Consider the following 72,089-nt stretch of genomic DNA (forward strand, 5'->3'; position numbering starts at 1 on the left):
GATTGACCTCGAGGCCAAGGAAGACCTAGTCAGAAGCTGAGACCAACTCCAACTCTAGCGAAAGTCAAGTCGGTCTCTAAATCGGAGCGTCTGCCTAAAGGAGTCACCAAATCCTCCATATCCGGGATCAAATCCCGTAGTCTCCGCCACAACAGCTGTCAAATTTGAATCTTTGCAATCTCAACTGATTGCCAGCTAGCCTGAAATTCCATGCTATCTAAGGTAATTTATTTAACCCAAGATTTGTGCAATCACATCCGATTATGAATAACCGCCACACCCCCTCCTATAAAGAGGGGAGAACTCTGGGGAGAGAGGGACTTCTCTCCCTCGACAAAAAGATTTCTCTATTAAAATATCTACAAATCCTCTCTGACTTAAGCATCGGAGGGTCTTTGCCGGATCCTCCGGCCTGGACTTTTTGCAGGTCTGCCGAAGACAGCCGTCCGCTACCGCTTGTGGTAGAAGCTCCTTCTTCTGGTTTGTGATCACCTCCGGTCCGATTTCCAGCAACAATAGTGGGGAGGGGTGAGGAGGTCATGGGTGTGACCGAGGGAGAAGAATTGATGCACGGGGATAGAAGCATTTGGCAAGAAAGGGGGTGAGAGGTGGGATGGCATGGGCATAAGGGACAATGATAGAGGAGAAAGAAGGTAGGAGGTTGGTTGGGTGGGCAGTGGGGAGGGGTGAGGAGGTTATAGGTGTGAGCAAGGAAGAATGATAGAGGAGAAGGATTGACGCACGAGGATGGAAGTGTTTGGCAAGAAAGAAAGTGAGAAGTGGGATGGCATTGATGTGAGCAAGAGAGAATGATAGAGGAGAAAGAAGGTGGGAGGTGGGCTGGGTGGTTTGCTCTAATACTATGTGAAGAAGTGAAATAAATTATTTGGCTATTTTACATTATCATTTCTAATGACAAATATATAAGGTGTACAAGCCATATAGTTACAGCTATAGGAGCATTCTGTTTGATGGCTACACTCACAAAATCATTCTATTTCTAAAATAAAAAGAAAATACTATGATCATATTGGTTACGACCATATAACAAATAATGGGTATGCTGTTTTGATCCAGTAGCTAGAACCAAAAGATATGTTGTTCTTATCCAATACTTGATGAACGACCGGATAATGGCCAAGAGTTTCTTGAAGAAAATTTTTTCTGTCATGCTAATAAAAAAAATTTCAAGAAAAAAGGATTTTATTCAAATTTAAAATGCCGTTTTTACCAAACCCAGTCATAATGAAAAAAGAAGAACAAAAGAAACAACAAGCTCGAATCATATTTGTGCAAACTTGAATACAAAACTCTTCCATAGTGAAGAACTTACCATAAATCCACTAATTTCTGCCATGAAGCACATGCATATCATGAAATTGATTTCTTTGATATATAAAATATGATTTAATAAATGATATATATTTATATATTTTTCCTATATTATAATATCAATTTTTATTCGGACACTGCTTTCAAGTGCAACCAAATACAAAGTAAATCAAATAAGTTTACCGAGTCTAGTTTCAAGATTCGTACTTGAATATATTTTAACAATCACATCATGTTAAACATATTCATAATGTAATGCTATAAATAAATTAGAGTTATTTACAATTGAATATATAACACTTTGCATATTTTGGACTAAAAAAACTCATACAAAAGCATTCAATTTGAGAATCTTGAGATATCATATTGAGTCATATATTACTTTGTCTGCAACAACCTAGGATCTCACCCAAAAGGTTGATCATAACATATTATTTGGATTCCTTGACTATATATAAGTATCTAAAATCTATTGTATGTAACTAACACATACCCATCGTCTTCACATATTCTTTCCCATTTAATATATGACATCTTCTCCGGGCCAAAGGTCTAAATCTATTTAAATCCAATGACAAACGTCATGTTTAGCCTGTGGTCAGTCCTAACAAACTCATGTTGCAGTACCTCTAGACCATTTATATCCTAAGCTAGGTCCGCTCTGATATTATTATAATAACCCAGGATATCATCCAAAAAGGCTAACTAGAAAGTCTTATTTAGGCTTCTTAGCTATGTGTAAGTACCCAATATTTTTTCAGTATATAGCTAATGTGGGACTAAATAAGTGAATTTTGTATGTGTTGATTTGACTCTCAAGCTTACTACATTTTGGACTATGCCAATAAGGGTTATAAATTGACTCTGCTGGCTGCGCGCATGCCAAAGTAGCGCGAGCAGTCGTTGTACCAAAAAAAAAAAAATAAGGATTATAAATTGGCAGTTTCGAAACCTTAGTAGCTTGTACCTACCTACCAGAGGTTAAACACGTTACGTTGGACCTGCTCTATTGAGGTTAAATATGATACTTTAGATCTACTTTGCAAGAGTTAAGTGCAATAATTTGGACCCGGTCACGTGGATGATATGTGGCGAGAGTCAAAAAATTATTTTAGACAATAAAGGCAAGATATTTATTGATAATATTGGAATAAGTAACTTTGGCTTTGATATTGGCTTTTGAAATACTTTTTGGAATCATATTTGAATTATTGATTTAAAAAAATGATATATTTGTATTGCTTTGGAATTAACAATTTTGATTATTGAAATACTATATTGTTAGATAAGCTATTTTGCATAATGCACTCAATATAGATTTATATTTGCTAGATCTTATTGGGCTATCAGCTCACTCTTTTGATTTCTATATTTTTACACAGCCCAAGGCATATGAGGGAATATGTAGAAATTAGATTGTAAGATTAGAGTGAGACTTTAGATTTACTTGTATGAAGCCAACCTATATAATTTTGTTTGAAATAGTTTGATATTGTTATATATATATATGAACCTCTTAAAATTATGCAAGTGATTATATTGGTTGAGATATAGTTTCAATTGGATATGTAAATTGATGTTTTGAAATTTGGCCTAATAAGTCTTGTAAATTATGTGAGCTTTAGAAATTTCAATTATTAATTATTTATTTGATAGGTTGCGGCCATCGATGTGCGTGGGCCGAGCCCAACATGTGTGTGGCAGGTTGTCATGTTCTTGGCATGTGCTTAGGTCGGTGTGTGACCTTAACCTACCAAAACATTGAATCGAATAACTAAAAACAAAAATTGACCTGCCTTTGCAACTTTCAACCGAGATATAATTTAGATTGAGTCGAGTTAGCTTCCATTGAAAGTCCTGCTATACATGCACACTATGATTGGAAGTTTTAACATAGAAATTGGTTTTGGATTTATATCTACAGGGAGATTTCCCGCCTTCAAAGTGTCAACCCATGTTGAACCCACCCTAATTGCGCCCTATGAGATCAACCAGGTCCATTATTTATATAGATTTCTTTAATGGGAACCGCACAGCAACAGCGGAACGCGGAATATATTCGGATATTCCCAAAGATCGCCCGAAGAACCTCTGTATTGGCGCGTTCGCGCCTCTTCTCTTCCTCCACTCTTCCAAACCCTAGGTTCCCCCGCTTCGCTGCAGTGCTTGCCGCTGAAGCTCCGTCCATTAGGGCTTTCCTCGGAGGAGGAGGAGGAGGCCGCCGCTTCTTCTCCGGCGCCGGCAATGGCCTCTCGTGCCGCCAAACGCCCCAAGCTCAACCTGCGGTACTCCTCACCCTCCAATCTCTCTCCCTCTCTTCTCTCGTTGAATGGATTCTCTTGTGATTAATCTGAGGAAAAACTTGTTTTTTAGAGGGGAAGATGATTATCTGGCGGGGAATATAGTGGAGATTGAGATCCACAACTTCATGACCTATGATCACCTCAAATGCAAGCCCGGCTCCCGCCTTAATCTCGTCATCGGTCCCAACGGCTCCGGGAAGAGCTCGCTTGTTTGCGCCATTGCCCTAGGTCTTGCCGGAGAGCCGCAGGTTGGAACTTTCTTTTGGTGTTGCGGTGATTGTTTGTTTGTTTGTTTTTTTGAGTTGCCGAGGCTTTTCACTGATTGGGTTTGTGCTGCAGCTTCTTGGAAGGGCTTCGAGTATTGGGGCCTTTGTGAAGCGAGGCGAGGAGTCTGGATATATAAAGATATCTCTAAGAGGCGAAGTTGTGGAGGAGAAGATTACCATCACGAGGAAGATTGACACTCAGAACAGGTCCGAGTGGATTCTCAATGGTATGATTTTGCACCAGTCGGAAGAAATTTTCTTTACATGTCTCTCTGGGTCGTAATATGGTGAAAAGCTAGTATCTTGAGAAATCTTCTTTCAATATGGGTTGTCATAGTGCACCAAATATTGGTAATTAGATGAACCGTTATTACTATTTGAAGTAATATACCATCCATCTGTCTATGTTTTTCCTTTATGACCTTTCAGTTCTGAATAGAGAGACAAGTGTGCCTGCAATATTATTTTAGAGAGCATAGTTGAAAAACCTCCTATCACACTAAAAAAAGACCTCCAACCATGTTGATGAAGCAAGGAATAGATTTGTTATATATATATCATATGCATGACATGGTGAATATGTCTTTGCAAAAGAGGAAAAATCTCCAAGTTATGTTTGCCATATAATTATTTAATCAGGTGATTGTTGGGGATGGATCTCTAGTTTTTTCAGATGTGAGGCTTGGGACCAAGAAGAATGCAAAAGCCAAATAAATACAATTGAGTTAAAATTAGGCTTTTGATGATTTTGTATCCATTTCCTAGACTTTACACACAACGTGCGTGAGTGCACGCTTAAGGGTCTTTCTTATTTTCCTTCTTCCAGTCGTCATTGGAAAATGTTTCAACAGAGTTAGGACAGGGCTTGATAATTGTGATATGGCAAATCTGGAAGAATATATTCAGGATTTATTACACCATTTAAACTTTGTGGTGTTTGAACTAGTGTAAATTTGATGTGAATGCTTAGGTGAATTCTTGTTTCAGTCTTCATTGGAAAATGTTTGGACAGCGTTAGGACAAGGCTTGATAATTGTGATATGACATTCTGGAAGAAGATATTCAGGATTTATTACACCATTTAAATTTTGTGGTGTGTGAACTTGTGTAAATTTGATGTGAATGCTTAGGTGAATTCTTGTTACCATTAGTAGGGACAATGTGAAAAATGAGTGAAGTCTCAAAATTGTGTCAGTTGAGGACTGACTAGTTGTTGGGGATAGAACTCTAGTTTTTTCAGTGGCGAGGCTCATAACTGAGAAGAATACAAAAGCCAAATAAGGACTCTTGAGTTAAAATTAGGCTTTTGATGTTATTGTGTCGATTTCCTAGACTTAATACACATACACACATACATATATGTGCATGTTCATGTGAGTGTGAGCCAAATAAGGATTATTGAGTTAAAATTAGGCTTTTGATGTTATTGTATCCATTTTTTAGACTTTACATACATACATATGTGTGTGCATGCATGCATGCATGCTTAAGGCTCCTTTCTTATTTTCCTTCTTCCAGTCTTCATTGGAAAATGTTTTGACAGAGTTAGGACAAATCTTGATAATTGTGGTATGGCAAAATCTGGAGGAAGATATTCAGGATTTATTACACCATTTAAACTTTGTGGTGTCTGAACTAGTGTAAATTTGATGCGAATGCTTAGGTGAATTCTTGTTTCCATTAGTAGGGACAATTTGAAAAATGAGTGCAGTGAAGTTAGTCTCAAGATTGTGTCAGTTGGGGACTGACTAGTTGAGAACTAAGATAGTGGAGGTGTTTCTAAGATAGATTTAGGGCTGCTGGGGATTAGTTTCTTTTTTTTTTTAAATAATTTTAAATAGATTTTATATATCTTGGGTATAGATCTGGAAATGGTCTCAGAAGAGCTTTTAGTGATAGTAAATAGTCTGCATGTGGCCACACTGCATCATCAAGGCTCGATGACTTTCTAGTTTGGAGGTCTAGTTAGTTCTGTACCTTGTGCACCAGCTGAAGGGAGTACTCTTATTGGATTGTAGTGGGAGATGATTACTCTTACTGGATTGTATTGGGAGATGATCTGGGATTCTGTCTTTAATTCTAAGGTCCTTGCTAATAGGAGGTTTTAAGTATAGAGATTGTCTGATTTTTTTTTGATAAAGCGACTGATCCTTTGTCATAAATAAAAGAAAAAAAAATATTCTTTTTAATCTCATAAGCCTCGTGCCATTAAAGGTAACCGCATACTCTATTTCTTGCTTTTAACTAGCATTAATTTATTCTTGATTCTGATACTATGTAAACTAGTTCTATTTTAGGGTGCATAGCAATAAAAAGTTCAATGCAGTTGAAGAAGCGCTTTAATTAGAAAGGGACATCGAAAATTAAAGCTTTTATCCTTGATGGTGCTATCCTCTTGTCGGATATAGTTCATTCAATAATTTAACCTTTTCTTTTTCATTTTTTGTCATATAAAAGACTATCATATTTCTCAATATCTTCGGCAATTTGTTGAGGCATCCTCTTGTTCTTGTTCTGTCTTTGTAGATACCCATTTATGGTAGCTCTCTTGTGTGAAATTAGATATCTAGTGGATGCATTCAACAAATGTTTAAAGTCTAAAATATAAAATGAATTTTTGCATGCTTAAGTGTTTCAGTGTTTTACTAACTCAAATCCATTCTAAACAGTTTTTCACTTTTTTGTTAATTGCTCATCATCTTGATCGTAGGATGTTCCACTCAAGGTAGAATCTTGCTTTTACTTAGGTCCAAGGTATCACCAAAATGGTTCTGACTGATGTCAAGCTTGATCTGTACTTGATCTATTCTAAAGAAGGCAAGAGACTTTTGGCATAGTTCAAATCTTACTGGAAATGAATCTATCAGGTTCGACAGCTGGTTTTCTATATTTCAGTTGTGTTTGGTTGGAATGATTTGGTCATTGTCAGGTATTATTCTGTTAGTTCTGGTTGTTCAGATTTGTGAGATTGGTATTAATTACTAATCTACAAATGGGACTGTTATTGGCCCTCTATCTGATTGGTAACTCCATGTTCAGCATGTACCCTGATCCTACCCAGCTGGTTTTGGTTCAGAGTATGGGAACTCCTGCCAATTTGCACTTATGAACACCTTTATTTTCCATTGTACATTGAACAATTTCATTTCACCTCTTTGTTATACGAAGACCAACATAGTGAGTAAATTAATAAAATATTAAAATTCCTTGGTATATTAGTTTTATGGACCCATGTATGGCATAATGCTTGAGATTAACTTCTAATGTATGAAACCGTATTACGTGAATGAATTTGGGTATTGCTATCTACCAATTTATAATAATTTAGAGAATGCTTCTTTGCTTCTTCTATTTCTAAGTTCTTCCATTCACTATTCAAATTCTTTGTACTAGAATGTGGCACATGCGATGCACGTGTTTTTTGTTAAAAATAAATTAATAAATACCACTACTATGAGCATAATGAAATAAGAACGTATTTTTAATTTTTTTAATAAACAATATTTAAACAAAAAATGATGATAAATGTTAAAGGAAGGACATGAAACTTTGAGGTTATAGTGAAAGCCGCATGCTCTAGTTACCATGGGAAAGGAGAATTGCAATGTGAGGAAACTTGGAAGAGGGGTGCTATGTGAGGACATGCGGAAGAGAGAAAGATGGGGTAGGGAAACATGGATGACATGCCTCACACCCAAGCACATCATGGGAATTGCTATTGTATAGTAGAATAAATACATATCCATGATTTTATGGATGTTTTAGCTACTTATGTTCATCTTTTTTGCAAATATATTATACTAATAGTAAATAACCATGGGTTAATATTATCTTTATTATTGTTTGGATGGTAGATATCATGCATTAGGAGCAAGGTACGCATACCGGCCCGTATTGAGTGGTATGGAAAATACCGTACCATACCGATTCGGTACCGGTACTCGGTACAGATGGCGTACTGACACTCGATACGCAAAAAAATTTCATACCGTACCGTACTGACACCGTGCTAGTATGCCACTGGGACAAGTCTGGTATCGAGATGGGGAACCTTGATTTGGAGAGAGATTGTATTTAATTTGTATTCTCTTAAAAGGATAGTATGCAATCCATGATGTGCTAAGCCTTGAAATCTTCAACTTTCAAGAGAGAGACTGGAAGAGTAAGAGATCCCTTTAAGGATACATAAATGAATAAAAGAAAGAGATAAAAGAAGGAGCTTGAAGAGACACAGAGTATGGGAAGGTAGAGAGTGGAGGTGGATGTGGGAAAGAAGTGAAGGTTAAGATATTGAATGGTTCATTTAAAGCATGATGACAATTAGGATGGTTGAATGACCAAAAGGACAAAATATGCATTTATTACATCTACAAGCTAGAAATCCTTGGCATTACTCCTATAGTTGATGCTTATAAGTGTCTCTCGACTCTCTCATGTCTCATCGAAACACATAATTTGGAACTTTTATCTCCCAAGGGTCCTTATAGGGGTGTTGATGGGTTGTTCTTTGGATTCTAGATTCCATCTAAGGGGTTAGTAGGGCATATTATTAAGCATCTTTATTGTGTTTATTTTTGAGGTAAATTGTCAATTGCTTAAAATTTGCAGCTTGACTATTATTAAGCATCTTCATTGTGTTGCATATTAAAAATCATTATTTTTATCCCCCAAAAAAGTGTTGTTTGGATTTTTTTCATCTTAATTTTTTGACATCACTAGCGAATTAAGTTCTACGTGTAAGCAGCATGGATTGTGTATCTCAAGCAGGGTTCGCCAGACCATCCCGAACTATGTGGTTCGGGTTGTACCGAGCTGAACCAGCCAAGAATCGTGATGGTTCTGCTAGTTGGGATGGTTTGCTCTCTCCCCCCGACCCCTTCGCTCTCTTTGTCTCCCCCCTCTTTCCCTTCTTCCGCCATGATTGGAGCTTCGAAGCCCCACCATGCAAATGCCGGAGGCTCCATCGGCACACAATGATGATGCCACCACCACCGATCGGCGCCAACTCTGACGCCTTCGATTGGTGCCGATGCTTCATAGGCCTCTCTCTCTTTCTCCCTCCCTCTCTCCCCTCCCTTTCCCTTTTCTCCCTGTCATCTTTTCTCTCCACCTCCGATTCTCCTTCTAGGACTAGGGTTAGTGTTTTCTCCCTCTCTTTCCTCCTCTTCTCTCGATTTGTCATCTTCATCTCATGTTGGCTCGGTACGATATGTATTAATATTGTACTGTACTGGTAGCCTAGTACAGCTCCGGTACTGGTCCAATAAACCTTGGTTTGAAGTACAAGCCTTTTTGTTATATTTCATTTTTTCTTCGTGAAGTACAATCTCTTGTAAAGATTGTTAGATATTTCATTGCCCAAGACAGGTAAGCAAGGTATGCTGTCTCGGTAGTAGGCTTTGTACCGGCACCACACTATCACTATATCGATACGGTCCGATACAGGGGTAGTTCGGTATACTGAATGTCGATACGCCCCCTCGTACTGTGTATTGGTACCGAATTGGTACGGTATGGTATGCTTCATACCTCTTGTTCGGTATAGGAAAACCTTACACATAGGAATTAAATTTGGCAGATTTTTTCTTTACATATTCTAATAACATAGGAAAGCCATCAAAATATACATTTATGGCCTATTTTCTTGCCACTATTGAAAAATTTAAATGTATCGAAAATTTGAATATGTTTAACATATCAACTTGTGGTAAAGCCCAAAATTATCCTCCTTCGACTTAATTTATAATTTAACAGTGTTTTGATGATTGAGATCCCTTCTTTCTTCTTGGATGATGTTCTAGTAACCATCTTTAGCATCCACATAATGCCAAATCATCAGTCTTTGTAGGCTTTTCAGTTGGGCTCTGACACGGAAGTCAGAGAAGACAGATAGGGGTACGCTTAAGGAGCTGCATTAGTATAAAATCGTTAGTAATTCAAGAGAAAGAAATAGAATTTTTAGTGGTGCTGTGAAAGGCTATGTTGATCTTTAGCAATTTCAACCGCTCATGGGATTTCATATCGTCTACTAAACGGATCTCTTCACTGCGTGAGACTGAACTCCTTTTATAAACTTTAAAAAGCAATGTTTTTTCTTACTACTAGACCCCGACATTATACCATGTATAATGTCCCTATCCTAATGCATGGTATGCTTCTGGAGTCAGTATAACCATTATATCATGTATGAATGTGGGATTGTACCGAACCCCCATACTGTATTGGTACTATATTAGGTTGTACAATACCCTTCATATCGGGTTGGTATGGTATATCTGGTGCCAGCTTGCACTAATCGGTACTTGAAACCTTGTTAAGAAGAATATTTCTTTTCACACTAACTCAGCTGTATTATGTAGAACCCATCTAGAAATAGCTACTAGTTATAAGTTCATTAATCCCTAACTTGTTTCTACTATGATTTTTTTTCAAATTTCTTTGACCACTTTTGAGTATATGATTCTTCTGGCTCCTTTCCTCGGAGGTACGTAATTGTTCAATTGACTGGCTGGTTTAAATTATATTTGACTTCTCAGATTGTATGTTTGAATTTATCCATTATATAAATGATAGTTATCCATGGATAACTCTAACTTATTAATAGTTTTGTAGTATAAGTCACTGTTGGCTGGAAATTGCAGGTAGACCATGTTTGAAGTTATTGAATTGGAGGCAATGAATAATTTATGGGTGCCAATTTGATTACATTTTGTTTGAACCTTTTTGTAGAACTAGAAATTGCTGACAAGATTGCTCCTTTAGTTGGCAAGGTGTGGTTTGATTATTCACTATTTTTTCATTTTTATGATTGTACATATTTTGAATGTTTTATATTGTTTAGCAACTTTATTTAACTTCATCTGATTGATTTTTGCTAGTGTTCTTAATTCATGTTTTCACAATGTTTGGTTGTTTTTTGTTTTATTGAACCTTGAACAATGTTTTGATTACCTCATGATTAGAGAGCTCCATGTTTTAAAACTGAATAATCAATGAGATAGTTCTCTTTGCAGGTGTAGCGGTGCCGAAACGAACTGTTATTGAGATCATTCAAAGGTTTAATATCCAAGTTAACAATTTGACTCAAGTGAGTTTTTTAACATGTTCTATACACAATTAGTTTGCAGTTATAAGGAGCATCACTAGTTTGTATATGCATACAAGGTATTGGTTGGTAGGAATGTGTTTATATCAAATCTTTGGCATGTAGCTGCTTAGGACTATTGTGTATGTGAAGGGCATGCTAATAGCTCAAAGGCAACATTCCATCTATACATAGAGAGTCTATCTACTTATTCCGAAATAGTGGTGAAAGTCAAGGTCTGAGAGTGATCACATTTATGCATAATCTAAGCCTATACATATGGGGCCTGGTTCAAAATTTTTCAATCTAGACCTGAAGTGTTAGATTCATTGTATTCTTTCTTGATTCATTGGACTTTTGGCTTGCTTGGATTTTGGAAATTCCAAACCAATCCTCAATAAACTGATCTTCATTGTCTTAATTATCATTACATAAAATAGGCGGATAAAAATCGTTGTTTTAAGTGCTGCTGCATATCGGTGTTTATGGGTTGATATGTTTCGTGCCTGTAGGCTAGACAGAAAAAGCTGTTATGCTGTTTGTCATCATTTGTGTTTGACGAATTGGGTAGCATGGATTGATGGAAGGACATACAAGCCCATCCCAGTTTCATTGTATTATTTTAGCCATTTGAGCTTGTTTTGGTTTCCTTAAATGTGTAAATTATCCCCTTTTCAGGTTTTAAGAAACACTTTTAGATGACACATCAGATTAAAGAATAGTAAATGTTGTTTTATTCTTTAACCAAAAAATGTTGTGATCATTTGCTTTAGGGCTTCATTGCTTATTGAATACTCAACACGGCTAAGGTCTAATGCATGGTTTTAGATCTTAAATATACCAGCCTTACTAGTTGTGAATCGACATAATACCAAAATTTGAAATCTTGTAATAAGCAAGAAGGCACCGTAAGATTATCAAAATATGTTTTACATTAATCTCAATTTCTCACATAGTTTGACGTTTTCTTACAAAGGTTCACCTATACCCTTGAGGTCACTCATATCCTTATTGCTAATTCATTTGAGGTCACTTATATCCTCATTGGTAATTCGGATGAGGCCACTTATTATCTTCGTTACTCATGCAAATGATATCATTCATATCCCTGTGGTCCATTGATACCATTTAGCAAAGGGTCTGTGTATACTCCGGTAAAAGGTTCCTCATTGAGAATTTTAAGGTAGACCCATCTACTACCTAGCTGGGGGGTCCATTATATCCCCATTAGTAATTCAAACAAGGCCACAAATACCACCTAGTTGAAGGTTCCTTGATGGTTATTCAAGTGAAGCCCCTCATATACCTCCTGGCTAGGATTCCACTTGTGATTTATAATTGAGGAGTTCTTGTTTACGATATATATCTGGTGATATGTGCCAAATAGGGGTGGCAATCGATTGGGTTTGGCTCAGGTCAAGTAAGGACAACACCATACAAAAACCTTGACCCATATCTGATCCACCCAACCCAACATTGGGTCAATATCTCTTGACCCTACCCACCCAAGGGTCATTTCGGATCATCCATTTGACCCTAATCTAATCTATTTTGTAAGACTCAATTTCTAATAAATCTATGCTAACCTATCAGATCCAACATTTACAATTAGAGATGGGCACTGGGCCGGGCCGCCCACGGCCCGGCACGGCACGGCACGAAGCGGGCCGTGCCTGGCACGGCCCGCCAGCTACAGTGACGGGCCGTGCCTGGCACGGCCCCTTTGAGAGGGCCGTGCTGGGCTAGAGGGTCCTGGCCAGCGGGCCGTGCCTGGCACGGCCCGGTCTAGGCCCGCGGGCCAAGCACGGCACGGCCCGCGGGCCAGCACGGCACGGCCCATAAGGGCCTGGGCCGGGCTGGCACGCGGGCCTGGCACGGTCCGGGCCTGGGCCCGGCTCGGCCCGATAAAAATTAATGCTTCATAAATTTTTTTAATAAATTAATAAATATTGAACACTAAGAATTTATGATTTATGAATATAAAGCCACCTTAATGGTGGGGGGTTTGGCATAGACTCCTACCAGTTTATTAATTTAAATCAAAATGGTACATGAAGGGAGGTTTGGATCTTGGTCTGACCTCTAGAATACAATAAGAAACTAAGAAAGGGCCGAGGTTTGGACCTTGGTATGACCTCCAGAATACAATAAAAATGTACAATTATAAAAAATTAAGAAATCTTACTAATCATCAGTGATTCAGTGAATCAGTATTCACTCTTCAGTCTTCAGTCTTCAGTCTTCAGTAGTGTTTGTATCATCATCATCAGAGGATGTTGTATTATGTCCACCTTTATCTTGAAGTCTTGCCTCAGCATCCAGCCAATCCTTGAAGCAGAGAAGCATCTCCACCGTTTCGCCCGTCATCCTACTTCTCTTTTCGTCAAGAACACGCCGACCTGCACTAAAAGCGGATTCCGATGCTACCGTGGACATCGGCACAGCTAAAATATCGCGTGCAATTGCAGACATAACAGGATATTGATTTCTAACACTCTTCCACCAAGATAATACATCTAGATTCTCTATTTGATTTTCATCATATGCAGAATGAAGATCATTTCGTAAATAAAATTCTAGTTCACTACTTAAAGATGAAGAAGATGAAGAGGAACTTGAAGCATGTGTGTGTCTTCTCTGTGCAATGAATGAAAAAATAGATGACGAACGAGAACTACTAGAAGGAGAAATAGAGGTTTGTATTTGTGTTCTAGATCCACGAATTTTTTCATCATATATAGCATAAATATCATAAAGAAGTTTTTTTACCTCATCTTTAGCAGATTCAGCATCTTGATTCATATTTTCAGAGTATGCATCAAGTAAAATTAGCACGCCATTTAATTTAACTCTAGGATCAAATACAGCAGCTAAGTTATGCATAGGACATATCCTGTCCCAATACTCATTCCATTTAGATTCCATTAGGTCAATAATAGGCATTAAAACATCATCATATCTATGTTCTGCAAATTTTTGACTAATTATATATGCTTGTTGTAAAAATGAACATGAAGTAGGGTAATAAATACCAGAAAGAACATTAGTAGCATTATAAAAACTAAGCAAAAAATCTTCCAAAATTTTTCCTTTATTCCAATCAGTTTCAGTCAATGTAAATCCTAATCCACGATCATTAATATATGCACTTAATAAATTTTTATATGGGTATGCATCATGTATCATGCTATATGTGGAGTTCCAACGAGTAATTACATCAAGTTTAAATTTTTTAAAACGTTTACCATGATTTATGCATAATTCCTTAAATTCTTGAAGTCTTGATCTAGAAGCATGAATAAAAGAAACTGCATTTCTAATTTTTGAAATCACATCTTGAATCATGCCCATGCCAGCTTGAACAGAAAGATTTAAGATATGACATGCACATCTAATATGCAGTAAATTTCCATCTAATATGGGATGCAATGAGTCTTTTAATAATACAACAGCAGAATTATTATTAGATGCATTATCAAAAGTAATAGACATAATTTTATCATTAATATTATATGAACATGCAGTTTGATAAATTATATTTGAAATTTGTTGCCCAGAATGTGGAAAATCAAAAGCACGAAAAGCAAGAATACGTTTATTTAATTGCCAATCATTATCAATATAATGAGCAGTAATGGCAATAAAACAATTACTACCTACAGATGCTGACCAAATATCAGAAGTTAATAAAATTTTTACATTTAAAGTAGAAAGTGTTTCAATTAAATTTTGTTTCATTGCTAAAAAATTGGTCATAGCTACTCTTCTAAATGTACGCCTACTAGTTCTTTTGTAAGCAGGTTGTAGGTTTAATTGAACATATTCTTCAAAATTAAAAGATTCACATAAACTAAAAGGTAATTCATCCTTAACTATCCATTTTACAAGTGCTTTTCTTTGATTTTCATGATTATATGCAAAATTACCTACAAGTAATCCCCCTTGTATATTAAGGGTACTTTGAGTTTGAGCATGAGAATCATGCATCCTATGACTCTCTTGATGTCTTTTTAAATGCCCTGTTCCCCCACTACTACTACAACTATAAAGTTTGGCACATTTTTTACATTTAGCTTTCCAGACTCCCTCAACCATAACTCTATCAAATTCATTCCATACAGTACTAGTCCTCTTACGAGAAGAGGTTTGACCTTCACTCGGTTCACCAGTTCTAGAGGAACTAGGAACAGGGAGTTGGGGATTAGTTTCTTCTCCCTCAGAAACAGGAATGCCAAACTGACTTTCCTCAAAAGATGACATATCTATGATTAATTCAAAAAATAAAAACTAACCGCAAGGAGGAATTGAGTAGAGGGTTGGAGGGCAGAGGCAGAGCCGAGATTCCGAGCTTCCTCTTGTGCTCTCAACAGAAGCGACCTTCTCTTCTCAACAGGAACCTCCTCTTGTGTAGCACTTGAACAAACTAAAAATTAAATTGCTAGAAGAGCACTTTGAAGAGAGAAATAATAGCAGTAGAGAAGGAGAGAATGAGAGGTTTGGTGTGGTGAGAATGAGGGAGGAATGGGCTATTTATAGAAGCCCAAAAATTTTTTTTCCCAAAATACCCCTCAATTCAGCCGTTATTGGACTGTTGGGAGGGGTAAAAGGGTCATTTTCACGAAAATAGCCGTTGGAAACGGCTATTTTCCTCCCCCCCTCCCCGTTACGGGCCGTGCCTGGACCGGCCCGTGCCAGGCACGGCCCGCAACGTCTCCAAACGGGCCGTGCCTGGCACGGCCCGGCACGGCCCGTTGCCCACCTCTATTTACAATTCTTACTGTTTAATTTCCAAAATGATTTAAACAACTCGTATTAAGAAAAAAAGTAATTACCCAAAAAAATGTTTGGGTTGGAATATGTGACCATACCTAAGCCTAACAAAAAAACTCTCGACCCAAATCCAATCTAAATAGGGTTGGGTCGGGTCAAGTTTTAGAGTCGGTTCAAGTTTTGCATCCCCTCGTACATAACCACTTGGTATTTTAAAACGCAGTCATTATTTTCAAATTTAGCTGAGATTCGCTAGTAACAAAGAGCACATTCACAAAATGCTCCAATTAAAATACAAACTTCATTTCAACATTGATGTTTAGAAGATTCTGATAGAAATATGTTTTCAAGTTGGAGGATATAAGTTAGCAATTTAAAAATCCACATGATCTTTAAATTCTCAAATAGAAGTTGAAAAATAATTTAAAAATTGACCAACTCTAGATTCTTATGGAAATAAAACACAGGAGGATTTGGCTACTGTAAAATTCAGAGCAACTTTACAATTGCTGCCGTATATTAGAGTCCATTTGAACAAACATAAACTTCAGAAGTGACCGCAAGGTTTAGAACTTCAATTTGACATGAACTTGATATTGAATACAAGTTTCTAGAGAAAAATATAAAGAAACTTAGTTCTAAACACATGAAAAAATACTTGCAAAAGGGAGCCAGACATTTTTGAGAAGCTTTAGGTTTTAGGTTTCCAATCAATGTTAAACTTGAGAGTAATTAAGAGACTCAAAAATGGAAATGAATCTTATGATCTTGATTTCTAAAATCATGGAGGAGTGACTTACAAGGTAAATTTTGGGAAAAACCTATGGCTTAGAGTATTAAAATGTGTAAGCTTGAATTGCTACCAGATTCAATAATACATAAACTTTGGGCCTGTTTGTCATTGGTTTTGTTTCTTGTTTTCTACTTTTAAAAGCAGATGCAAAAACTGTTACAAAAAAACAGGTTTACTTGCTTTTGAAGCTTCAAAACATGGCACTACACTTTAAAGGGTTCCCCCCTCCAAGCATGTCCGTTTACTTACTTTTGAAGCTTCAAAGCATTCAGTTCTCTTGTTTTATTCTTTTTCTGTTCTTATATTTGCTTATTTGATTGAAATCAATGTTTGTCAACTTCTTCCTAAAATGCCTCTTTGAGGAATACCTTCATTTTTGTTTTGGTTTTATCAGTAACTTGTTGGTTGATGATATGGTACATCTTTTCAGTGATAAATTTAGTTGGCTCTATTTTGACTTTTGTGGTGTTGTTTTGTAGTTCTTGCCACAAGATCGCGTCTGTGAGTTTGCTAAGCTAACTCCAGTACAACTGTTAGAAGAAACCGAAAAATCTGTCGGTAATCCCGAACTACCAGTTCAGCATCGAGCACTCATTGAGAAAAGTCGCCAGTTGAATAAACTTAAAACTGTATATTTTCGACATTCTTTTTATCCCTGTACTTTTCTACTTTAGATGCTTCAGTAACCTTCTTGTCCAATACATTAGCCTGCTGTCTGTGTCTCATCCTCTCTGTAGATAGTACGTGATGAAAGCCCTGTATGAAGTAATAAAGTTGCCTACTAGTTGTAGATATTGAAAACAATCATGACAAGTCATTGTAACAAGCTTTTTTGATATTTCTGTGGTTGCAGTCTGTGGAGAAAATTGGAGATACTTTGAATCAACTTAAGGCTCTCAATGCTGAGCAAGAAAAAGATGTAAAACGTGTTCGGCAGAGAGAGAAACTGTTGGCAAAGGTTAGCATGCTGCTATGGATCTATCAATTTTGCTGATTTTTCTATCCTATTTCAATCTCTGATGCCTTTGTTCTGCCATTATAGGTTGAGTCTATGAAAAAGAAACTACCATGGCTTAAATATGATATGAAGAAAATGGAATACAAGGAAGCACAGAAACAAATGAATGAAGCCAAGAGAAAGCTGGATGAAACTGCTAAAATTTTGAATGATCTTAAAGGACCAATCGAGTATGTTCACTAAGCAACAACTGGTTAAATATAACTTATTTAATGCAGTTTATTTGGGCTTACTGGATGGGGCAAACAATTTCAAACTGTATATTTAAGTTAGGATAATCTAACATCGATTTTCCAATTAGTTTGAACACATTTTCCTCCAGTGGTTGGTTCTGGATTTCTCTGCTCATTATAAATATATATTGATAACCTAAGATGTAGAAGATTATAGAGGAATTTCTTTGGATTGGTTGTAGTTGTAGATTCGTCATTTTTAATTCATGGGATATGGGGTATTTGAGGTAATTATGATCATGAATCATGCTTTGGAGAATAACGTGGTTATCCATCAGGACATTTAATTGCCACTTGCCAAAAAAAAGAGAGAGACATTTACTTGGATTTTTATCCTCACTAGGAGCAGTAACACAACTGATCTCTTGTTGGTAGTTTTAACTTAAAATAATAATTATGGTAATTTTAACTTAAATTCTGAGCTGTGCAAGGAGAAATTACTGTGTCCCTGTGCAGTGTTGCGTGGTGCTAAAAAGAATTCAAAAAATAATGCCCAGCAGTTCTTTTACAATTGACCTGGAAGTTTGTTATATAAATTGTTAGCAATCATTCTTGACCTGTAATTATGTGTTATAGGATTCTTTTCAATTTAAATCCAATCAAGAAAGAATGAATTTCAAGGTGGCCTAAACCTTTGTATGGTCAACTTGCCGATCTGACAAAATTGTAGTATTTTGCAATAAAGAGCTGCATGGATTATCTAATTTTGACTTGACTTGATCAACTCAAATAATATTCATGACAGCATATGGCGAAAGTAATCAGTTGAGATCATGATTTGCTGTACCATCCCGAATTAGGCGGTACGGAACATACGTACCATACTAGTTTGGTACCGATACTCGGTACGGATGGCATACCGACACTCGGTATGCAAAAAAAAAAAAAAAACTCCATACCGTATTGACATTGTGCTAGTGTGGCACTAGTACAGGGTACGGTACCGCGATTGTGAACCTTGGTTTAGATGGCTTGGTCGTGTGTTACCAAAAGCTAGTTTTGATCATGTTCTGAAGTATGCATTTTAAATTTTGGGAGTTTGAGGAGAGATAGATCTTTATAAGATGTGAGTGGTTAGGAGATTGGGAGAGGAAATGAGGCCATTATGGCAGGAACCTGAGAAGATGAGAAGGTTGATTGATTTTGGGATTGTTGCTATCACAAAGAGGCAATATGATTGGTAAAAAGTGGTGCTCAAGAATGAGCTCAGCACCATAATTTGATGATTCTGTCTCTAATAAGTTGTAGAAAAAACTATAGGTTGCTAGCTGTAATGGATGGTGGAAGTGGTGAAACAGAAATAAATATACAAATGTAATTACTGAAGCCCAAATCAGATAACTATTGTCAGTTTTTTTACTATAATAATATTCATGGTGGTTTAAGCCACCAATTAATTACTACTATCCGAGCATCATAATTATTTGCAGGGAACAGAAGAAAGTGAAATTAAAGCAAGAGTCAACTTGCAAGAAAATAAACAACCAAATAGCCCACAATGCTGAAAAGCGCAAGGAAGTTACTGAGAAGGAAACCCAGATGGTGTGCCTTTCATCCTTTTCTTTCTTTGTAATTTAGTGCTCTAACTTCAAAGATTTTTGTTAATATTTAGTGCCACTATTGCTGGCTAATTCATATTTGTTTTCTACATTAGGGGGTGCAAGTACGGGGAAAATATGCTGAAATGGAAGATTTAAAAAGACAGGAGGAAACTCGTCAGCAGAGGATCATGAAAGCTAAGGAGGAACTTATGGTTGCTGAAAGGGAGCTTGCAGATCTTCCAGTCCGTGAACCTCCAAAAGATGAAATTGTATGCCGGTTCCTTTGTGCTATGAAGTTTATACTTCAAAGTTTAAATTATTTGTTGCTTTAAGTTGTTTGACTCACATTTTGATTCAGTCAAAAATTCACATTTGATGCTAGTCAATCTTAATGCTTGTATTAGATATAATTCCTTCTAGTGAACCATGTCTTGAAGCATTAAGTTGCATTTCTAAAGTCATCATGCAAGGTTATAATAAAGGAGTGGGTCTAATACATGCTAAGGGATTGGGGATATTTGGAAGTGCATAAAATTCTGTAGATGGATTGGATTCGAAATAGAAGACTATGGGCCAGAGAAACATATACAAAAAGGCTCTACCCTTGAGGTGTGGTTAATAGGAACGTATGATTTTTCAGTGGAGTGCATAAAATTTCTCTGAAAATGTGTATAAAGAAGTGTTTCTTGAGGTCATGTAAGCTAGATTTTAAGGTTTATATTTCATCTAATAACTGAAATTGCTTAATTTAATGTTCAGATATCTGGGAAGAAATATGGAACAAAAGGGAAAGGGTTTAAAGAGGATATATTCTAGTGCTATAATGTTAATTATTATGAGATAGGATTGAAAGTTTCACTTCTGATCTAAACTAGTTTATTTTGGATGGTACTGCATGAGGGGCCATATGTATGTAGAGATCTGATTGTGCAGAGGTTCTTGTCTGACTGGATAATCGGTCAGAGAGAATAAAGAGTAGGTTGGGAGGGAAGGGGCATGACCGGTTTGGGGAGGGTGAGAGAGAGAACCAAAGAGTTTTTATAAAATACTAAGTAACTTCTGTACCTCCTCAGCTTTCATTGATCACATTATCCCTTTATAATAAAACCAGCTAACTCATTTATGTCTTCATGTCTTGATCATATCATAGTAAGCAAGAAATTATATCCATTACTTGCTACTTGCTGCACTAGTTTTCTTTTAAAATCAAATAACTTTCACATGGTGCTAAGCTATCCTGCTGCTGCAATGCCAAGCTGCAGGTATACATGGTTCTCTTGGGGTCTAGTTAAGCCCAAGTAAGACCGAAGCAAAGAATGAGACTCATGTCTTCTCTTATAGTTAGTTGCACCAATTTTGTACATGAGCCAGTTTCGGTGAGAGAGAGAGAGAGAGAGAGAGAGAGAGAGAGAGAGAGAGAGAGAGAGAGAGAGAGTTATCCGATTCCTGTTTTTGTAAAAAAGAGCTCATGCAACAATACTTGGTGTTGTATTGGCAGTGGCTGGTAAGGATCAGGGTTTTAACTGCCAGCCAGCATGTAGGGTGCCTGGCTTACTGGCCCCTGGCCTGAGTCAACATGGCACCTGATAATTTATTTATTCTTTAAGTATTTATTTAAAACAGGCTTTAAATATTTTCTCTTTGATTTCTTTTAAAATATGCATGGTGTGGCACATCTGCCGGCTCAGCATACCATGTCATGACACATGCTGTGCCAGCCAATGGTCGGCACAGCCACTGTGCCAACACTTGGAACCTTGTTAAGGATATAATAGTAATATTGGAGGACATCTAGCAAGTACATTGTAAACAAGATATTTTTGTTTTGGATGAGTAAACTATTTAAAATAAATGAAAAAAGGATGCATGAATCAGTTTGAAGTTATATATTTTTTTAAATAATGACATATTGCTTATGATATTTGATCTTACTGCTACTTTAATAGTAATTCTTAATCATTTTCTACAATAATGGCAATGTATTAGAAATTTGTGTTTTTTTATGTGAGAACTAATCTATACATATTAATTAGCAGGATAGCTGGATGCATGTTGGGATGGACGAATATATCTATTGATGGACCATGTACTTAGTTCTATACATCATATGGATGTACATGTGCATGCATGCAAGTAGGATTTCGTGTGCATGATTATGAGGGATTTCTGCCCAAATATATAATTCTGCTAAGGCCCTTCATATTGCTGGCTTATTTGGAAATCATGAATTTTACTTGACAAGAAGTAAAATGAAAAACACAGTCTGAAATTTTGAAAAGTATAGATGCATAGGTTCAATAGATCTCATGTGTGCTCATATATGTGATTCAAGTGTTAATCCTTGAGATAAATTGTTGTCATATTTTCATGTGATTTGTTTTAGCCAGTAACAATTTATTGTTTCATGTTAATATAAAAGGTGAGTGCTAACTTACAAAATCAAATGTAAATCTTGTTTCCATTTGTTTTATTTCTTCCCTTTTTCCCCCTTCTCTCTCCATCATGTGTATGTTCCTAACTTGTCAAAATACAAATAGTGTTCTCCTTTTGGCTTCTATTGAATTGGCCTGAAATTGAAAAGAAACTTCTTCCACAGACCTGTAAGGATCTTATATGCCAAAATCGTATTGACAAGAGAAAGAGTTGGGGATCTTAACGTATTAGACTTTTTTCCCCAGCAAAATCCCAACAGTTCTCTTGTCTATAAAAAGAAATTTAAGACCTAACTTATTTATAAATAGGACAAAATAATGCCCATTATCCAGTTAGTAACAAATTTTATTAATTGTTTATATTTAAATGTTAATTATAACCTTAACCTATTCTACCATTATAATCCGAAACAAGAAGAGTGGAGACATGGATCATTAGAGGAGTTTGTATTTTTACAACAGAAAAAGCTTAGCATTATCTTTAATATTTAACATAAATATATGAAGGCAGTTAATCATTCATTGCACAACAAGGACTATGTTGTCCGATTTATAATAAACTCTGTTCCTAATTGGTCTTCCCTGAGAAAAGAGGATCATTATGTAGTTGGGTTGAAGAAAAGGGACTAATCCATCAAAATCACTTGGCTGGTGATTTTCATCCATGATCCATTAAATCTAAATCTTTAATTGCAGGGTGTCAAAGCTATTTATGATCCCTATAGAAGCATCATTGTATGAGGCTAGATTGCATATCCATGTGGACCTGAATCTGGAACAATTTCAAGTTGGTGAATGTGAGGCTGGACAGTGATGCTTGCTTATCAAACTCTGACAAAATAGTTGAGTTTGATTGTGATGCATCATGCGTTGATCTTGAGAATGGCCTGAGTTATGAAAACACACTTGAGATATTTTTTACGAGAAAATGAACTAAGTTTGACTAATACATTCTAGGCATGCCATTGTTCTACCACTAGTCAGGTGTTAAAACATTAGTCTCGCTATATAATGTGATTGTTCATTATTCATTCTTTGACACACTAAATATATAAACTGAACTAAACTGGACTCGTGGCCTTCTGAGTTGCTTACCTTGCACAGGTTTATTTTAACCTTGAAGAATGTAGTATTTGATATTAGTAATTGCTGATGCATTTAGTAGATGAGTTGACATGCTATCTTGAATGTCAAGCCGTTATCAGAGGAGTTTTCTTTTCTTTTGGCATTTTCTGTTCTTTTCTTTTTTTTTTAAAAAGCTAATCTTTCTCATGGTGATAATTGCGCAAAGCATTTAAACAAGATTATTAATTTCTAACTTTGCAAATTATGAGTAAGTTTCAAAGCATGTAGTGTTGATGTGCAATATACCAAAAGAAACTCAAGCTTCTAAGATCTGTTGATATTGTCTTAGGTTTGTAACCTTGCTTACATTTATTAGATTTTACATGTTCGCTGAAATTAACAGATTTTGATGTCTATGTATGTTAGAATTTTATTCCAATATGAATGTGTTTATGTGGTGTATAAGTTTTTCACCGAATGAAATAAATTATAATTTTAACTTGGCATCTGATCTTTTTTCTCTAATTTGTATTATTTTGCTAATTTTCTATTCTAGCTTCTCGTTTTGTTGTCTTTACAATTTTTACCAGATTTTAGTAATTTGTAAATCAATATGTGTAATGCATCCAAGGGTTCCAAACAGAATATATATCTAAATTTTGTATGATATACTTTCTAAATTATTATTTTTATTTTAATTATAGTTTCTTTAAAAATATTGTTTGAACTCTGAAATTGAAAATGCTGAAACACCATAAGGGCGCGAAGCCAAAACTCCATTCGCCCTAGATGAAATAGAAATCAAAGCTGAGTTGTTGAACCTTTAGATGAAAGCAACCTGAAAGATTGAAATAGATTGTCTGGATCTTATTTATTAGCTAACTAAATTGCATATATGAATAAAAGGTTAGAACTTCCTCAGATCCATCTGAAATAATACAACAATACTTCTAGTGTATTTTATTCTGGAAAGTAAATTGTTAGTATTACATAATGAAGAACATGCAACAAGCAAACATGTATAAATAATTCCATAGAGTGAGTTATAATACATAATAGATTGCAAATGTAACTTTTATATCAAAATAGTTATTGTAACGATATTTCCATATATAGATCTTGAGTCTTATCCCTGCTATCAACTATTATCTTTTTTAAATATTCATGATTTTATTAGGAGAGACTACGATCTCAAATATCGGAGCTACAATGTGATGTGCATGAAATGACATCTCAGAGGAAAGAAAAGGAACAACTCTTAGTTCAGAAGAAGTTGACCTTGAGGCAGTTTGTTGATAGGTACCATTTTTTTTTTTTGGTGAGATTTTATTGCAAAAATGCCTTTTGGTAACTTACTTTTGACTGATTGCACACTATAGGTTGAAGGAGATGGAAAATAAGAACAACAAACTTCTTCAAGCACTACGAAATTCTGGTGCAGATAAAATCTTTGAAGCTTATAAGTGGATACAAGAACATCGTAGTGAGTTAAGCAAAGAAGTATATGGTCCTGTTCTTCTTGAGGCATGTACTTGACTTTTAGTGTTGCCTTTCCAAATTTGGCATTTTTTTCCGTGAGATGTGTCAGACAGTTTAATTATTTGGTGGCTATATTTGCAGGTAAATATTCAAAATCAGAGTCATGCAACCTATTTGGAAAACCATGTGCCAAACTATATATGGAAGGTAAAATATTTTCCTGTTTATGTATTTCTGGGTACAGCAGCATTCTTATGCTGCATTGTTCATGCCAGTCCTAAAAGCAAAATGGCTACGATCTCTTAACTCTTTTATCTGTCAGATGCAGATGAAGTTTCAATATCCTTTTATACTGATACTGAGGACAAAAAGCTTCATGTTTATCTGTATATTAAACAAATAATGTCTCAGTTTCATCTTTCATGTATCATTTAGATGTTTGCATGCTTCTGAGGTTTGAGTGTTCAAATCCCAACAAGATGGTTGCTGTTTTCAAGTCTACTTAAAATCCTTTAGTATCCTTCATTTGCTTGCGCAAGGACCACAAACAAATGGCTGCTGCAGCTGCTGAAAATTGAAATTTTAGCCAAGAACAGATAGACAAATCTTCTTCCACTTTTCGATCAGTAAATCAAATTACGCTAAAATTTGACAGTCAAAAGTACTGGGTATTGCTTTAAACTATTTTGAGCTCTTACCATAGGGTTAATTATGATGTTAGTAGGACAAACAAATAGTAAGTATCGAGATTTTAAATACCAGTACAATACCCCATACCATATTTTGATTGGAATGGTATAGTACTGGTATCGTACTAGTACTGATGGTATGTACCATAACTGATAGCTTCAAAAAAAATGAAAAGCCATCAATACTGACTAGTATGGTTGGTAAAGTATTACTGGTAGGCATTGGTATAGACTCCAATACACATTGGTATAAACTCCAATACATATTGGTGTAGACCGGTACGGCTAGCATGTCTGGATATGGCAAGTTTCAGCGTCCTGGCACCTGGTACTGGTTTTGCATCAGAATGGTACATAACCAATCGTGTCAACCCATTCTAGTTGTTTTGAAACCATGATAAGCATTTAGGGACGAAAGTGGATCAGATAATATCCATTTGAATCTATTTTCGTATTTGAAACTATCCGGATATGAATAAAAATTTGAGCATTCGACGAATATCCGTATTTGTATCCATATCCATCAAAAAAAACTGAATATGGATATGGATAGACAACTATCCAATCCAAATCCAAATATCCGATTCCATTTGTAACCCTATTTAATTTTATATAGTACTCATGAATTTTTAATGAAAATAAATGACCATATTAACATGCTGTTAATTTGATCTATTATCCACTTTGTAACATCTTTGATTCTGTGGTCATAAAGTTTAATTATCCGATTTATATCCGTATTTATATTCATACTTTCGTTATCCGATTTGTATCCGTATCTATTTAAAATAAATAAGATTATAAATTTTTGCATCCGACTAACATCCGCATCCGTATTTGTATTCATCAAAGTAGGTTCGGCGGAATCGTTACCGGGCATCATACCGGTTATTCGGCAGCACGAGTTGGTATGGGCCCACGCCGTGTAGTGCCGGGTCTGTACCGACGCAGTAGAAGAGGCGGGGAAGAGGGAGAGGGAGAGGGAGAGGGGGAGAGAGAGAGAGAAGGGGGAGGCCGAGGGAGGGCGGTGGAGAGCCAACGGATGGTTGGGGAGCCGCCGAGCAGAGGTGGAGGCCGGAGAGCCGTCGCGCGGAGGAGGCGGAGGCCGGAGAGCTGCATGGAACTGTCCCTCCTCTGCGCGGCAGCTCTTTGGCCTTTGCCGGCCGGCCTCAACCTTTCTCTCCCTCTACCTCTCTCTTCCACTCTCTTTTCCTCTTTTTCCTTCTTCTTCCCCTCTGACACCAGTTTTGTTCTCGTCGCATGAGCTGTCCCGTTCTGTGGCCGGTACGGCTCGGGACAACCCGAACCGGGCGGTTGGGAACAGTTCTACCGACCTTGTGCCAAACAAAACAAATATGGATATGGATATACTAGTATATGATCTGATTTCAGCCTTATAAGCATTGTTTCTTAATTCTTAAAATGTCTCCATTCAAAAGTGATCATCTGATTTCTTTTATAGTTCATGATCATGTCCTAGCATTTTTTGTTCACAAGTGCATACCTTGTCGTATGCAGATGCAGTACTATTGGCAACTGAAGGATAATCACCTAGTTATATGAAATGTAAATACTTTATATGCGCATAGACTTTGAAATTTATTTTTATCTAGATAAAAGGGGCTTTCAGCTGGCATAAGAAAGCTACTTAAAAAGAAAAGATTGATTGAGATCTTTTTTTAGCATGCATGCTCCTAGCTGCTAATAGGTCTGTACACAGGCCTTGCTTTTACTATGACTACATCAAGATCAATGGGCACTTATATGCCATGGTTGAATTGCTCCCAATATAAAGTTCAGATTCAAGTCTATTGTCCAAATTTTCATTATCATTGTTTTTTATTTTCTAGTGCTTCTGCACTGCCTGTGTTTCTTTTATTTTTCTCCTTGTACTACACTCTCCCATCAAAATTGGACCTCATGCCTTTAGTCAGTAGAAACCTGTTGCCTCTCAATTCCTCCTGCATTCATGTTTGTTTCAGATACTGTTTCCTTTTTTCACTCATGAAGGAATTTATTTCATCTCTTTCAGATTTAATGGGGTGCTTGAAGCTTGTAAACCATTCAATGAGCTGAGGTGAATATGTGGTGAATTGGAGAAATATAAGTTTAGAAGTGTGTTAACATTGGACTAGGCATGCAAACTACACCTATCTTGATGAATCCTAAGGACTTGAAAAAAGTGTATAAGCCTCTGCAACAGAGGCATAAGGAAGCCCAGGTGTGAATGTGGCTTGGGTTTATGTTGAAGAGTAGGAAGGGCGTTAAGTAAATCATTTTTAAAAGTTGGCGGCTTGACATTGTTAATTGATATCTCCTTTGGTAAAAATAAATACAAAGAAAGATTTATAAAGCTAACCTCATAATATTCATGCCATGATTTGTTGATTATGTTGTTTAGGAATACCTAATTATTTATTCTCATTTTTTGTTTGGACTTTGCTTGATTTTGAAACTTTTTGTTATCAAGATCAAACTGTCTTTTAAGCATGGCCTTATCAAATTTAGTTTATGGTGCTTCACAATTTTTTTGGAACATTTAAATCTGTTACTAGCTGATAAAACACATTTTGTTTTAATTGCAGTCCTTCATTACTCAGGATTCTACTGACAGAGATTTCTTGGTGAGAAATCTAAAGTCGTATGATGTTCCCATTCTAAACTATGTAGGAGACAGAGACACTAATAGAGTGCCATTCCAACTTTCTCATGAGGTGATCAACATTGAGTGACCTAGCTAATGATTAATGATTACAGACATTTATGGGTTTTTAATATAATTTTTGCTATATAAATATTTTCTTTGTTGGGCAGATGCGTGAGCTTGGTATCTACTCCCGGCTTGATCAAGTTTTTGATGCTCCAGTTGCTGTTAAAAATGTCTTGATTAGCCAAGCTGCCTTAGAACATTCTGTAAGTTTATTCTGCTATTCCATCTTCTCATTTTGTCTTTTAATTTCTGATCTCGAACCTTCTGATTAAGCTATTTCTCTTTTTAATATTCTCATGCACTTGTTCCTTCTCTAATTATTTTATTATTTAGTACATTGGCTCCCGCGAAACTGATCAAAGGGCAGATGAAGTGTCACATTTAGGTATATTAGATCTCTGGACTCCAGAAAGTCATTATCGATGGTCCATTTCAAGATATGGTGGCCACATGTCAGCAAGTGTTGACCCAGTGCATCCATCCCGCCTTTTTTTGTGCAGTATGTTTCCGAAGTTCTGTGGTATTAGAATTCTATCCTATGCATATTTCACCCATCTGTTTTGCTGATCATTGTGATTGCTACAGGTGTGGATGCTGGTGAAGTAGAAAGGCTGAGGTCTAGAAAGATGGAACTGGAAGGTACAATTGCAGAAATGGAGGAAAACCTAAAAGGGCTTCATAGGAAACAGAGACAATTGGAAGATGAAGAATCTAAGTTCCGTAAGCAGCTTGTATGTTGTTCGAATATCAATAATAATCTAGGGAAGTTATTCCTGAATGATAATTTAGTGAAGTTTTGATCGAATTTCTCTTGCCATTTTTTCTCAGGATGCAATTGTTTCAACTGCAACTCAGGAGAAGCGGAGGCGTCAGGAAATGAAAAACCGTGTTGGTATGTGCTGAACTGATTCCCTAACACCTATCTGCTTCTGCACATCTCTTCTTTTTCTAAGTTGTATGTAAATTTTTTGCCTCTTGGACAGATCAAAGGAGAAGGAAACTTGACTCGTTGGATAATGAGGATGATTTGGAGTCAAATACAGAAAAGCTTATTGACCAAGTTGTCCAATTGAATGAGCAACGCTTCCAAATGGCAAGTAAAATTAAGGTCAGGTTGCATCTATATGCAGATTTCTGCTTCTTGTTGACCTGCAACTGCACGTGCATGTAATCTATGTCTGCAGCTTTTTGTAGAACTATAAATTAAATAGTCATTTACAACATTTTAAATGTATTTGTTTCTTCAACTCATCGTCTGCTCAAAGTGGTAGTGCTTTTCCTTCAGAGTTTTCTTGTTGAAGCTGTTGCTCTCAGATGGAGCTTTGCAGAAAAGCATATGTCTTCTATCGAGCTTGATGCAAAGGTATACATTTTCAAAAATAGTTAAAAGTTGTGGATCTAATGATCATTTTGTGATGTTCTTGTTGCCTTTTTTGGGTGCAAGTGATGTACTGTCAAACTCATAATACATAACTACTTGCAGAAACTTTGGCATTGAGATAAGAAAGTTATTTTGCAAAAGATCTGGTCACAAAGGAAACACATTTCTTTCTCCATATCTTCTATGATTTCATATTTTTATATGTCTGCAAGTTCAGCCTCCATCATGGTGCCAATTGTAGCTATCACTTCCAAGATTGTTTAGTATTGTTGCCCATAATTGCAGGTTACCAGCAGGTATAGGACATGCCATGCCATGCTGCTCTGGCATGCTTGCATGCTATGCCGAATCAAAAGTAAAGAATTTAAAATTCCCTTTCGAAATAAAAGTATTAGAAAAAATGTTTAATTGGTATCATGCTAACTTCTTTCAGTGCTTGGTGCACAGAATCACTCAGCCGACACATGAAAAAATGATCACATTAGAATGGTTGGAACAAATGTCCACCAATATTATTTCATATATTTAAGAAATATTTTAATTTGCATTCTTGTTGACAATGCATTGTAAACAACTAGGTATGTAGCCTCTAATCTGTTTGTAGACTTAAGAATCCTGATTTTAATATTACTCAAGAGTCCTGATTTAATAGAGTTTTAGAAAGGAATAAGTGGTGTACATTTCTATAATATTATTTCTTGTGTTAGCTGAATTTTGCTTTCTTGTATGTAATGGACATACTGATGTGCCCAAGGATGAATAAACAACCATTTTATTGCAAGACCTCCGAACATTCAAAGACAGCAGGTTGTCCAAACTGCTGGTACTCAACATTGGAAGCCGAGCCTATAAAGATGCATGGGTTGCAGAATAGCGGCAAGCACTGTCTTTTGTCGACTCCAGTGCCCTTATTCGCTACCAAAAGTGTCAGGGAAGTGCTAGTGCCTAGTGGCAACAGTAGTGCCCACTAATCGGGAGTATTAATACCAGGTTGAACACTGAAGTAGGGTTTTCGAAAATGCTGTGAGACAAGCTTCTTCTTTAACCTTTAACCAAAAAACATTTTCTCTGTTTTCTCATTAAATATCAAGTTGTAGAGGAACAACCAGTCATGTAGCATTGATCTGTTTGTTCCACACTAGTTGTTCCATAGCTATTAATTGGCCTGGGAAATTATGCATTATCTTTCTTGATGCATACAATAATGTTCCAATATAATAAAATTTATCAGATCTTAAAATCCGATACATACTTTGGCATTTAAATGCTGGAACTGTGACCCAATGCCAAAATCTTGAACTTGAGCTAATTTTGGGAAATCAACTTTTTATTCTTGAGAAAATTGTTTTTTTTGAGTATTTTTATTGAACTCAAATGGGGGAAGGCTTGTTTCTTATTTACATGCAATGCTATTTTTTTGATTTGTAAATGAAAATAGAAAGAAGAATAGAACAATTACTCAAATGATATTCATGCAAATTTGCCCAAAAAAATTCATGCAGATAAGTCTGTCCTTAGTAGCAGTCTACCTGACTGCCTGTCTTTATTAGCTTCTTGCTGGGTCTGAAGACTGATTAATCAATGTAGTACTCATACCTTCTCTATGATTGATTTTGGAAACAGCCAAAGCCTAGTGTTTGTGCCTCCTAATAATGACGCAAAATAAGGTGAAAGATAACCTCACGTGGGTCTCTTGGTATGCTTCATATGCACCACTTAATGAGCCTCTAAGTTGTGTCCTTTTGGATGCGTTCTTCTAGTTCTTTCTCGAGACATGAGGCGAGACAAGCTGCAGTAGACCTTTTAAGCTTTGTACATATAGTAAGAAAAAAGTCCTTATAGGCCCTGCATGTTCTCCTTGTGTGCTTCTTTAAACTTACAACATTCATCTAGCTGATCAAAAAAAGATGTTTCCGCTATCTCCCTTATGATGCAGTTTAAGGAATTTATGCTTTTGAAGTCTTTGAAAGATTTTTGTTTTTTTTATAAAATCATGATATGATATACCGTACCGGACGGTACCAGGCGTATCGTATCGGCACTGATGGGGTACCGATACTCGGTGCGCCAGGCGTACCGCATACCATACTGTACCAACACTATGATAGTGTGGCACTGGTACAGGGTCTAGTACCGGTGCGGCGAATCTTGCATAGAATAGTCAATTATATGTCATCAACAATTTGTAATTAACTTTTTTCTTACTGCATCTTATTTGATCATGCTTTAGATTAGGGAAATGGAAGTGGATCTCAAGCAAAATGAGAAGTTTGCTCTCCAAGCAGCCACACACTTCGCCAATTGTGAGTTAATTTTGACACCTCATAAAGCACTCTCTTTTATAACTTTTTTTGGTATGTTGTTGTTGAATAATATCTCTAAGTTCAATGATCAAACATGTTTTTCTAATTTGCCTCCAAATAGATGGCAGTTTACCTATATCGATGACTCTTGGAAGAAGGGATGAGTTCAATTTGTATAGGTGATATACATTCACAAGGACTATACTGTTGCAAACTGCATGATTTTCCACTACCCAACGGCTGTCAAGGATTATTTTCAAAGATCTTCATGGTCTTATAGCCTGTTAACTCTCAAATGTGTCTGAAGCAGATTAGAGAGCATGGTTTGTTGAATAGATGGTGCTGATGCAAATGAAGTTGACTATCATGCATGTATTACTTAATTAACAGGAACCCTTTGATCATAGACTTATAGCTGTTGTGGATGGTCACATGGCACCTGGCCAACTGCCTGGGTGATAGATAGGGCTTAGGATGCCTAGGCAAGCCTTTCCCGGATCTTCATGCATATGAAAATGCAAAAGTGTATATGATATTCTAAATGTGCACATAAATGTAAAACATACGTATGCGCACGCACTAGCACATAAAGACTTATATACCGTGCATATTATTACATGAATATACATGCGCAAGTATATATATGTGTGTATACATATATAAGTAGGTATGCATGCCTATGTACATATATATGCACTAACTACATAGTATTATTTCATATTTTTCCTTTTATAAATGCAACATCAATGCTTATAATGGAGTGACATAAATTAGATAAGTTCCCAATGCGAAAATCATATTTTATAAATAAAATAAGAAATAATTTAAGCTGAAGTATCAAAAATGACTATAAAAGGTTTTTCATTTAAAATCTTAGATCCAAAGCTCTGGCCCATATGCTATAGAAAGATGGATGACTAAATAAGATTGGCAATTTCTACAACTTCAGCTAAGGTAACAATGATATAGGTTATGTCTTCTACGATGTTTTATTTATATCTTTAATTAGAATATATTTTTCGAGTGTATCTAATTGTTTGTCATATATGTCTCAAGGTTTCCTAAAATGTTAAGTTATTGAAATAGAAAAAAACAGCTTAATATATGGAGGAGTTTAATTGAAGAACGATCAAGTGACTTTCTACCAAGTCCGCCATCTAGGAAACCACCTAGGCTGTTGGCTCAGTAAATCATCTAGGGTCAGCTGGGCTATGTGACAGCTGTAGCTGTGATGCATTAATTTATCTTGGTCCTACTAAATGTCAGATATGTTTTACTCTTCTTTGAAAGAAGAGACCAAAATACCTAGAAGATTTCCTAATTTGATCGTGAATCTTTTTCCCCCTTGATTGATGAACAATTAAACAAGAGAATGACCACTTGGAATCCCTTAGAATTAATATCTGTTTACCATTGATAGAAAAGAGAACTGTCTTATAACATGAAAGCCAAATTTATGCAAATCTGTTGTATTGTTGGAATCAGAATCAAGATGCAATAACTTATTTGAGCATTGTTTATTGTGAAAGGATGTCCTTTTTTACTGAAACACCAATAACAAGACTTATTCATAAGGTTCCAAGCACGACTTGAAATGCCTGAATGGGATGGTGCAACCGATGCCGTACTGTTTTGGCATGAAACAGGCATTAGTAGGGGTTCTAAGATGCCAACACAGCTGTACCAGTTCATACCAGCTGTATTAGTCTGTGCCGGTCTATACCGGCTGTGCTGTGTACTGACTGTACCCGTTGGTAATAATGGTTTTTTTAATTTTTTAAAAGCTGTTAGTTTGATACATACCTTTGGTACCAGTATCATATCTATACCATGGTCTGCCGTACCGGTCGGTATGGGCCGGTACATACCAGTACTGGACCCTACCGATATGTTACAGCTACATATTTCGGTACCGAACCGTACCGGTCCATACCGACTAGTACCGATGTGTACCGGCCCGTACCGACCGGTACCGACCCATACCGAGTCGGTACCGGCCCGTACCGAACCGGTACCGGCCTGAACCGACCAGTCCGTACCGGCTCCAAATTTTTTTTTTTGGTTTTTAGCCCCATCGGTACAATACCGGTTCGGCTTTGTTTGGTTCGGCACCGTACCGGTACCGATGCCCACCGGTACGTCAGTGCAGTCGGTACTGCGTACCTTGATCTATACCATACCATTTTGATGGAAAAACGATAAACAGTTCCGTATTGGTATTTAAAACCTTGGTTCCAAGCTGAAGATACCTGGTTTCAACCACTTTTAGAAAGTGATCAACCAGATAACGAATGGCCGAAAATTGAAAGTTAAGACCATCCTACTTCTGTTTAATTGTAAAGAGCTTCTACAGAACCAATCATTAAAGAGCTATGCCTTTTTTCCTTAAGAAGTAACTTTACTTATATTTTAATTTATTTATTTCAAAATTATGAAACTATAGTGTTTTTGACAACTTATTTTTAGGCTTACCACTTTCAAAATAAGCTAGCTAATTGCATTTACTCTTTTCTTGTTTGTCAAAATTGTGTTCACTTTGATCTCCATGACATGCCATGATTGCTTTGTTCCATCATATTCTTCACATGGCATCTCCATTCCATGCTAAAGAGTGCAATTAGATTAAGAAAGTTATATCTTTCATTGTTTGATTTATTTTAGTGTCTTAATAAACTTATTCTGATGCATATGTGATTAATATTTTTGCCTTTGCAAAAATTATATGACTTAATGGAAGATTGACTTCTATCATTCTTACTGTGACAGGTGAAAGAGAAACTGAGAAGGGTAAGCAACAGCTCCTAGCAGCAAAACATCATGCAGAATCAATTGCCATAATCACTGAAGATCTTGCAAAAGAATTTGTCGAGGTTTGTTTTTGAAGGGTTATAAAATTTCTATTGATAAGATTTTCAAATTTATGCCTGAAAGTTGCAACTTTTTTTTCCAAATACTTCCAAAATCATCAAAAATAAAACAACAAATAAATAAAAGTTGACAGTTAAATTACTTGCTTAGTCACTTTTGTGCCTAACTGTTGGATCATCTCTTGATGAGGTTGCCTTTGCAAAAACTCTGATAAATAGATCTTGATAAAACAACTTCAAGGAGATTTTGTTGCAATGCCTCTGCATGCTGTGTTTATCCTTGGCAGTTATATTTCTTCACTCAATCTGGCTATTCATTTGTCTTCAAAAACTGATTATTAAACAATGTTTTAAAAGGCTTATCGTAAGCTAGCCACAGCTCTCGCCTTGGGGGAAGGCACTTAGTACATATTCTAAGGTTCATTTCATCTGTCAGTTTACATGACAAAAAACCTATGCATAACAAAATATTTGTGTGAGTAGCCTTATATCTCCAATGCGTATGATAGAATGCATGATATTGTGCCTTGATTAGAATTGTAATAAAGCTATGAGTTGTTAATTCCTCATGATACATTGGTGCTGTTCGGTGGTCTTTGATTTCCTTTTTCTTTTTTGTTTTTGAGAATTAGAGTGGCAAATTTGCCATCACTTGTGATTGAACCTGATACCTCTTCAAAAGAGGAGAGGGTGACAACCAGCAAAACCATGTTCTGTTGGCAGATGGTCACTGATTTCAACCTTTGGCGGACGCATATCGAAACATTCTGAGACTGAACCACCAGTGACTATCTTAATCTTTTGATATGTTCTCTTAAATAATTATGCATTTGTGGAATATGAATTGCTAAATCCTCTCTATGGAGTTCGGCATGGTGCATAGGTCTGAACACATGTTATTCTTGAAGATTTGTTCTGTCAAAACGAATACACAAAATGTATATCTGATGCTCTGAGGCTTTTTCTTTGCCTCATTGGTGGTCATACAAGCTTTTTTTCAACCTAAATGTAATTTCTCTCATGAAACTATTTTTTGGTGACTTAATCCTGCTTGTGCTACATTTTCAGATGCCTGATACAATAGAGGAACTAGAAGCTGCGATTCAAGATGCCATATCTGAAGCAAATTCCATTTTATTTCTTAATCAGAACATTCTTCAAGAGTATGAAAGTCGTCAGTGCAAGGTAAATCCAAACAATATTTTTATTGCAATTCGAGGATGCTATCTTAAGCAATGCCATCTCTGTCCCACAGGTAGATGCACTAGCAGCTAAACTCGAAGAAGATAATAGAGAATTTAAGGGATGTTTATCTGAAATTGAAACCTTAAAGGTGTGAATTTTTTTTTAGATAAGAAAAGAATATGCCCAAGGGGCTTCCTTTCTGAATTTGTTCTAATTACGAGTATCATGTAGGAGAATTGGCTTCCAATGCTGCGAAATCTTGTTGCCAAGATAAATGAGACATTCAGTCGTAACTTTCAAGAGATGGCTGTTGCTGGAGAAGTTTCACTTGGTATTAGTTTATTATCTTCTGGATGGATTGTGTTTCTTAAGAAAATCAGATCTAATTCATGTTCTGTTTTGGTCATAGATGAGCACGGAATGGAGTTTGATAAATACGGAATACTTATAAAAGTAAAGTTCAGGTTTGCTTTCGGCCTAAGGAAGTTACTCTATAAAGCATATTTATTGACAAATATTTAATCACTTACATCTTATCTTGCAAGAATTATATCTCTACCTTTGGTGATTGCTTCTGAAGTAACCCTTATGATGCAAGACTACAGAAATTGTCATTGTAGCCCTGTAGATGAAACTGAAAATGGAATTGCTTCATCCTGTATGGTGACTAGCATAAGAGGATTGGTTAACCGTTACCATTAGAATTTTGAGCTATAGAATTCTGAAATATTATAAAATATATTTGGACTTCAGCTGCTTTTCTAAAATGGGAAATCTTAGGAGCAAATAACATGCTTATATCTACTCTTTACTGGGCAATTAAATGAAAATGTTTATAATGATGCATACTAATCAGGTTCAGCACGTATTCTCATCCTCATTTCCATTTGCTTTCTTTGTTGTGTTTGTCCTGTTTGATCCATATGATAGGCATCAGTTTATATCTGTGTAAATTTTGCAGAAAGCTTCTGCATTTTCTCTTACTGCATAAAACACCTATAAATTTCAATTCCAGAATATGATATTCTTTTTGAGAGAGGAAGGGAAACCCATCTGCCAGAATATGATCCATTCATTTTAGAGATTTCGTGCAGATATTTCTTACCATGACATCCTACAATTCAGGAATCTAACTTGAACTCTATTTCATCTGGTATTATTAAAAAAGAAATCGTTAGTACCTTTTTGTGCTTTTGAAATAATCAAACTGTTCTGTTAAATCGTACTTAAAGTTTCCAATATTTCTTCACTTTTCAGCAAATCCATCTTTCCCTGCTATGTGTGACAATCCAGACAATGTCGTCACCCTTGTCCCCATGTAAGTTGGAAGTATGCATGTTGATGGGTTTTCTTAAGAAGTAAGATTTAAGAGTTGCAATAGTAAAATCTAGACATTATTGGAGATTTTGGTTCTTTATTATGGCTCCATTTGACATTAGTTTTGGAGGTCCAAAAAGTGTTTCTTGGATGGCCAAAATCTGTTTTGGATGATTTTGAGGTTTGGTAAATACTTTGAAACGGCTTTATATTTGCTCCCAAAACTAAAAAAAGTCTACTAAGGAAAGCTCCAATTTAGATCTTTTTGGTATAAAAAAAGCTCTACATCAGATGTGTTACTGAGCCGTTTTCATTTTAAAAAACATTCCGCATACAAAAATACCATGATAATTTGCTATAATATGGTATAATATAATATATATATAATGTATTATAGTGTAACATTGTACAATGTTATGTTAAGATATTATTATATTACAGTAATATAATATTATTATATAACTATAATAAGTTCATATAATATAATATAATATAATATATTACAATTTATTATATTGTTATAATATCATATGATAATATTATTGTAACATATTATAATATAATATAATAATAATTGTCATATTAGCTTATGTTGATATTATGTGAAAATATTTTTATAGTTTATTATATTGTTATTTTTATAATTTGTGAAAGTTTGATAGCATGTGCACATTACAAGTAAAAACATGCAAATAATTTTTTTCCATATTTTATATATTTATTTTTGAAAATTATTTTTTGAGAATTAATTTCAGAAATAAATAATAGAGGAGGAAATGGTTGTAGAGTAACTTGGACCCTACATTCTATAAGAAAAACAATCTGCACAAAGACATTTTGATCGAATTAATTTTGGGTGTAGTTTTTGAGTTAGCTACAAAACCTCCAAATCCAGACCTCCAAAGTCCAGAGATTTGAGCTTATATTCATACTCTAGAGCATGAATCCAAGTATTGCATCATGTTTCCATGAAATTTTGGATGGAATTTCCTTTAAATTTTGCAATTATTTCTGGATTTTATGTCGTATTCTTCAAAAAAATTTAGAAAAAGAGGGAAAAAGCATCTTACCTTGAGTTCTTTAATTTAGAGGGCTCAAAATCTTTGATTTGAGGTAAAAAACACCTAGATCCTGAGCCTTACTCCTTTCTTTCTCACCCTCACTGCTGTAGAAGCCTAGAAAGAGGGAATTATAAGGGGTCCCGAGCAGTAATACTCAGTCCTTCCCATTAACTGGGTCATTTAGAGGTGAAATTGAGGCCGAATTGACTGAACAGCTCGTGCGGTTTGGTCAGTTTGGAGTGCGGTTCGCATGGCACCACCCAGAACCAAGTCTCACGCAACCAAGAACCCCTTGGTTCAATACGAACTGAGTAGTTTTGGTTTGGTTTGTGCAGTTCTTGAATCCTTGTGTAGGATAAACTAAGGTCCACTCCCTGGATTGATTGTCATTTTGCATTCAATCCCTGCTGTAAATTTTATACCAGGTCCTTTGTTTTGATGACGATTTCATGTTTTCTCCCTGCCTATGCATGTGTAGGAAAAACAAGATAGCCGTGTCAGAAACAGACATACCTTTGTTCAAAAATTGGCCAAACTGTGTGCAAAGGACTAAGCATAAAATGACTCACTGTGAAAGGGCTAATTATCAGCAGTCAAAAAAAAGATCTGTTAAGTCTCCCAACTATTTAATGGCTAATTCAAGGATTAAAAACAAACCAACAAAGAGAGAATTCCTAAGCCATTAATCTGAGCTTGGTTTCTTCAACATTTAAGATGAAAACAAATAAAAGAGAAAATGGAGATTTGTTCACAGAAAGCAGCATCATCTTGTAAAATCTACTAATGATGGAGAATGCTGATGGTTGAAAATACTTGAAAAGTCAGCAAGATAATGGAGAGGATAATGGTCAATTGCCTGCAGATGTAGCAGCCGGTCATCAATGTGAGTTTTACAGTCTTTCTGAACTGATGATTAGGCTCAAAACTAGAAGAAATTCAAACATCTACTTGGGAATTTATTGCCTGAAACTGTTTGGATTCTCACTGGATTAATTTATATGGTTGCTAAGTTCATAGTAGGGGTTGGTCTTTTTTTTTTGAATCTCAAACCTAAACTCTAAAGAAAAAACTAATGAGTCACACACTAAGCATAGCAATTATACTAAATGGTCAATCAAAGTCTTGGGATAATTGGAATTGATATAGCCCGAAGAACTGATTTTTTTTTTAAATTTTCAACATTCCTATTTATTGCAATGAAGAATAAAACTATTACTATATTTTTTTTTTCTTTTTCTACTTCTTCCAAGCGCAGGATAACCCCAAGGGGTTGTGGGTTTTTTTTACCAATTGGGGCTCTTCCTTCACCGCCCCCATGGGGATGGTCTATAGGGTTCATAACTACTCTTACTACAGGATGTTTACCTAGCTGACATTTAGATCTAGCTCTACCGAAACTTTTTTGGTTCACCCCAATATTATCCACTTGTCTGACTGTTGCTAAGCATTTTTTGGATATCAAACGGACCTCCCCATATGGTAATCTTAATGTGGCCGATTTTCCCTCAGATCCGCAAGAGAGTACTTGAGTTCTCCTAATAAATAAAAAGTGTATCATGCCTGAATTTAATTGGAGTTCGCGGTGGTGGAGGAACCAAATTGAAAAATAAGAGGGGTTCTAGTTGTAAGATATCTAATGAAACCATAGCTGAAATTGAGATCTTAGTTGTTTGTTGCCAGGGATGCGAGATGTGTATAGCATAGAAAGGGAAACAAAATGGAATGGGGGTAAAAAATCCTAGAAAATTCTCGTATTATATAAGGAAGTAACTTATCAGCTGAGAAATGATAAATTCATTCCAAATAGTGTTTGCCATTATCCACAATAAGATGACGACTCAGGGGACCTATATGTAAAAATATTTATATCTGTTTTGTTTCCTAAAAATCTCAATATTCCTTTTGTTTTCATCATTTTGATCAAATTGGAGGATTTATTTACTATGTGGAAGAAAATTGCCAACTCTTGTTTTTATTCAAATCTATCTTGTTATGCTTCACATGCATATATAACGTAAAAATCAAATGCATACATGATGTAACTTGGTATTTGGGTTATTTTGTTTATTGTTTCCAATGCATTTTGACATTTAGTTTAAAGTTGGAAATTGTGGGGATGTTCTCCACTAGTGTTAGTTAAATTACCTAAAATAAGGAAGTTGAATTTTTGTTGGTTTTTATTAGGAAGGCAAAAATTATTTTGTCATTCAAGTCCTATTTCAAGTACATTTATGTCGCATAAGTCTTAGTAGTTGATAGGATGGATTACAATGTCTTAGATGTCTTAGGTTCTTATTTTAGATTCATTTAGATCTCCTTAGGCCTAGCTTGAGACTTTAGTTATGATGATGAGCCTTGGCACAATGATAAGTTTGCTCCATTGTGACTTTGTGAGGCTGTACATCTTACCCCTCTAGATGCTGCAATATTGAGAGCCTCGTGCAGAGGGCCGCCCTTTTTGAACATTCTATGCATTTTTCATGACTTTCTTGAATAAGAAATCTTCTGTTGAATAAGAAATCTTTCAAGCTACCTTGCATGAGTTAGTGTAAGTTTTGTGTCATAATCAGTCTTTAACATAATAACTATCCATGTCAGGGATACCCAAAATAGAGTAGGCTGCTATAAGATCATTTCTAGAGAGATCCACAGTCATAAAGCATATAGTTCAAGCCTTAAAGAAGAGTTGCTAGGTTGTAGCCAATGTCATTGATCCACATTGACTAATCAGAGAGGTGCCGCATGGATTTATTAGTTTGGGCCGGTCCTCCCAATAGCTTAAGCTTTTGGGCCGTGAGTCTGTGACAAATGGTGTTAGAGCTAGGCCGTTCTATGTCCCAATCCTTTTTAGTCATGTGGGCCCCTCATGAGAGATACCAGGGTCGAGGAGGACCCGGTAGGGTCGAGTTTCTCGAGTAGGAGCCAACCGTGACGAGGTTGGGTGGGAGAGATTTCCATGGACCCACATTGACTAATCAAAGGGGTGCCACATGGGTTTATTAGCCTGGGCTGGTTCTCCTCCCAACAGCTTAAGCTTTTGGGTTGAGTTTGTGTCACCGAGTTGACCTAGCAGGTTGCTTCTGTGGTACTGTTTGTTGATAGATTTTCATTTATGTTAGCTTATATATTAAAGAGAACCATGTGAAGTTTCACTATGGTTTTTCAGCTAGAACTACTGTTGTTTCTTGGTACTAGAGATGGGCACTGGGCCGGGCCGCCCACGGCCCGGCACGGCACGGCACGAAGCGGGCCGTGCCAGGTACTAGAGATGGGCACTGGGCCGGGCCGCCCACGGCCCGGCACGGCACGGCACGAAGCGGGCCGTGCCTGGCACGGCCCGCCAGCTACAGTGCCGGGCCGTGCTGGGCTAGAGGGTCCTGGCCAGCGGGCCGTGCCTGGCACGGCCCGCTTCGGGCCTGGGCCGGCACGGCCCGGTCTAGGCCCGCGGGCCAAGCACGGCACGGCCCGCGGGCCAGCACGGCACAGCCCATAAGGGCCTGGGCCGGGCTGGCACGCGGGCCTGGCACGGTCCGGGCCTGGGCCCGGCTCGGCCCGATAAAAATTAATGCTTCATAAATTTTTTTAATAAATTAATAAATATTGAACACTAAGAATTTATGATTTATGAATATAAAGCCACCTTAATGGTGGGGGGTTTGGCATAGACCCCTACCAGTTTATTAATTTAAATCAAAATGGTACATGAAGGGAGGTTTGGACCTTGGTCTGACCTCTAGAATACAATAAGAAACTAAGAAAGGGCCGAGGTTTGGACCTTGGTCTGACCTCCAGAATACAATAAAAATGTACAATTATAAAAAATTAAGAAATCTTACTAATCATCAGTGATTCAGTGAATCAGTATTCACTCTTCAGTCTTCAGTCTTCAGTAGTGTTTGTATCATCATCATCAGAGGATGTTGTATTATGTCCACCTTTATCTTGAAGTCTTGCCTCAGCATCCAGCCAATCCTTGAAGCAGAGAAGCATCTCCACCGTTTCGCCCGTCATCCTACTTCTCTTTTCGTCAAGAACACGCCGACCTGCACTAAAAGCGGATTCCGATGCTACCGTGGACATCGGCACAGCTAAAATATCGCGTGCAATTGCAGACATAACAGGATATTGATTTCTAACACTCTTCCACCAGGACATCGGCACAGCTATTTTCCTCCCCCCTCTCCAGACGGGCCGTGCCTGGCACGGCCCGTCTGGAGCCGTTACGGGCCGTGCCTGGCACGGCCCGTCTGGAGCCGTTACGGGCCGTGCCAGGCACGGCCCGTTTGGAGACGTTGCGGGCCGTGCCTGGCACGGCCCGTTTGCGCCCGTTACGGGCCGTGCCTGGCACGGCCCGTGGCGTGTCGTGCCCGGCCCGGCCCACCAATAGAGGGGCCTGGGGCCGGGCCGGGCTGGCCTTCCGTGCTGGGCGGGCCGTGCCAGGCACGGCCCGTTTAGTCTTTGGGCCCGGGGGGCCTGGGCCGGGCCGGCCCGGCACGGCCCGTTGCCCACCTCTACTTGGTACTTCAGTTGCCATTCTATGCAGCTTAAGTGAAAATTCTAATATCCAAGCCGAGTGAATCCCATACGTTTAAATGGCTTGAAACTTCAATTTCGCAATGCCGATCTTGACCGTCTGCAATAGTTCAAATCATCATAAAAACAATTTTTTAAGTAATTGCACTTTGAGTCTTAAAAGTTGGTAGAAATGCATTTCATTCTTGAGGCAACGGATATGTAGGGGCATCTATATCTTGGTATACATAGCTCTCCAAACATGCAATTGAAGATTCATTCTTCTTCGTTGTCATGACGATCACATTTTCTGTCATAGAAGATGCTTCTTGGCTCATTAATCTTTTTCTTTTTTCGGGGGGGGGGGGGGGGGGTGGGATACAAGTTGCATTTTATTCCCAGCTTTGTGTTTGCATTTGGTTGTAAATGTTTCGTTCAGTCTTCCTGGTCTGTCTGATCTAAACCTTATGTTGGCAGTTATTTTATATGTTGTAATTATTCCTACCAGTTAGTGGGTGCTCTTTTTGACAGGCAAACAGGACAACTTCAAGTGCTGAGTGCCCACCACCAATCTGGAGGGGTATCTGTCAAAGCTTAAGCTGTTCTTGCTATGACATGTTGTGACAACAAACTTATATATTGAATTTTAATTTTCTTAGGAACGTTCGGTTTCAACAATTCTATATCTAGTTTCTCTTCAAGATCTCACAAACTGCCCGTTCCGTGTTGTAGATGAGATAAATCAAGGTATGTTCCACTGCACTATGTTCACATTTCCCCCTTTTTTTGTTGACCTTTATTTGTTTGACCTCACAAAACACAGGGATGGACCCTATCAACGAAAGGAAAATGTTCCAACAACTTGTGAGAGCAGCAAGCCAGCCAAATACACCTCAGTAAGAAATACATATTAGTACTTGGACTATCTTATCTTTGATTACTTTTCATGAAACACTTAACAATAATTTCTACTGCCATATGCCAAATCTGATGTCTGCAGATGTTTCCTGCTGACACCGAAGTTGCTACCTGATCTAGAGTATAGTGATGCTTGTAGCATTCTGAATATAATGAACGGTCCGTGGATTGAGAAACCTGCCAAAGGTAATATGCAGGGGAGATTCAAGTTCTTATTCTGTTCCTTTTGGTTGACCTATAATTCCCAGTGTCTAAACTTATAATGACGATTGATGCAGTGTGGAGCAGTGGGGAATGTTGGGGAGTGGTGACGAGTTTGGCCAACACGAGTTTGAGTTGAGCATTGAGTAGCCTTTGAACCAGGTTGCTGCATTTACTCTTCATATGCGTGGCTATCCATCCCAAGATTTTTGGATGGTCTTTTGTGATATTTTTCATCTTGAGGATTATGCTTCTGAGCTGATATCTGTATAGTTCATGCTAGGGTTTGATGTTGATATTTATAAAACGGATGGTAGGGCATGGTAGTGCTATGGAAAATGTAAAGGAAACAATGTATCATCTTTTATATTGTGTGCAATGCCAGCTGAATGTTGGCTTTGTACCATAGCAATTCTAGCATATCCTCCTCCTCTCTCTCTCTCTCTCCCTCTCTCTCTCCTCTTTGTGATGCTGTTGATAAATTTTTTGTTGCGACTAATTTGTATGGTCAGTGTCTTAAAAGAAAGCAAATACTGTGAGACGTCTGAAATGATTATTGGTCTAATGATCATGTAATTAGCATGTTATGACGCAAATTCAGCAGGTTCTGTGATGAAATGCTGCTATTTGAAAATTCTCAAGTCTACGCCATTGTGTCATTCTATCTAATCCTTTGCAAATTCCAAACCCTTTACTCGTTTTTCGCTTAACCCCTTAGTTTTGCCAGCATTGTCACGTAAGGAGTTGAATCAGTTTATCGTACATGCAAGCAGACATATATAACCGCATGAGAATTATAAATAGGGCTGGAAACAAATTTGAATATTAGAACATGGATGTACAAATTGCTTAGAAATATACAAACGGCTATGGAAATCAGTTGGACGCTAAAATTTGTATACATATACGGGCAAATTTGGATATCCAAATGGACTTTGATGGGTATTGTCTGTTCTTTTTCCTCCCTGCATTTATTGCTTGCATGATGCCATCACTTTTCATGGATGTTTCTAACAAAAAGTCCATATTCCAAATTCTATGTTCGATCTTAACTTTCGTGAATATTCCAATAAGTTATGTCAATGAATTGCTAAGCTAACCATAGTTATCTAGAATCTTTTTGTGGAATATATTGAATGCGTATACTGTTCATAAAATTATTTTTTTTGTAATTTCTTGGCTTAAAAAATTTTATTGTAATTTCAGATGGTACTATAATAAATCCTTTTATAGCACTAAATCCTTCAAATCTATGTTATTGTTATATCTATTTTTTGGCACTGATCTTGACTCCATTCATATGCAAAATTAACTCATTATTGATGAATTATAATAAATGTTAACCGATACTTGATTAGATAAAACTTGGGCAAATTGAGTTTCGCTATTTGCAATCAGCATATAAAGGCATTGCAAGAAGCTAGGAGTTTTACGTATAATTGCCATATGAAATTCTCACGGATGAAGCTGTTAACAATAGCCAAAGAAGAAGTTACTGATATAAAACCATCAAAAAAGGGTTATTGATATATAAAAGTAGTTATTGTTGTAAAAAGGAAAAAAAAAACACTTTCTTCATTATAAGAAGGCTAGCTGACTTCATTTACTTTGGTACTCTTTATAGCAATTGGTATCGATGCCAAGGTAGGCTAGCTGACTTCATTTACTTTGGTACTCTTTATAGCAATTGGTATTGATGCCAAGGTTTGAAATATGAGAATCAATATGGTACTGATCAAGGGCAAGTATGGCATGCACTGTATCCAGAATCGTGCATTGATATATTATGTTTCCTTGTTTAAATGTATAATTTTGTAAGAGATAAGGTGGAAATATTGAGTTAATGACACTAGTCAAGGTTTTTGGTAATATTATAAAGTCATTAACATGACTGAACTCTAGTTAAGATTAAGCAAGGTTGCAGAAGAATAAAAATGCCCTTGGCTTAATATCAAATAAGACCCGAGACTAGGCTTCTTCACTTTGCCCTCTTGTTTACTTTGTCCTCTTCTTGCTACTTGGTTGGTAAGGGACCAACAGTGGAGGGATATGGGTAAAAGGGTTGGTCAAGTGTGAGGGCCAGGAGTAAAAAGATCTAGAAGATATGAAATTAAAACCGTTAGGAGAGTAAAAGAAAATATTCTGATTTTTTTTTTTTTTTTTTTAATATGGGAAGCAGAAAAGTCTGTTATCATCTAGTCGGCTTAATCTAAGAGATATGTAAGCAAATGGTTACAAGATTTCAGGAATTAAAATACTAATATAGAAAAGACAGGAATTGTTACATAAATATCAAAAAAAATGAGGAATAATCTGAAAATCTTATTTTTCAAAATTTTTACATATGGAATTAAATACAAATTATTCTGCACGTTTCCTTTGAAGCATTCACTCTGTTTCTTTTAGTGCCTTAATTTATCTTCTCTTGTCTAGGTGATTTAACCATAATTTTCTAGTGCACCCATTCAAATGGTCAAAAACAAGAGAGAATTACCCTTTGACCGACTTTCCTCAACGGTATTAAGCATACTGCTCGATACACCAGTGTTTTTTTTTTTCGCGCTAAGGCGGGTGGATCATATCAGACGAGTACGGATGCATCCAATAAAATTAAAAAACAAAATACCTCCAAGTGCCGAGGGCAACTCCCCATCTCCAGTCCACAGGGTACTACCCGAGTGACTGGCTATATAAGCAGCATCCCAGTCCGCGGCTCCATTAGCTTCACGGAAGACATGCTTGGCCTGGAGGCCCCTCCATCCCTCACCATTGCCTAGATATCTCGGAGCAAAGGGTGGACGCAACCGTTACCCTTGGACCCCCCCGGATCTAGCTGATGATTGTGGCCGAGTTCTCCCCCAGAATGATGGAACTGGCTCATAAAACATACCGGGCATGACGAAGGCCCGCCCAAGCAGCCCTCAGCTCTGCATCCGGAACTGCTTGATAAACCCTCAGTTTGGTTTGGATGATTTCTTCTGAAGCAACTCTGCACCAAGACAGCCTCAGTATGATATACATGAAGAGATGTGATATGTTGAATCGCCTAGCATTTCAAAACTTTGCTGATGCCAAGCATCTCCAAGGTTGAAATTCGTATGCTATAGTAGGAATTCTGTGTTTGGTGAGGAGGTTTGATCTATCCTAGAGCATTTGGGAAAAGAAATTTTGCAAAAATAGTGGTTGCACATTTTTTGTATTTACAAGATCTGCATTTTTCAGACTTGCAGAATTGGTCCTTTTTTTTTCTTCAATTTTCTGACTTAAGTACCTCTAATCCCATCATACATACATCGAGTAATCAAATCTTGCATTCTAGATACATGCATTAGTTAATAAAAATGTGTGCATCCTCAAGATACACATACTGATCCACAATGTACGTATATCAATGAATTAATACAATAATTAGTAAAAATATACACATTAGCAATTATAATGCACCTAGTTATCTAATGCGTGTACTGCAGAAAGTTTACCTTTTCATCCATGCGCATCAGATGGTCTACATCTTGGCAACTAATTATTTTAGATGTAATCAACTTATTGAACATATATAGTCTATATATATATATATGCACTCTATAATATAAACACAAGTCCAATTGAATCTAAATATCATTTAGTAAGAGTCTAGGACAAATTGGTCAGAAAAATCAAAAAAGGCCAATCCTGCGAAACTTAAAAAAAAAAAGGAGCTTATCCTGCAAATCCAAAAATATAGGCAGATGTTTTTGCAACATACCCTGTCACGCCCCAAATTCGGAGCATGACATGGCCATGCTAGCGAGGGGTACGATCCACGATAACATGAAGCCAACAATATATTTAGCTTCTAAATTCATGTCAAACAAAATATAATAACTAAAAGTCTAATTTCATCATCTATTAAATAAAACCAACATCAGTTCAGAGCATCTAAATTTATACATAAATACCAAATCAAAAATTCTTATTATTCAGAAAATCACTAACTATAAATTCATAATCAACTGAAGATTTAAAGTTCTGCTTTGTTATGTAGATCGCTAAGCTTGGACTATCCTTCATTACTATCGACTCTATTTGTCTGGAGAGAGAAAAAAATAAAGGTATATGAACGACACAGCTCAGTAAGTAAACTTTTCATTACCTTACCAAATTAAGTATAAGTTTTTCTATGTCAATGCATCATTTAAGAAAAATAGCAGATATTTCAAAATAAGCATTTCATAATACAGTATAATAAAACAAGTCATAAAGCAAAACATGTGTGCATAAATTATTCATATTTCATAGCTCCAAAGTTTATTTTGTTAATAAATATATAAATTATTATTCTGCCATTTAGCTATATCATAGTTCAAAAATTGCTTATAGATATTCATGTTACGATCAATTTATACCCGTGATAGGGCCGTGTTCGTAATTGACATTGATTCATATTTCGTATCCTAACTTTATACCTATTGACTGGGCGATATCTCACTCGCATATATTGAATTGGTCTTAACTCAATGACTTCCTCCATATCTCGATTCGTGAAATCCTACTTGGGCATCCACATATTTGGTAATTTGCGAACCAAATATGGGGTATGGCTTTGTAATTGATGTCTTCGACTCTATCTTGAACAATATATACCAATATCTCTCAAGATATTAGTCAACACAAAGCCATATATTTAATAATTTGATGTCAACAAGTAGATCATAAGGACCCAATTGAGAAGAGGAGACTGAGAAATAGATTACTTTGTTTTTTTGTGGGGCTTAAGTGCAATTTAATATAGTTCTTCCAAAGGATTCCAGCCAATTTCTGGCACCGAAAAGTTGCACGTGACGCATGCATGACAGTTTTTTTATTGCTCGCACCAATGTTATTATGTGGATGATGATGTGGCATAGTAATTGGAAATTTTTATTTTGACGATGTGGTACATGAGTGATGATGTGAAACAATGATATAAGAACAGAATATTTTAATATTTTCTTTCAGCACATTGTTTGCCACTTGCCCCTTCTCCGGGGAAAAATGATAGGGGAATCAGATTCATTTTATGAGCTTTTTGGTTGCGGCAACAGCTTCCATTTGTCATCTTATATTTGTAGAAGATATCTGAGAACATGTCACTACAAGCCCTTTTTTTTTTTTAAGCTTGATAAATAATGGTCTAGTTTTATAATTGCCACAAGGTAATGTGGTTTTGGCTGACTATAAATGCCATATTCCTCCTCTGTGTGTATTGAATGACGTTATCCTCGATTTTAACTTTTTTTGTGTCTTCAGTAACCTTAAAGCAATTTGAGTGGGATCCTTCTGCCATTTCTTATTGTTGCTAGATTGGTAATATATTCCTTCTCTGTTGGAGAGCTTCTTTATTTATGTGGAGGTTGGAAATTGCTTCCTTCATAAAAAAAGTTGGTCCCTGATCATAAATCATGATCTTTTGTTGTTCCATGCTTCGTCTATGGCCTCGTATCTGCTTTGTCTCATTCTTCATATGCTTTGTTGCCTAAAATTACTCAGCCTCCAGTCCGTGAAAGGTAATGAGTTAGGTGAAAATAGGTAATGCGGTTAAATGCTACAGGAACAGATATCATCAGGGACTGAGTCATCTTATTGCTTGCTTCTGATTCAAGCATAATTGTGGGAGAAAGTCCACAATATCTTGATCCTATGCATGGGTTACTAAATTATATTGGATACATTCAATTCAAACCCCTCCTAATTTTCAAGGACTGGATGTAGAATGTCAGGCAACATGAAGACCAAGGCTTAAGTTTCATTAATTATAACATTATCTGAACTTCTGAATTCAACCGTTGTTATTCTGTATGTGATATATGCATGGTTTCAATAATTGAATTCTATGTCCAATCCATTATTTTTCTCTTTAGGCATGGTTCAAGTCAAGCCTTGTCTTAATGAGTGACATCCAAATATTAAACTAATTCGTTGCCGTGAAATATATATCGATCTATTTGTATTTTGTTTTGTCAGGTTCATTATACTAAATTTGCACACGTCGAAGCAAGGTTTGGCGTTTCATCTGATACCTTTAGCAATATCAACATCTAAAACATTTTATAATGTGTTCTGAAAAGAGTTCTAAAACTTTTAACCGGCTTCAAAGGGACGAGTAGAGAGCATAGTAACAGACTCACTCCTTCACTTCTCCTTTGTATGATCACTTGAAACAAGGGAAGTTGTTTCTCAGGGTGCTCACACCTCTGGCACAGCCACAGACCCAGACGAGTGTTCCCAACTTGCTTTCAGAAGAAAGGCCGTTGCACTTCACAGCATGCAATCTTTCTGCATGGGTGTCCATCCAAAGCACAGTAAACGCATGACTACAGAAATAACACTCGCAGATTCATCCAACTTCTTATATATACCCATGCATCACCCAGCAACCATCCACCTCATACACAATTACGTTGCTACAGGCTAAGTGAAAGGCATTTGGAGAAGAATGGCAAAGAACAGCATGTTAGGCTTGGTGCTGGCCTTCGCCATCGCCGGATCCCTACTCTCTGGTGCCGGTGCACAGGGCGGGTGCCCAGGCGATTTCGATGCATTGGTTAAGCAGTGCAAAGAATACGTTGGGAAGTCGGGGCCTCTGGTCCCGCCCTCAGTGCAGTGCTGCTCCGTCGTCAAGAGTGCAGACATTCCATGCATCTGCAAGTACGTCACACCAGAAGTGGAGAAGGTTATCAGCATGGAGAAGGTGGTCTACGTCGCGAAACAATGCAGTCGGCCTCTGAAGCATGGAAGCAAATGTGGAAGTAGGAGCTTCTTATCATCTCTGTTATACAATATAATTAATTACTTCCTATATATATTTTATTTCGTCAACAACAACCGCCATGGCTGAGTCTTATCATATCAACCTTTTTTCACTATAAAACATGTGAAAGTCCATAGAGAGTTCTACTAGCTTAGGCCCCATTTGGAAGAGCGGTTGACAGTAGAATTTTTGAAAGTAAAATTTTTATAAAAAGTTGTTTGCTGTTTGATAACTACATTTCTAAAGTGCTGTGACAGTTTAACATATGTTTGATAAACAGGTTGAGAAAGTATTTTTGGTATGACAAAATGATTATAAAGGACATTGCATAGTATTATACAATAGAGAATAATAAAATATAATATGTATTAATACATAAATATATGATATAGTATAATATTACTATAATATAATATTGTATATTATAGCATAATAATTTAATATAATATTAAATTATGTAACATAACATATCAATTTATTATGATATAATGTAATATAATATTATATTTATAGTATAATATAATAACAAAGGTATAAAATATTATAATTATTAGCATAAATTAATTTTTCATAATATAACATAATATTAAATTATTTAACATAACACTATAATATAGTGTTATAATATTATATTTATAGTATAATACAATAATAAAGGTATAAAATATTATAATTATTAGTATAAATTAATTTTTTACCCTCTTGCAGATTTTCAGAATTATAAAGGAATATTTTGTGTAATTATTATATTTTATCATGGGTATTTTAGTTAAAAAAAAAGGCTTCCTGATAGGGCCTAAAAGTGTTATTCCGAAAAGTTCCAAAATGGAGCTTTTTCCCAAAATCTGTTTTTAGCTTTGTGAAAAAGATAAAACAGCTTTGCGAAATTTTTACCAAATACTCCTATTTCATCTAAAAGCGCTTTTTCATCAAGCATCTTATAACTTTTGCCAATCATGCTACTCTCAAAAAAAAAATAAAAAAAAAGGAAGTATTCTGTTGATTGAGGAAGAAACGTTTGGATGCCAATGTGTAGTCAAAATTTTGAGGTGCATTGAATTGCAGCAGATTGCCTAAAATCTCTCATAATATTATCTTTTAATTGCCGGATCTTCTTGGTTTAGCTGATCTGTCATATTCTGATGGCATTTCTAATAATCTCTTTTTGACATGGATTTCAGGTTACACAGTCCCAATGGCATGATCTTCAAGGGAAGTGGGAGGATACTGCTCTGTTAGACAATAAATTGCATTTGTTTGAAAGGATTATATGGATCAAATGTAGCAGCAGATGTTCTCTTGCTACCCTTGTATTGAAACCTAAGTCTATATAATACGACATAGTACTTTATTATATATCTTCATTTTTTTGTGGTCGACATATTTATCATGGATGAATATGCTTAGTTCATTTATCCAAAGAATGATGCTATGCAGCAGCATCATTCTATTCACCTCACTAAATAAGTTCTATGTGGCTCGCATGAGAAGATATCAAACCACTGGCTCAAGTTGGGTTTTGGGCTGATTTGGTCCAATTGCAGTTCTGACGGAGCCCAGTAATGTGGAGTGGGTTATTTGACTAATCAATCCATTGTTTAAAAAAAAAGAGACATGGCCAACACATAAGTATTAACCATTTTAATAGATCAAAAAAATCTACAATATGAATGCACACAGGCTAGCCTGCAGATTAATTGTCATTTTGACTTTAAGCTCATTCCATTAAAATTTTGGCATGCTCTCACCTATAGACACACCAAGGCTAAACAGAATTATTTGCAATCTGAGTACATTCAAGATAGAGAAATTTTTGAAATCTTTTTTTTAATTATTTCTTCAAGTTATACACAGATTACGCATTAGCATAGCTGCTAGTTTTTATCATATAATTTTAAATTTTTCATTCATGTAATTTTCTTATGTATAACATACAACTTTTCATACTTTGTAAAACAAAATTGTACATATATATATATATATATTTATATATATATTTTTTGGTAGGATAAGAGGCAAGAACTCGAACAAAAATTTGATTATTTGATAGAATAATGGATGTAAAGTTTTTTTTTTGGGTACATCGGCGGCTCACACTAATCTCATATGAGCACTGCCATAAAAGTTGAGAGAGAGAGAATACACCGCAAAGGTGGGGAAACAGATACATGGATGGATGTAAAGTTTTGATAGGATGATTATAATATTATGAAACCAGAGTGTTGGAATGCTAGCTTATCCTAAATAGTATCACAGGTGATGGTTGTTGGTTGTGGTATGCCTGAGATGCGTGAACCGTTCACATGTCTGGTGTTAGAATATTTATGGAATACGTTATGCCAGACCGACCGGACAACGTGAACACGTGTCGGCCCTGCCCAGCACATTAACAGCCGAAGGCCCAAGTCGAGCATTGAAGCCATCAGACTAGCGGCGTGAAGCAGCAACGAAGGTGGATATCTAATTCAAATTCAAATGGAACAACTGGTTTATACACCCTTGACAGGACAGGAATAGTTATTCCATTCACATAAAGTTTTATTTATTTATTTTGGATGATGGGATAAAGTTTTATTCACATAGGTTGCAGTTGGGTGTTTGCTTGCAGAAGAGAGCCAGTCACGGTCTAGATTTTGTTTTTATATGTATGGGACAAATTTATGAATGGAATTATCCGTCTCACAGGGGATGACTCATTGTTCGAATAGTTCCAGCTTCCGTGTCCATTTTTGGCTGTTTGGACTTTGGAGGATATCCCGTGAAGTGGGAGGGATCCCACGCCTATCCCTACATATCATCATCATAAGAGAAAAAAAAAAAAAAAGAGAGGGGAAGGAGGGGGAAAAAAAAACTAGGAAGGGAGAATTTGCCAAGTAGAAATTAAATGAATGATGTCCCCTAGATATTATATGGATGATGCCATCTGTTAGAAAATATGAAAGAAACGAAATGCTCGATTTTTTTTAAAAAAAATCAAGTTCTACCTATTATATTTTGTGAAAAATTTCATCAACCTTCTTCAGCTGGAAGCATCTATGTTCAGAAAAGCTGCTTGATCCTCATCTCAAACTTTGAAATAACTTTACAACATTCGCATCGCGCGTTGAAAGACGTTGATATATCTTTTTAGAAAAATGCTGAATCACATCAATTTACAAAGCTTATATAGTTGCATATTGAAGATATAAAATTCTTTAAATCACTTATGAGATTGTTCAACTTGTTGAATAATTTAACAGGTCTGGTGACAGACCACTATTTTTTATAAAGTTTTTTATTGCTCTTTTGTATTTTTCTTTCTTGCAAACCCTTTATAACTAGTTTTTGTAAATTTTCTTTTTCTAATAAAGGTCGGGTGGCTTCGCCTCCCTCTTCATAAAAAAAAAAAAAAAAAAAAAACGAAGACATTACTCTTGACATATTTTAAGCAAGATACATCATCGTATACTGATTTGTCCCTTGAATTAAAAGCCTTCCCACTCCAATATCTCCGTCGTACTATTTGGAATAAGCTACATACAACTGGAGTCCGCCGCTGGCTATGGCCTTTTTCTCTACCTTCCGCGTGGACAGCTCTGAAGCTTTTGTCTGCTCTTCCGTCCATCATCTCACTGAAGCTAGGCAAATCCTCACCTAATGACAAATCCTTCTCTTGTATCGTATCTTAAATTGGAGCTCTCCCACTTGGGAACATGAAGGACCGTGCATTAACTTGATCTGTTGATTGTGTGGGGAGGAAGAGGACAGGCCATGCATGAGTCCGAACGACTTGTAGCTGGACATAGCTCAAAAAAGTTTGGTGGAGTGCATTTTGAAGTAAAAAAGAAAGTTCATCTTGTCTATATTGGATGACTCATATGTGGAATTTTCGTGGACATGATATAGAAGATTATAATATTAAAAAAATATAAAAAAATTTAAAAAAATTGAAGTGTATCTTGAGAGTTACCCTAGTATCCTACAGAAAAAAAAAGGGATAAAAATAGAATAGTTTTTCTTCTCCTTTTTTATACTTGTCTCCTCAATAAAATTGATTGCTTCCTATGAATGCAGAAACTTTGATACCCTAGAGTTTGTCTATAGACAAATATATAGAAAAGTCGAGGAAGAATCTAGTCCAATTAGTAATGCTAATAGGTCCACTTATTACAGACTCTATTAACCAAAACAGGTATATACTAATACTTGCCATACCATATGACTAAGGTAATAGAGTTCAAAATAATCATATAATTATAAACTAATTATGGACTACTTAAATATTCACTTAGATAATAATTTTGTCCGTATCACATAATAAATTTAAATAAAATCAGTTCATAATTAATAAAAAATCATCTTACGAGAAATTTCAATACCTTGTGCACTTCTTGCTTAAATTGAAAATTTTAGGTTTAGGTGGGCAAGCGTATCAAAAAAAAAAAGGTACCAAGAAAAGACCAGTGTGATGCGCAGGTGAGGGTGGAGTTGGGTGTGGGTAGGTGGGATGTGATTTTAAGATATTGAAGTGGAGAAGTTTTTTTTTGACAAATGCAAAATTCTAATTTTGAGAAATTTTAACATTAGGTGTGATCCACCGAAAGAAAGAAGCATATCATTTTTAGAGCTAAGAAATGATTTTCTGTTTCTCGTCTTGGCTTGTTAACAAAATTGAAAGGAATAATTACCCTGAAGTACAAAAATTCTTTAATATAAAATAGTAATCAAAATAAAATATTATATGTAAATATTATTATTTATTTATTTTGGGTTTAATCAAGATGAATTCATTTTTTTTAATGTTTTCACTAGTTGATTCAGTCAAACTAGAGCAGCTCATCAATGGCCTGCTTGTTTTGGCAGTTCTACTTGAGAGTAGGAGAAACTTAACATTCAATTCTTTGTTGGTCATCCTTTATCTTTTTATTTTGGAACATTTTGTTGATGGCCACTTAACAACTAGTCTTTGCACAGCTAACCATTACATATTTAGTCTTTTACCAATATAACTAGACATGTTTACACAGTTTCACTGGCTTCTATATACAAGGTTGCACATATAACAGTGACGTAATGCAAAATGATTAGATCAAGGGTCAAAAATAAAACATCCCTACAATAGGAACTACTGGCTGATCCATGAGCAAGCCCTCAATTTCCTCTGTTTAGATTTTTTTTTTTAATTTTTTTGACTTCTAAATTGTATTGATCTACAAATCTCAGATCAACCTTTCCACAAACTTCTAATTTGAAGAACACTGAAAAACAAAATAGAGTGACACTGAAAAACAAATAATGGCCATTCATAAGCACATCAAAGAGGACCCAAATAAGACAATCCAAAAGATCAAAATGACAAAATTCACTAAGAAAGGATACACATAAAACATGGTCGCATGCTGCCAAGCTACAGAAAAGAAGGCACCATCGCATACCCAATACAACACCAATAAAATGCAATCCTAGAGAAATTATTGGTTGCATTAGATCTATCAGCTCAACAGTGAATCAATCCGATCATAAGCCAAAAAAGAAGAAAAACAGAGCAATACAACTAGGTTTGTGTATGTTGGTTTGTGGTTGGGCTGATCCACCACACCAGATAGATCTAGTCTGAGCAATAATTTTTTTTAGATTTGGGAGATATTTTTTTCTTCAGATATATTTATGTTGGATAAAGTGTAGTATTGTGGCTTTAGCCATCTCTTTAATCCCCCCCCCCCCAAAAAAAAAAAACAAAACAGAGAGAGAGAGAGAGAGAGAGAGAGAGAGAGAGAGAGAGAGAGAAAACAACACCAATATATTAGAATTCCACACCTGACTATTGTACTGAACTTGAGAGTGCCTCCACCAGCTCCACTCCACCTTGTTTCCAGTGCTCTCCAATTCACCTCCAAGGTGTTGCCCACTCACACCTACAGACATTTCTATGCTTATATTCCACCTGTTCAGGCTGCACCGAACACGACACGGGCAACTTCCAACGCCAAAGCTGTTTTGTATGAATTTGTACGCGTAATTCACAAATGTCCAGCTCTTCCATTTGTCTCTACTAGAAGAATCTATTGGATCCTTTGACATCTGGGATAGGACGAAAATATAGAAAGCTTTGTGAATAATTTTACTCAGAAATTTCGAAGATAGTCAACAGTGAAACATTTGAATGTGTTCAAATAAACGATAACGCTGCAGGTAGCATTGAGAACGCTAGTAAAAGGGGAAACAGTTCTCAGATGGCAACTTTGATTTTACAGGTTGAAAACATGCATAAGTCACAATGAACACCTTGTTTTAAGATTTGTTTTCTTACATACATGGATCTATGTAAGCGTGTGTTTAGTCCCACATCGATTATTTGTGGGAAAGATCTTGGATACTTATACAAGACTAAATAGAAAGTCAAAAAATTACTTTTAGCGGCTTTTTTACGTGGAATCCTGAGTTATGACAAATGGTATGATAGCAGATTCGGTATATAGTTTATATGGACTAGGAAATACTGCAACACAGGCTCATTAAGGCTGATCACGTGCCAATTGTGATGCTTATGGTTAGATTTAAATGAATATGAACCCTTAGCCTAATGAGAATATATCTTTATTAGAAAGAATGATATTTATATTGCTTAATGGAACTAACCTGACCATGTTCTAATCTCATATAAGAGAATTAGACTAAAACATTACTCCGTGGGTGTGATGCATTTGCATCAATAAACAGGAACCATTACTTACCACATGCAATCGAAATAACCATAGTTACCGTGTTTGTTGGTACATTTGCTTCAGTTCCGAGTTTGTAATAGGAAATTAAATTTTTACTAATAACTTGAGCTAGCTTGGGCTGCAATGAGAAAATTTATTTTCGTCCTGACTTGACGTCAGAGCTTATTGTCATTATGTAAATATATAATAACATGTCAAGACTAAAATGAGGAAAATAGACTCTCATGGGAATGTAATATGATGAACACGTTGAACATCTTGCTTATTTTATGCGCATCATCAAACTATTTATAAACTTGCAGTTTAGGTAATTGTATTAAGGATCCCTTCTGTTTTGTTTGAAGTATTTCATCTCTTTATTAGAGCATATGGAGAAATTATGAATTTAGAAATACTTTAAATTACTCTGTTTTATGGCCTGATGAACGAACTCCCAAAAAGTATAAGATGCACTTCTTTGGACCCTCCACTTTAAGCATAGTATATAAATAACTCTGCACAATAGGAGGAGTGCATTTTTCACTGGCAATAATTTATTCAGCTCACATTTTGAAAAGAGTAATTTCAAAATATATCAGTATTTATTGTTGTGGACATGCATTTAGTTTTTGTTCGAGTACTTATGAAACATTTTGTGAAGTATGCTTCCCTTCCATAGCTGCAGAATTTTCATAAAGATACAGAGATATCTATACACCTGTTTCTAAAATACAATTCATGTTCATCTAATTCATCTAACAAAAAATTTTGTATTTATAAAATCACATAAAAAATTAATATGAAATAGTCCCCTGTCAAAATAACCTTTCTCTGTTTTTTCCCTTTTTTTTTGGGTACAATCCAGCCATAAATACTGCATCTCCCAGTCACAAAACTCTCGTGTGTCATGTATTGACTTTGAGAACAGATGACAGCGAGGGCGTGGATCCCTATAAAAAATTATTATACGGAGCAAACGTACGGTGGATAACCGAGACCTCTGATTCGATCTTGGAGTGCTTAAATACGAAAGGGTTCTTGCGCAAAAAGCCGTCCTCGTCCCACCGGAGTAAAGAGAGCATGACTGACCACGTGATTGACACATGCGACCTCGCTCCTCCTCGCCATCCGCCCTAAAAGCCCAGCGTAAAACGTCATCTCCCCCTTCTTCCACCTAGCACTGTAAAAAAACCCAAGCACAGCTATGGAGAGACCCTCGAAGCTACGGCCCCTTCACCTTGTCACGCCTCTGTCTCCGCAAAGCACGTGTGCGAAGTTGAATTTGGAGATACTCGCCTTATATACCTAGATCCTGAAATAAGTCTTTCAGATGTGGAACTATTAGGCTTTATATTTTTCTCACCATCGAATAAAAACCGTCTTCGATTTTGATAACAAATGTCACGCTCACTATAGGGCCTCACATTACCTGAATGTAATCCCACGCGTCCCCAGACCTATCGCAAAGTGAAACAGAAGGCAAAGGAGGTTACTCCAAACAAGGGGTGTGTCGTCACCCCACCCTCGTCCTTTCCCACAAGCTCTCTGTCCCTCGTCGTTGACACCGGAGGCTGAAGGGAACGCTTGGACGAGATAGCCGAGCCCAGCCGGGCACAAGATGACAAACGAACCGGCCTTGGAGGCAGCAGCCCTCAGCACGCGTTACGTCTCCCGAACCGGGTTTTTTTGGGGTTATCAGGGGTAAAATGGGTAAATGAAGCCACCACATGCATGAGTTAGCTGCATGAAAAGCCGGTTTGGGCTGCGGTGGCGGTACGGCGATGGGTATGCGAACAACGTAAGGGCCTCGAGAAGCTGGCCGCTTGCCAAAACTAAACCAAAACGCCCATGAGGGCTGATGCGCTTGGTCCCTGGTAAGGAGTGGATGGAGTCTAGTGCGGATGTGGAATAAAACCCAGGCCTGCCATTATTCTCTTTCTCCACACGCCACGACAAGAGACTTAGCTGATTAAAATAAGAGCAAAGGGAGCGCTGGCTGTCCGGAATGGAAACAGAGATAGGGTAGAAAAAACGGGCTCTCCCTCTCATAAATTCCATATTCCTTTGGGCGTTCCCATACCGACACCGGACCACTGTAATCCGTCCAAAAAACGCTTCGCACTTGTCGCTAGCCCGTCCAAAACTCCCCCTCCTTTCCAACCCATTTCACTTATCTAATACTAAAAGATAATTTGACCCCCCATCACAGACCCAGAAGCGCTCTCTCCCTCTCTATTTCTCTCTCTCTCTCTCTCTCTCTCTCTCTCTCTCTCTGACTTGGTAGAAAAATTCATCGAATGTAGAGTAATATTATTGATGGGGGGGATGGTGCAGGACGAGGGATCATCGTCGGTGACATCATCGCCGCTGCAGAGTTTCTCGCTGATGTCCCTCTCGCCGGCAGCGCAGCTGATGTCGCCGCCGGTGACGTGGCTACGAGAGCTGAAGTCCGACGAACGGGGGCTGTATCTGATACATCTCCTCCTCAACTGCGCCAACCACGTGGCCGCCGGCAAGCTCGAGCACGCCAACGCGTGTCTCGAGCATATCTCGCTTCTTGCTGCTCCCGACGGCGACACCATGCAGCGCATCGCGTCCCACTTCACGGACGCCCTCGCCCGCCGGGTGCTCCGCTCCTGGCCCGGCCTGTACCGGGCACTCCACCCTCCGTCGGCGGCGGCGGCGTCCCGGCTGCCGCCCGAGGCCCTCCTCGCCCGCCGCCATTTCTTCGACCTCTGCCCCTTCGTCCGCCTTGCCTTCCTCGTGTCCAACCAGGCCATCCTCGAGGCGATGGAGGGGGAGCGGGTGGTCCACGTCGTCGACCTCGGGGGCGCCGCCTCCGACGCCGCCCAGTGGGCAGCCCTCCTCCAGGCCCTCCGCGCTCGCCCGGAGGGCCCGCCCCACCTCCGCCTCACCGTCGTCCACGACCAGAAGGAGTTCCTCGACGTCGCCGCCATGCGCCTCTCCGAGGAGGCCGAGCGCCTCGATATCCCCTTCCAATTCCACCCCGTCCTCGCCCGCCTCGAGAACGTCGACGTCGAGATGCTCCGCGTCAAGACCGGCGAGGCGTTGGCCATCAGCTCCGTGCTTCAGCTTCACACCATTCTCGCCGCCGACGACGATCCCGCCGTCGCCGGCCACCAAAGGAAAACCCCGTCACCCTTCACCAAGAATTCAAACAATGTCCAGCTTCACAGAATTGCCCAGATGAGCCACCGGGGCACGCTGGGGGAGCTACTGGAGAAGGACCCTGTCAACGGGTACAGCCCCAGCCCGGACTCTGCAACCTCGTCGCCGCTTGCATCGGCCCCGTCGCCAAAAACGGAGAGCTTCTTGGCATCACTGTGGGGGCTGTCGCCGAAGATCATGACGGTGGCGGAGCAGGAGTCGAACCACAACGGGCCAATGCTGACGGAGCGGTTCACGGAGGCGCTCAACTTCTATGCTGCATTGTTTGATTGCCTGGAGTCGACGGCGCCGAGGATGTCGGTCGAGCGGGCGAGGGTGGAGAAGATGCTGTTCGGCGAGGAGATCAAGAATATCATCACCTGCGAGGGCGCCGAGAGGAGGGAGCGGCATGAGAAGCTGGAGAAATGGGTGCAGAGGCTGGAGCTCGCCGGATTCGGAAGGGTGCCGCTGAGCTACTTCGCAACGCTGCAGGCCAGGAGGCTGCTGCAGGGCTACGGATGTGAGGGTTACAAGGTGAGGGAGGAGAAGGGGTGTTTGTTTATTTGCTGGCAGGATAGGCCCCTCTTCTCTGTTTCAGCTTGGAGGTTCAAGAGATTTGAGTGAGTTGTGGAGGCTGCTTAAATTTTCCTCAACATAACACCTCGTGTAAAGGGTTTAATTCTATTTCTTAAGCTTACTTTCTTGAAATGCATAACATTTTTGACTGGAATGTGCTATGTGGATCATTTCATTGCTCAACTCCATTTTGGAAATATGTTCTTGTTGTGTATGGAGGGGATGCCAGCAATTTCTCTGGGAACATTGGACTGCGAGGACTTAATTCTCATTGAAGGGCTTTGGACCTACTTGGGCTTGTGCAAATGATGCTGTCGTCAGACTACCCTTTTTTGATCACCATGAGCTCTCTTATTTTTGGGTTCTGCGATAGATCTTCTGAAAGATTTGAAATCTATGTTCTCCACATTTGTTCATCTTTTTCCTCCTTCCCAGGTAGGAGCTCTGTCAGTGAACTACGCCATTTTTGCAGACAGTCCTTTTCTTTGGGTTGAGGAGCCTTTTGTTTTGCTGTTTCTAATTCCATGTGATGCCATTGTTTTGTAGACTTATTGATGGCTTTTGAAAAGCTCTCCTCTATATTCTCCTGCTATTCTCAGCCAGCACATGGCTGCCTTGGGGAACCAGCTCCCTAATATTGTTAGCCTGTGGCTCTCATGGATGCTGGAGGGTAGTCTCTTCACTGGGCATCAGAACTCTGGTTCGCACTACTGGTATTCGTTACTGCCGTACCAATCCCTTGATAACAAATTATTAGAGGGAATGAGAGTTTTCTGAAAATTGGCAAACATATGAGACGCCCTTCTGGAAATTCTTGTGATTGTGAGATGCCAATGAGAATTCTTAAGAAATTGGTAGACAGTAATTGAACTGCTCAGAGTTTGTAAAGGTGATGATATTAGAAGTTGAAACTGGTATATGCTCCTAAAATCGGTGTGCATAGATGAGGCTTTTGCATTAGTTGTTGAAGAGAGATTGGCAACCAATAGGATCATTGGATCTCTGACCACCAGTAAAATTTAGGAGATCCATCATTTCTGAAAATGCTTTCTCTAGCCTTTAATCTGAAATTGTGCAAAACGGAGGAAAGAAAGTTGATGCAGCCTGAGTTTGAAATTGCGAACTTTTGGATCAGCGTTAAGGCTTCTTCTTTGTCCCTTTGTTCCTTGGCTTGTCGGGTTATTGTTAGTCATCTCTATCCATGGTGGTCATAGTTCCGATCTCCATTAGCTTTCTCTCCTCTTGTTTTTGGTGTTTTGGCTTGTGGGATTGTTGATAGGCATCTCTATCCATAGTAGTCCTAGTTTTGATCTCCATAAGCTTTCACCCCTCTTGTTTTCTGTGTGGTTTCTGCGTTGTAAAATGACAAGATATTGAATAGGGTTGGAATCTATGTTTCTCTCCTCTTGTTTTTGGTGTTTTGGCTTGTGGGATTGTTGATAGGCATCTCTATCCATAGTAGTCCTAGTTTTGATCTCCATAAGCTTTCACCCCTCTTGTTTTCTGTGTGGTTTCTGCGTTGCAAAATGACAAGATATTGAATAGGGTTGGAATCTCTGCTTTCCACCTTTGTTGTTGTTTTCTTATTTCCATATAGTACTCTCTAGCTTGTTTGGTATTTTGTCATTGAACTTGTCGTATTTGAATGCGTGCCCTTTGGTTTTGGTCTGAATGGTGCTGTTTTATTCTTTGCATATGGTATTGATACTCAGCAAATTCATGGATGGCTTGAAACTAATACCACCATGCTCTCCTATTCTTGGCTAAAGCATCACTTGTCGCATTTCTGAGGAAGATCTCCCCCTTATTGGACACTTTGATTTTGTTTCCTTCTTGTTTTCTTCTTTGGACAATAACTTCAGTGTTATTCCTCTGTGGACCTGCAATTACCTAGGCATGTACATGTGGCTTCGCCAATGCCTCTAGTTTCTTTCCACACACAAGATTGGAGTCTTGTAAGGCAAATGAGGGTTAAAGGTGGACTTTGTTTCAGGTTCCGTTACGGATTGCTAGCTGTGTGACTATACCATGCTATGGGACTAAAGATTCTGAATGAACCAAGGAGAGGAAATGTAGGACAGTGATGAAACAGGCTAGAATTCATGCACTAATGTTCGCTATAATTCTATGCTATTTGCATTAACAATTTACTAGAACTTGGCATGTGCAATGCATGTGTCTAAAATAATAGCAAAGAGTAATAAATGAATGGATTTGGTTCCATAGAAGAGTAGCCTAAAAGTAAAGGGATGAAAAAAAAATAGGAGGAAATTCTAAATTTAAGAAATAGAACGAGACATTAAAGTACAAGGAGTTTGGATTTTCACCAATCTATATGTGTCTCTTCTAGAATGATCTTGCCAGATACAATGAGAACCTCACAAACAGGTCCCAAGTTTCAGAAGGATTCCACAACAAAGATCGACGCTCTCTCCAAGCGCACATTGCCTATCCTTTCTTGAAGAGTTCATAGACATATCATTTTTGGGGCATTGGGAGTTTTGAGTTACATATTAGTAACTATAATAAGACGACTATAAAAATTTTCTAATTCTCAGAGAAAGACCTCTCCTCTTGTTTCATATGTCCTTGGGCATGTGCTGTTGTTTCACTTTTCAATGAAATTTGTGGGGGTTATCCCACTATTTTGCTCAGAAAAAGAGATTCTCAGAAAAAATGACAAAACCCCAACAAAAGCTATCATAGAGTAAATGAAAAGTTCAAGAAAGCCAACTCAAAAAGAAAAAAAAAGGCCCCCATAGCCCTTGGCTTGCTAGAGGGGGTCTCCACTCTTGTATTTTTTTAGGATTCTTATTGCTTTCTATTCTCTTTTTAGTGCACTATGTTATGTCTTTAATTCGAAGTTGATGTCTCCCCAATACTTGTCACCTTGACTATAGAGCTTAGAACTTTATGCACATCTAGCGTTTTCAAGTAGCCCACATGTATTTATTCTGTAACAATAAGTACTTCAGAGAAATTGTCCCTACAAATGATATTTACTGCTAGTGTTTACTATGATGAGTAAGAATAATTGGGAACTTGGGATCTTCTGTTTGAGCCAAATTTTCCTAAACAATACCTTTTGTCACTGAACTCTGGACCTGTTCTAATATACTGAAATGTTAGAACTTCTGCCAACATTTCTGGATACTGTAACGAGTAAGAATTTATAGATTTTCTACTTAAGACATAGATTGTGCGCATTTCCTAATTATGTAGCATTTTGTAGCTTAATGGCATTACATGTTTAGTTTTTTTCTTTTTTTTCTTTTTTTCTTCTGAGTTCAAGCATTATATGTTTAGTGTTGCTTCAATAAATGTCCCTTGTAGCCAAAGATTTAATAGTTTTAGCATAACTATTTATGTTCCATAATGCTGAAAGTTTGCATGCAGCATGTAATGTTAAGGTTGAGAATTGTCATCCCTCTTACTTAAGGACATCTTTCTCTTGAAGTCATCAGTTTGTTGACATTTCAAGAGTGGCATTATGAACTTCTGCTGATATTGCTGAATTGGTAAGTATTAGCTGTTTGCTCACATATTCAAAGTCTCATAATGTCAAATTCCTGATGCTGCTTGCTTCAAAGTTGTTTTTAACTGATCTGAAATCACTTTAAAAGTGAACCGTGTAAAAGATGAGGCTTTCACAATCTTCTCTGAAGTAGAAATTTCTTATCATACTCATATATTGCTGGAATATAAAATATACTACCAGGTATCAGTTTTTAAAGATGTCAACAGCCATAGGAATTCATAACTTCATATAATTGATAAAATAAAATCAATTGTCTGGACTTCCATGGTACCTTTACAATGACAGACGATAGAGAAACCAAATACAAAACTTTGTTAATCACAAACAACAGACCTTATTAATTTCACACATGCAAAGTAGGAGAACAAAAAAAAGGGTAAAACTTGAGCACGGTACCGCCCCGATGATGACATTCTTCTGCTGCCTTAATGCTACCTGCATTATGAATAACTTAATTACTGAACTTGCTTCCTTGGAGTATAATGCAGTAACTTCCCAATTGTATACTTTTAATCTTTCTTTAACTGCAAGACAAGAACTGAAAGGAAAACAAAAAATAACAATATAGGAATCACTAAGAACAAAGCCATTCAAATTTAGCTACGTAGCAGTAGTTTTGTCAATGCTCTTACCTCGAACTTGATTAGCTGCAAGCTTGTATAGCAAAGGCTGATGTCGGACTCTGCAAGGGTGATTCACACATTGGCAGTGGCATAACAGTCTCAAAAGCCTCAACGAGCAGTGCTACCTTCCTCTTCCGAGCAGGAGCGAGTCTGGTGACTAGCTGTTGGAGTGCAGAATCTATCATCCATGACTCTGCATTTTTCCTCTCGTCCATCATTTGATGCCTGAGATCAACTTTTTCAGCTTCTGGGTCCGGTCCTATTGGAAGAAACCGTGGTGCCCGTGGATTAAATTGTTTCATTGCTTCCAAATCCTTCGATGTTCTCCTTCTCATGGGGCTGTATCTGTATCTATCTTTCCGCTTCCTGCTGGCCTCAGGAAATGGTTGGTTAGAGCTCTCTGTTTCAGGGCTATTATCATCTACATCAAATCTGACTGCATCCTTAATTTGCAATACATCATGGATGCAATTTTCCTCTTGCCATCGTTCTTCTTGCTCCTCGGTCCCCCTCAAATTGCTCTCATCTGATTGATCTTTAAAGATAAAGCTTTCACCAATCTTAGGAGGAACACTTGAATCTTCAGTTGCATCAAGAAGTCTGGATTCTTTGATCTCCAATTCTGATTGGACACGATCAGTTTCCATGCTATGCTGATCTGTCACACTAACTCCCTGAAGATTATCAAAACACTGCATTTCATTTCCATTTCTCTCTTCTTTGATGTCTGTGTTGAGAAAATCCTCTTGTTCAGATGTGTCACAGCCAAGAATAGGGATAACATCTATGTTCTGCGCATGAAGGGGCTGGCCTTGGAAAATCTCTGAATCTTGAATGCTGCATTCTTCTGAGTCACAAATGTTGTTATTGCTCATAAGCAAGCCATCACCCAAACAATTTTCTTCTGATGACTCTTGTTGCTCTAAAAGATCAGCGAGTTCATTATTGATTGGATTATGAGGCATGTTCCATGTTTCATCATCGAAATTACCTTCTAAAGCACCACCTTCAGATGCTGCAGCATCACATTTCTCAGCAACTTTTCCTTCTTCACTTGTGATTGAAGTATCTGCTGGCTCCATCAAAAACTCATCATCTTTATTCTCATTCCTTGTTAAGGGGCCAAATCCATCACAGAGATACTCAGGTTTATCGGTCTTATTGTCAGGGAATTTTCCTCCTTCCTCTTCAGAACCCATACCAGTACTTTTGGTTGTCGAAATATTTTCACCACTCCCTGTAAGGCCTCCATTTCTGTTTTCAAAATCATTAACCATGCAGCATTCAAAACCCCATTCTTCATAATCTTCCAACAGAAAACGGGACGAGGTTTCTTCCTTGGCTTCTGCTTGCTGATTACATTCCGCAGAATCAATGAAACTCATAATAGCATCCATTTCCTCGACCGATTCACCATCCTGATCTAGACCACCTCCAAAGCTAATCTCCGAATATATCTCAGGTATTTGATTTGTTCTGATTCTTACATCACCTTCTTCAGCTTCGAGTTCAGTGCTCTCCCGGTCCCAGTCATCTTCGATCGATGATAAATTATTGAGAATTTCAGCAATCTCTTTGCTAAAGTCATCCTGAATTCTTCTTTCATCACAATACAACAGCACTTCTCTGATTGGTTCTTTAGGTCTAGCATAGATATCGACAAAGAAATCATTGCCAGCCTCTTCTATTAGTGGAGTGATCTTTAACTCTGATGGAGCGCTACTAACATTGATTCTCTCTGCCCCTCTGCCCTTCCTTAAACTTCTTTTTCTAAATGAAGAGCGCCCTTTCAGCTTCATGCTCTTCTGGGTCTTAAGCAATCGCCTCCTTGCCGACAAGAAATGCTTCAGCGGAGGCAAAGACTTGTGCATATGACCGTTCAGAGAGCAGTAGGTGTAAGGGCAGACCTTCATGATTGAAGTCCCTTCCGATTCGGTACCTCCGGGATTGAGGTTCAAAACCTTTGGAAACTTTGAATCCTTCAAAGTTGACGAGCAGGTGGCCCTGCTCACAGTTTTCTTGGGATAGAGAACCATCCCTGAGCTCTTCTTCATTGAAGGCCTTTTCGGTCTCAGACTAGATTTCCTTGCTAAGGTCTTTGCAGGTTTGGTACCAGTATTAACAGGAGGAGGAGATGGCGGTTTTGAGTAATTCGACTTGTTTGAGTTCTCTGGGCTTTTGCTCTTATCATTCACAGCTGGGGAATGGATAGTTACCTGCAACCGCTCCTTCCTCGCATCTGAACTGCTTGTAGGCTTCATATAATTTGGTGATCCATTTGATGTTTTCATGGCAGACGGCTTCAGGCGCGGCGGAGGCTTATTTAGTTGAATCTTTCTGCTTCCAAATGGAGATGCTGTGAGGCTCTCCAATTCTGAGGCTTTGATGGATCTGGACTTCTTCATTATCTTCTTGAGATCACCTCCTGCCTTGTTCCTTGTATCATGTTGGTGATGAGAGGACAGGCGCTTCTCTGATAGAACATGGTTCTTCTTTGGTTCTGTTACAGACTCGAGCTTGTTTGGTGCTTTTCTTTGCACCATGATAGAAGAAAGAGGAAAGCCAGAAAGGACTGAGACTTTGGATGAAGGCTTGGTTTGGTTTGAATTTGAAAGGATGGTGAAGCTTCTCTGCAAGGAAGTCTTGTTGTGGGGATTGAAGGTTGTGAATGGAAGAAAGGTCCGGAGACCCAACCACTACAGAGATTCTTCAAAAGTTTGAATTCCTGTGGGAGTGGGTGGACCTTTTCTAAAGGCGAATATTTTTCACTAATTGGATTTTTTGAGGTTGCGACGGCCATGTTTGATATGTCTCGGATATAAAATAGCTGGGAGGGACCCATTTCTTTTGTGCATGAGGCTGTTAGCTACTATTTGAATCCTTCTTCTAAATAATCATTGAGCGTGGACTGGCAACTTATATGGTCGGCTGATTATGATTATTTCTTATTTTTTAGGACATGATTGATTCATATTTTTTTCAAAAAGCTAATGCCTGGATATATGATATATGGAAAAACAGATTTTGGATATTTGGTTGACCATAGAAAAGTAACATATTTTTGAATGGCTTATGTTTTGACCAGTGGTTGAGCATATATTTTTTTAAAAAAATTTACAAAATACATATTATATTCTTAATAAAAAGAAAGAACTTATCTCATTCTATCTAAAACATGAAGGGCATATTTAGACTTTTTTATATCCCACATGAATTTTTTTTCATAAAATATAGATTTTTTCCCCATAGAAATGCTACTTTTCTTTCTTTTTTTTTTTTTTTTGAAAACTCTAATTAAACATAAGGTCTTCCTTTGTTTTTTTGTTGACCACACTTTTTTCTCTATTCCTACCAACAAAATGGATCCTTAAAGTTAGGAGGCTTTCTAGATGGAAGGGGTGCCGCCGTTTTCTCTTTTTAGAACCTTTTTTTAGTAATGAATCTCGGAAGCTCACTTTGGCTTTACATCTTCTTTACTCTCCTAGGGTTGGGTGGATTGAAATATTTTTTTTACTTTCACAAAGGAAGATAATCCAAAGTCGTTGTCATGTAACTGGTGGATGCGATGCAGTCCCATGGTGGCAAATACACTACCATCAAACTAAAATATTTTTGAGGCAAGCATAGACTTGGTCTGGTTGAACTTGTGACAACCTTGCTAAGCTCTAGGTGAAGCCTAGCTCAACGTAGGAAGGCTTTAAGCCCTTAATTGTTATATATGTGGCTAAGATATTGAATTTTGAATCTAAAATCCAATTTATTAAGCCCGGTTATTAAGCATATGTGAATTTTAAGATTAGATAGTTATATGCAATATTCATCATCTCGGTACCCAAGGGTCTCGGCAAACCCTCGGATCTAACAATTAATTATATATCAAATTGTTATAGCATGGTACATTCTTTCAGTTCGGATCGGTATGGTATATTTTGATTATATATTTTAAGAGAAAAAAAAAAGTCATCGACCATGGCCGTGTTAAATTCTCGGGGGTGAATTTCTCAGCAATTGAACCTTTGTTCCAACAAGCAGCAGCAACTGGCTAGAAGTAGTACTGGTTCGTTGGGCAAAAAGGTGCGAGTTCATAAATGATGCTGGATTGAAATCACCCTAGACAAAGATTCTATGGAGGGCTGCCTCTCCCGAGAAGGCCAAAAATTTTATGCGGTTGGCTCTCAATGACAAGCTGAGGACCAAGAAAAATCTGATCGACGAAGTGTTTAAGGTCACTTGCGTTTAAAGCTAAAGCTATTAACCATGTTTTTCTATATTGCTTTTCTCTTCTTTTTTTTTATTTTTTTTAATAAAATAGATAAAATTAAACTAAACAATATAAATACACCCATAGAAATCAGTAAACAAAATAGTTCGCAATGGATCAGGTAAATTTGTCGTAGAATTTTCTCCTTCGAATGTATGGAAACCATTTCTTCAAAAGCTCTTCGTACCGGCTAATGGTTCGTATTCTACATGGTTGTCTAGGTGATAAGAAGGTTTGTATTTTGCTTGATGTTTGCACTTTAGCTGACGGTTATCCATTATAATGGCCAATAAACCTTGGGCACTCAACCATTTTGTTGATATCTTCGTCTCTTATCACGCTTCGTTTTCACCATTGAAGTCGATACTTCTTCTCACAAAGTTGGTGAAGTTGCTACTAAGCTCAAGTCAGCGGTATTCAAAGCCAACCAGCTGGAAAAGGCTCAAAAGAGCGGTGGCAAAAGGTGGTGGAGGGATACAGGCCGCGGAATCCCTGAGACACGGCATGCAGGTTGGGTTCCACACGGCGCCGGAGAGAAGAAGGCAAATATGAGATGGATGGGACCAATGGAGACGTTAGTGGCGTCGAGGAGGCGCTGGGGTCCGTCCTCGTCACGCGGCCATGCCCGTCCTTTCTCCCCTCCAAAAAGGAGACTTGACTTGGTCGTCACATCCTTTTCATTGCTTTCAGCCTATGGCCCGGCTTCTTCGTTTCTAGAAGTTGACACCTCTCTTTGGATCCTTAATTCAATGTAGTTGATCAACTTGGTTATCAGATGGTGTTGCTGCATTTGCTCTTTGATGAAAAGGATGCATATGGCTGGGACTTAAAAAAAAAAAAAAAAAAAAAAGTAAGGAAGGATTACTCCACCCATTTTATTAAACCAATACATTTGAATTCTACTTGACAAGCATTAAGGCTCCTTTGGAAAATCCAATAGAATTGGACTCGATTTTCTATAGGACTCAGACTTGTTGGTCTAACTAGCACGTATTCTTCTCAAGGCCCATATTTATCTTATGTTAAATCTAATGTGTAAGCTTGTTGGTTAACAGGAAGAGATCTATGGAGATTTTTTTTTCCCCCACATGATTTAGGTTGGAAGGTTATTAGGTTGACGTGGGCTCTACCCAAATTGAGTGCCCACTTTATTAATCCAACAGAAAATCCAAAACAATCCTGCTAGATTTCTCTATCCTTAATACCTCTTTTAACTAGTAATTTTTTTCCAAATTATCCCTTTTTTTAGCAAAAGTAACTGCAAAAATAATGATGTCTTTGCCCTTTCATCCAAAGACAACAAGCTATGCTGTTAGTGCAATACAATCATGAGATGGAAGTTTTAAAACAAAAAAAAAAAAAAAATCAAACACAAAAATCATTTATCCCACTTTATCCCATTTGATCCCGGAATTAAATATACCTACTGGGGATACTAGCTAATGACATATCTTGGAATTGGCCATCCCGTTTTTAAATTAGGTCTAAGATGCCATGTCTAAAGGTGGGAGTGCCTTTATTAGATCGGAATACCACGTTAAAGTGATCCCAGCTATCCATGTTCCCCCTCACGCGTGTGGCACGTGGTCGGCACCCATCCATAGCCAAGCGTTGCACCCTTGTGGCTTTGGAGGCAACCATGTCTTTAAGGATGGCTATGGTCATGGCTCATCAATATGGCTTTGCGCTGGTGCAAGGTTGATTTATGCCGAATTTTCAGGTAAATTAGCTTGATACAGCCCAAATTTGGCTCGCAGTTTGGCCCTTGTGCTTGATGGCTCTTGCACATTTGATTCGTTATAGTAGTTTTTTGTAATGAATTTAGCAACGACCAGGTCATCATAAGAAAATACTGAAATTTTTTTTCGAAGTGGTCAGTTTCGAAAAGCAGTGAAGGAAGCAGAGATAGAATTGAAAAATGCAGTGATGCAGGACGGAGGTAGGGAAGGAGAGGAAGAGGAGAAGAGGGAAGAGGAAGAAGAAAGAAGATTAATGTTTATTCATTGTTCATTAATTCTAAACAAATGCGTGCCCCATATATATATAGGGCCACAAAATAACAAATAGGTCTCTATGAAGAAAACAATTCGAAAAAGGTCCTCAAATGACAATATGCAAATTAATCCTACCCACATAAAATAAAAAATAACATAAATCAATCCAGCCACAATGAAAGTGGCTGGACCGTCCTCCTGCGACGACCGTGATCCCTCAAATAATCAGTCCAGTACTCATGTCCGCACCAACTCCCTCCGGATAAGAAGAAGTCGACCCCGATGAATGACTCTAGTAGTACTCCAAGAGATCTGGGTTAATGCGCTGGAACTCCGCACGTGTAATCCATGTAGCATCAGACTCCGAGCGTCCTCGCCAGCGAACCAAGAAATGCTGAACACCCCCATCACTGGAAGAAACAGTCTGCTCATCTAAAATGGCATCAATATGTTCTTTTTGTGCTAGTGGTAAGGGTAGATGGGTCGGAGATGGTATGGAATCAAGAATAGGAGTATCATCAAGCTCAAGGGATGGCTCAGTGAAAGGATTAGTAGGAATGGAAGGGGGTCCCTTGTAAGCAACCAAATCCTCAATATTAAAAGTGGAGCTAATACCAAAATCAGAGGGAAGATCAAGGACATAAGCATTAGTGCCCACTCGTTGCAATACCCGAAAGGGCCCAGCACTACGAGCCTGCAGTTTCTTGACGGTTCCAGATGGAAACCGCTCAGGTCGAATACGTATCATAACATAATCCCCAGTTTGAAATTGTTTATCTCGCTTATGAGAATCAGCCTGTAGCTTATATTGAGCATTACTCATATGAATGCGCTTGCTAATTTCTTGATGCAGAGTATGAATGTGTTGTGCAAATGCATGTGCAGACTCAGAAATGCGAATATGGGGGGACATAGGTAGGAGATCTATAGGTTTGCGAGCTTTATAACTATGGACTATCTCAAATGGACTCATCCCGATAGATCTAGTGACCGACGAATTATATGCAAATTGGGCGA

General features: G+C 37.6%; 4 protein-coding genes across 10 annotated transcripts; 3 read left to right on the top strand and 1 right to left on the bottom strand.

Annotated features, from left to right (window-relative positions):
- Positions 1-3,179: 3,179 nt before the first annotated feature.
- On the top strand, positions 3,180-43,880 carry SMC5 (structural maintenance of chromosomes 5). 6 transcript variants are annotated; one of them, XM_039124681.3, is made up of 30 exons: positions 3,180-3,617; positions 3,706-3,883; positions 3,975-4,128; positions 10,915-10,988; positions 17,028-17,177; positions 17,402-17,506; positions 17,591-17,736; positions 19,230-19,341; positions 19,454-19,609; positions 24,015-24,136; positions 24,217-24,361; positions 24,458-24,523; positions 27,591-27,719; positions 27,820-27,918; positions 28,049-28,214; positions 28,301-28,446; positions 28,544-28,607; positions 28,699-28,823; positions 29,001-29,078; positions 31,327-31,399; positions 34,166-34,269; positions 35,335-35,451; positions 35,522-35,599; positions 35,683-35,782; positions 35,861-35,915; positions 42,873-42,921; positions 43,001-43,088; positions 43,165-43,237; positions 43,342-43,445; positions 43,538-43,880. In XM_039124681.3, exons 1-30 carry the CDS (start codon positions 3,577-3,579, stop codon positions 43,597-43,599), a joined length of 3,159 nt encoding a protein of 1,052 aa, XP_038980609.3. In that variant the 5' UTR covers positions 3,180-3,576; the 3' UTR covers positions 43,600-43,880. The 6 variants fall into 6 exon arrangements, 3 of the variants coding, with proteins under 3 accessions (XP_038980609.3, XP_088559267.2, XP_038980610.3); XR_015968177.2 differs by having other exon boundaries at positions 3,369-3,617; positions 35,861-36,769; XR_015968175.2 differs by having other exon boundaries at positions 3,369-3,617; positions 35,861-35,904.
- A 6,034-nt stretch (positions 43,881-49,914) lies between these two features.
- On the top strand, positions 49,915-51,433 carry LOC103696715 (uncharacterized). Its single transcript, XM_008778418.1, has 2 exons — positions 49,915-50,227; positions 51,411-51,433. Exons 1-2 carry the CDS (start codon positions 49,915-49,917, stop codon positions 51,431-51,433), a joined length of 336 nt encoding a protein of 111 aa, XP_008776640.1.
- A 7,675-nt stretch (positions 51,434-59,108) lies between these two features.
- Positions 59,109-60,839, top strand: LOC103696714 (scarecrow-like protein 3). Its single transcript, XM_008778417.5, has one exon. It carries the CDS (start codon positions 59,229-59,231, stop codon positions 60,702-60,704), a length of 1,476 nt encoding a protein of 491 aa, XP_008776639.3. The 5' UTR covers positions 59,109-59,228; the 3' UTR covers positions 60,705-60,839.
- Positions 60,840-64,381: 3,542 nt separating this feature from the next.
- LOC103696713 (uncharacterized) lies at positions 64,382-67,556 on the bottom strand. 2 transcript variants are annotated; one of them, XM_008778416.6, is made up of 2 exons: positions 64,827-67,556; positions 64,382-64,629 (listed from the first exon to the last, which is right to left on the bottom strand). In XM_008778416.6, the coding sequence occupies exon 1, from the start codon at positions 67,358-67,360 to the stop codon at positions 64,838-64,840; it is 2,523 nt and encodes an 840-aa protein (XP_008776638.4). In that variant the 5' UTR covers positions 67,361-67,556; the 3' UTR covers positions 64,382-64,629; positions 64,827-64,837. The 2 variants fall into 2 exon arrangements, with proteins under 2 accessions (XP_008776638.4, XP_008776637.4); XM_008778415.6 differs by having other exon boundaries at positions 64,382-64,732; positions 64,827-67,515.
- Between the last annotated feature and the right edge of the window lie 4,533 nt (positions 67,557-72,089).

This window comes from Phoenix dactylifera, chromosome 8, assembly GCF_051530095.1.
Source record: "Phoenix dactylifera cultivar Ajwa chromosome 8, Ajwa_hap1_PhDact_Kaust_v1.1, whole genome shotgun sequence".
In the NCBI taxonomy this organism is placed as follows: Eukaryota; Viridiplantae; Streptophyta; class Magnoliopsida; order Arecales; family Arecaceae; genus Phoenix; species Phoenix dactylifera.

Coding starts and splice junctions, on each gene's coding strand:
- SMC5 (XM_039124681.3), top strand. CDS start 3,577: ATGGCCTCTCGTGCCGCCAAACGCCCCAAGCTCAACCTGCG. Junction 24,137..24,216: donor TTGAGGCAGTTTGTTGATAG/GTACCATTTTTT, acceptor TGCACACTATAG/GTTGAAGGAGATGGAAAATA. Junction 35,600..35,682: donor CTGAAATTGAAACCTTAAAG/GTGTGAATTTTT, acceptor AGTATCATGTAG/GAGAATTGGCTTCCAATGCT.
- LOC103696714 (XM_008778417.5), top strand. CDS start 59,229: ATGGGGGGGATGGTGCAGGACGAGGGATCATCGTCGGTGACATCATCG.
- LOC103696715 (XM_008778418.1), top strand. CDS start 49,915: ATGGCAAAGAACAGCATGTTAGGCTTGGTGCTGGCCTTCGCCATCGCC. Junction 50,228..51,410: donor GCATGGAAGCAAATGTGGAA/GTAGGAGCTTCT, acceptor CATGGATTTCAG/GTTACACAGTCCCAATGGCA.
- LOC103696713 (XM_008778416.6), bottom strand. CDS start 67,360: ATGGTGCAAAGAAAAGCACCAAACAAGCTCGAGTCTGTAACAGAACCA.